This window comes from Macrosteles quadrilineatus, unplaced genomic scaffold (assembly GCF_028750875.1).
Source record: "Macrosteles quadrilineatus isolate MER2022 unplaced genomic scaffold, UCM_ALF_1.0 Scaffold_1__1_contigs__length_201487025, whole genome shotgun sequence".
NCBI classification, from domain to species: Eukaryota; Metazoa; Arthropoda; class Insecta; order Hemiptera; family Cicadellidae; genus Macrosteles; species Macrosteles quadrilineatus.
In genome coordinates, this window is record NW_026542594.1 from 154,566,330 (window position 1) to 154,638,418 (window position 72,089).

Sequence of the window (72,089 nt, forward strand, 5' to 3'; positions counted from 1 at the left end):
AATGTATTACGATAGGAATAGAAGAGACTTAATCTTACACCCAGGAGACCAAGTTCTCATATGGTACCCTAAAAATTTGAGGGAAAATCAAACCAAATTTTCTTACCGCTACAAAGGTCCTTATACTGTATTAAAACAAGTTACACCAGTCTCTTATCTAGTGGAAATCTTAAAAAATGGAAAACTTGTCAAAGAAGTAATTCATGTCTCCCGAATGAAAGTTTTTCAAACAAGACTTGTAAAATAAAAATATTTAGTTACGTTAGGTCAATAGATACTATGTTTATTTTATAAGATAATTTTGGTAACATACAATTATTCATAAATATATTTCACAAGTTAGCTATTTAACTGATTTTGATTTATTGCTACACAAAATAATTAACCACAATATATATATGATTCATATGCTTTGACCTTACCTAGTATTCACTTAGGTTTAGTTAGTCATACGTAAGCAATGTGTATTCTAAGAAACAATTAGTACGTCTATTCCCGAAGCACACGCACTCCCGCAAACTCGTGTAAATATTATGTAAATAATGTGTAGCTACACAAAACTCAAGTGTTAAGTCGACTTTTAATACAAAGATATCGCGTGGCCACGCAGACACACACAGACAATCGTAATCAAGTTTAACATTGTGACTGTATTCTTAGTTCTTATAACAAGCAACTTACTTACATACGTGGACACTTAGTGAGTTAACTAGTGCGCGTAAGAAGAATGATAATTAGTGACATTCAGTGACATACAAGTTGGTTTGTACAGCACAAGGACAAACTCCACTCAACGAGAAGTAATTAAGGATTGATCACCCTTAATTATTCACTCAAAAAATTTTCTTTACAACTCTCTAGATTATTAAGGAAAGAAAGGACTTTCACGCAAGAATTCATAAATAATTAAAATAAAACATTTATGTTCAAAACTCTTATAACAAAGTGTCGTCGTAAAGTAATTGTGTACCAAATACCATTTTGAACATAGTATCTATGTGTCTAACAACATCAAAAATCATCCAAGTGTCATATTTTAAGTTCCATGTAACATAAATTTCAAACAACTAAATATTTATTACAATAAGTAGATAAATAGTGTTAGTAGGGAAAGCATATGAATCAATTAAAATTGTATGTTACCAAGTACCAACATTTGTGAATAAAACTGTTACAACATGTAATAATTCCACTGTTAAGTAAGTTTCAGCAGTTAAAGAGTCCCTGAAGCCAACACCAAGTACAAGGTCACCGCAACACGACATGACTTCATCGCCATCGCATAGTCAGCACTCGCCGTCCATTCAACCCCGACGCCGTGATGCTGCCCATTTCACCGTCCCAGCTGTGCTCGCCGCTATCCTTCTCATATGGCAACCTACTCTATCAGCTGGCGCGGAAATTCCAACGCATGTCGTGACCGGAATAATTTAATGAAGTCTCATAAATCCATATCATTCTGTTGCGCCACTAAAATAACCCAATCGATCCCTAAATCTCATCAAACATTTCATTAGTCTGGATAATAATATTAACAATCTTGCTCATTATTTCAGCATATTTCATCCACATACTCAATATTAAAATAAATCTATTCACAAAACCTCAAACCCCTCAAAAAGACTATTAATATAATAAAGTGTTACCCAGAATAAATCATTTATAATCTCAACATAAAAAAATAATTAATAATAAAAAAATATCTTAACAAACAGCTAATATTTAAATAGTTCAAAATTAATGAAACAATCAATTAACTTAAGGAGACTCGATGGGGCGAAAGAAGACGTGAGCGACTATGAGCTATACACCACCAGCTCATTCTACCGCGTCGCTGGAAGGGTCGCGAAACAAGCAAATGCGCCGATCCTCAAGATCGCGTCGTGTCGCAGGAAGGGGGGAAGAAGAGTCGGAACGCACATCAAGATATCCGTTCGATTCCCACCTTCGCGATTGATGTTTCCGTGTATCTCCTTAAGTTGTCCTTTTTCTTTTTTATTGTCAACCGGTGGTAGGTTGACGTTTTAACCAGGGGGGTGTAAGAAAGGGGATTAACCCCGTACCCACGGTGCTCATCTATGCAGACACTCTGTTCACATTACACTTAGTCGACCAGTTGGTGTGAACAGAGTTGAACAGTAGCATGAGCATCGATTTACAAATTCCTTTCCCAGCTGATGTGAGCTAGGCGATGACCGGTAGGGCTGACTTCCAAGAAACACCGTTAACCTATAAGCCACACACCCTATCGGTAATCAGCCAATGAGAAGGGCTAATGATGAAGATGGAGGGGTCAAGACTCTTGGAGCTGGAGGATCTGAAGGAAAACATCGAGGAGATCACCACGGGCCACCGGAGAAAGAAGATCGGGAGTTTGGGAGTGCGTGTATCGGTGTGTGTGCTTCTGGGACAATAGACAGTATGTAGAAAGAATAAAATATCTAACTAACACTTTGTCAAACATAAAAGTCATATAATTTGTCAGTAACTAATTCTTTTATATTTTCAATTGATTTTCTTTTCTTGTAAATTTAACGTTGTAAATTAATTTATCTTATTATTGTTGATTTTTGCCTTTACTTAGTTTTCTTTTTCTGTTGTAACTTTTTGTTACTTTTGTTGTTTTTCTAAATTTAAATTTTTGTTCATTACACGTTGAGTAACACCCTTAAGCAGTCTTATGTCTCATTAACCTAACACCTCTTCACTAAGCTAAGCGAGTGTAACATTTAGGAAACTTAAACTTAAAGTGAGGCATGGGACTCGCAATATATATATATATACATATATAAAAATTTGAACGAATGGTGTTTTTGGCCTCTGGGGACATTAAAATGAAAAAGTAAATCGGTCCCGGGCCTAAGTCTTACCATGAGACCTACGGTAATAGCTACTTCCCTATAGGGAAATTCGCTAAAACGTGGGGTGCATGCAATAGATAATTTACAATTACCTTAACCTATTGAACTAATGTATTATTATCAATTGCATGCACCCCACGTTTTTCGTTTTAAATCTTACAAGTATTTCTACTCTCCACCATATTTAAAAATTATTTTCTACTTTTTAGTGCGTTTAAAAACGTTTTGTTTTTAAAAAGTTTTTTATTTATACTTTTTAGTTTTTAATGTGTGCGGATGTTAAATCTGAAGCATCTATATCAGATTAAGACAGAGGCATGTGGGAAATCTAACGATTATTTGAGTTTCTTTTCATATAATTATGTATTAGATTGAATGTGGCCTACCTATACTAACTATAAACATAGACTAACCTCTACCTCTTAACCTCTCGTCTTCGAATTGTCAAATTTAAGTATTTACAGCTGACTTAAATTAATTGATATATTTAAATTCTTTCAAAATGTAAACATGGAAAATTTGGAAGCCCATGGGGCGTAGCCCAAGGGAAGTATGAAAATTAAATGATATAATATTGCATTGTCATCCATTTGTGAGCTATGTTTCAAATTTCAAGCTCATCGGGAACTTCGTTTAAAATTGATATCAAAATTTGTAGGAAAGCGAGCTAAACAAAAAAACAATCCCATGGGGCGTAGCCCAAGGGAAATATGAAAATTAAATTATATAATATTGCATTGTCATCTATTAGCGAGCTATGTTTCAAGTTTCAAGTCTCTAGCTCATCGGGAAGCATCAAAATTTGCAAGATAATAAAAAAAATTTGCGAGTTAATAAAAACAAGCCCATGGGGCGTAGCCCAAGGGAAATATGAAAATTAAATGATATAATATTGCATTGTCTTCCATTTGTGAGCTATGTTTCAAGTCTCTAGCTCATCGGGAAGTTAGTATAAAATTGATTGCAAAGTTTGTACCGGACAAGAAAGCGAGCTAATAAAAACGTTTAAAAAAATACAGTATTGTAACTTTTATACATACACCGGATATCAAATGTAAACTTTATATTTTACCTTCGATGCTGCCCTTTCTTCTTCTACATCTCATTCTCTTATTTCTACTTCCTTTCTTAATTCCACCTACCTATCTGTCGGTGAGGGTTAGTTTTTAAGGAGTGAGTAATTCCATTGAAAATTTATCGGACTTCAATAATTTGAAGATGGTAAGTAATTTGCGATATTTTTTCAGTCCTCTTCAGTATAAGATTTGCGTAATAGAACGTTATTTATATTTAAGCCTGTTTATTTTGTTATCTGGTAATCGGCTTAACTGCATTCCATGTAACACGTGGATTAGTTTGCGTTTCTTGAACGAGTTTTTGGGTTAAAGGCTTACATTCTGCCTTACTAGTAATTCTTAAATTACTCCATATCCTCTAAGATCGTCCTGTTAGGCCTATTTGTGACCCTTTATAATTGAAACACACGGACACTCGCCAGATTAAAATCCAGAACTAGGCCTAGCCTCTTTAGTCTAATCTCTTTCTGAAATTCTTTACCAACTTATACTGGACTAGATTTAGCCTCACTATTAATGATTTTGTTTCAATTTAGGCATAATTTGTTTATTTATTTGGCTAACTTAGGCCTTAAGCCGCATTTACACCCAAGCTTACATAGGTACAAAAGCTTACAATGAAGTTAGGCCTAGGTGTAGGTAAAAGTTAACAACTAAATGCAAAACTCTTTACAAAGAATTGGCTACCGTCCGGTGTCTCACCCAGGGAGCAGTTCTCCAGTTTTCCACAAGTTGCTTGTGCGAAGCGTGTAGCAACTAAGGTTAGGTAGGCCTAGTCTTCCACTGTTTGTTGTAAACCTGTTTCGATCTCAACCGACTCTCGGTAAAACTGAGTTTTTACTACTTATGTTATTTTGACTTTTTTTTACTTTATTTACCTAAATTAGACTATTTTGAGCACTTTTTACATTTAACACTTTTGGGGGAAACGCCGTTTTCACCCTCAAAATCGCGTTTAAAGTTTGCTAAAATTGATAGCGGGACGAGGTTAACCCTTTTAACCCCAGCTACTTTTTTAATAGAGTAGCCAAGATGCCCAAGGGAAAATATATGCGGAACGCTGAATTTTACTTAAAATGCTATAACTTTTTTATTTATTACTGTAATTGAATAATTTTTTTTTAAATTTGATTCCCAAAAATTCCTCTACTTAATATATGTAACAACAAACAAAACATAATTTTAAAAAATAAAAAAAATTAGTCAGTTTACTAATTTTTATTTATTTTTGTTTTTATTTTTTGAAAGTAGACCAAGATAACACAAAATAAAAGTCTTCCCATCACCACAATATTGTTGTCATCTGATAGTAAATTTATTTCTCTACATAGAAAATAAATATTATCAACATACCTTGGAAAATAATGAAGAACAATTCGTTCAAAGAAAATGCTGCACTTCCGCGGCTTTCCAACAAATATCACAAAATGTTCTCTATCAATGACATATTGCAAACAAGACATCTTTACTCCCAAAAATTGTTTTCACTGTCACTACACACACTATTTATGCACTTACACTATTTTATACACTTATAAAAGTTCAATATTTACTATATACAACAATAAAAAAAATAAAAAAGTTATCATTTGTGTTGATTGAAACAGACGGCATGCACGCCTTTTTTACATCTTATGCAGACTGTCCTGCTTTTTTTCCTAGTGCCACCAGCTGCTGTGCTTACTTTGCTGCAAACACTACAATTCCTTTCTTTTCTATCTGGTAAATATTCCATTCCAAAATGGTTCTGCATACCATCATCGCCACCAGCGCCAGCCATATTGGGCGGTCGAGCTTTGCTGTTCAACCATTCACGAGCCAACTCCTCAACAATTTCAATAGTGAACTGCAGTCTTGTAAGCTGTTTTCCAGTACAATTTTCTTTGTATATAATGTAGGCATTTAGTACCATCCTGGCAAATATATTGAAAACTACCTTTTTCCAATATTTTACCGTTCTTCTCTCATCCAGGTAGCAATACAGCATCTGATCTGATGAGTCAACGCCTCCCATGTACATATTATAGGTGTTGATAAGTTCTGGTTTTGTTTTTATAACATTTTCATTGCCTCTTCTCTTCACTTTTTCGACAGATTTTGCAGTTCCCTTAGTTGACAACAAAATCACTGGTTTTTTCTGGCTCTTCTTTTCACGGTAGGATAAAAATAAATTAGGCCCATTTCGCACATACTTCTTTTCCCCTACATCTAGGTTTTCTTTGATTTCTTCTGGAATCCCTTTTCTGTTTCTTCGCACTGTGCCAGTCAAGAAGGTACATTTACTGTACAGATATTCAGCTAACGGTAGACTCACAAAAAAATTATCCAGGAATATGTGGTAACCTTTATTCAAATACTGACAAATCAAAAGTAAATTTTTCACAACTTTGTAAGCCAGACCATGTTCTTTTTTTCCATCATTACTTTTAGAACCTTTATAACAATCAAAGGCTAAGCAGTACTTTGTCACAGAATCACATAACATCCACAATTTTATCCCCCATTTATGGTGGTGTTTGTTGGGTAAGTACTGTAGGATTTTTGAATGACTTTTTGTGCCTACAAGGCTTTCATCTACAGAAAGTTCACGATGCGGTGTGTAGTAGGTTCGAAATACACGATTTGCATGCTCCATTACTGGTAAAAATTTACCACAGGGATTGTAATTTGGTTCGTTAGGCTTCGGAAGAGTTCTATTATCGGCAACATGGAAGAACTGCAAAAGGCTTTCAAAGCGGTTCCGGCTAAACATTTCACAGAACCAAGGGGTTGCTTGAGACGTACATGTGGACCATAACTCCTTATTGTTGGTTTTCTGATAATGCCCATGTTCAAAATAACTGCTATATGAACCCTTTCATTTCGGTCAGATTTACTGGCTTCTGAGGCGACATGTTGGCTAGTGAATTTATGTACTGATTTGCGTACTGATTTGTCCGCAGCACAAATGTGCTCAGCAGTCCAACAGTGAAAAATAAATTGAAATATTCAATAGGCTTGGCGTCTGAATTTGGTACATGTTTTGGACCAGGGATCTCATTGTACGTAAAGTTGTGGTCGTAACCAGGATCGTTATCGTCATCAACCTGAGTCCATTTTATCACATTTTCAGTGGGCTCAGGCTCTAGAGGATTCTCATTTGGGGGAATTCCATTTTCTATGAGTTGTTCTGGTATGTTGTGATCAAATAGGCCTTGTATGACATCATTTATAATGCGATCAACATTTTCTAGGCCTAGGCCTACATCATTTGTTACACTAGGTATAGGCCTCTGACTTTCAATCTGGGGAGGTTCGATATTGTTTGAATTATTGACTAAATTATTGTCAGCTGATGGGCCTATGGATTCCGAAAGATTTTCATTTGGCCCTGATAAACCTTGACCTAGGCCTTCATGACCAAGAACTGTATTTTCATTTGAGGCCTGTTCCTCGTCAACATTTGTATCATTTACATTTTGAGACTGTAAAACCTCATCTATAACTATATTTTTGTTGTGTTCAACAACTGAGGTCAGTTTCATAAACCTAGGCCTGCCTAGAGTCTTGCCCTTTGATGTTGATTGGACTTCGTCTTCTGAAGATTCTTCAGACATAACTGTGGATGGATCGTCCACAGTAAAGTCTGGATCTTCATCCGTATCATCCCCAAAAATATCCTCACTATCACTGTGAGTTTCATTTTCGGAAGAACTTGATTCATTATCAGAATCGGAACTTTCAATATTGTCAACAAAAGAATCACTCAACTCATCATCGTTTACTTCGACGTTTTCCACCCCACGAAGATTCCTGAGCAGCGAATTTTCACTAACAGGAGATTTCTCTCTTTTTCTTTTGTTCATTTTCAAAAGATTAACACTAAATTTCGCGAAATGAAACACGAAATAAAGTTGGAAACATTCACTGAGGTTACGCGATACAGACGACAACGTAAACAAACAGATAAACAGAACCTAGCGCCGGCCGGCAATACGACAGCTGACGACAGCCAATAGCGACAGTACACAGAGTAGGCCTACGAAAATCTTGTGAAACCACGACAAACTACACTTCTATGTGTAGTCCAATTCGTCGAAAGGCGTTACCCCGAATTCGAAGGCGTTTGGATTGCTAGGTGGTCAGTAAATGATGAAATAACAGACGTCCGATATATCGGACGTCGGGGATTTTCGCAAAACACCTTACGTCCGCTATATCGGACGCTGGGGTTAAAAGGGTTAACAAGCCATTTTTTGACATTTCATTTCTGGTCTGGTCAGCAGAAGGACGAGTCCAAGAGCTTAGAGGAGGGGAGTATGGTACAGTTTCTTAATTGAGCTAAGCCAATGATTAAAGATATCGATTGGAAATATTGATTAATATTATCTATTATTAACTTTTTTAATTATAAAATAAAACTGTCATAACTTAACATGACTAACCACACTCGCTGATTATGAACAAATCGAATTAATGTTTACTAATCTAATCAATAGTTTGATCGATATTAGCGTAGTATTGTTGCTTCCTTCCACCATGTGTTGCGGTATTAGTGTGATATTATGGGAGTATTGTTGGAGAAAGTTGTTTACCTTTTAGTTGTGAGCATTTTTGAAATAGTAATTTGAAGTGTTTTTCTCAGGATTTTAATTTTACAAAAACAGTCTGCAGGAAACATTAAACTAACAACTCGATACATTATAACCTAAACTTTACCTTCCTAATCTAACCTAACTTCAAAACACTTAATGCAGTCACCAATTCACATACAGCACGACCTACCACCCTGACATGCCTAAATAAGAACTACATGTAATTAGTCCACCAGTCCATCTCTATATCTCCATAATGTGACGAAATTTCTATTATAGAGAACATCTTCTTTGGTGAGCCAGGCGGGTACAGTTTCTTAACTGGGCTTTGCTAATATCGATTGAAACTATCGATTCGATTAGTAAACCTTTATGCGATTTTTTCACCATCAGCAAGTATGGTTGGTTAGGTTAGGTTATGATAGTTTAATTTTATAATAGATATATTTAAAAATATTGATTATTAATCAATATTTTCAATTCGATAGTTTCATTTGGTTAGGTTAGGTTAGGTTAAGCTATAATTAATTTGACGGAACTGTTCTTAACTAGGCCTAACCTAACCTAACCAAACATGCTGTATGGTTTCATTAATTATAGTCTTACAAGATAAAAAGGCATGTGTTGAAGACAGGTCGGGTTTTCTGACGATTCGTGACTACATTAAGTTCTTTAAAGCATTTTCAAATCGTTTCCTTTTTGTCTAACCAACTAGGCCTACTCCAGATATAAATAACAATGTGGTGTAACACGAAATAAACAACCCGATTACCTATAACCCACACTTTACTTTCCAAATCTAACCTTACTTTAAAACACTTAATTTAAGCCAGGAATCCTCATAAATAACGACCTGCTCAAATAAGATCATTGGTCAATTATGTGTTTCATTAGCTTTATAAGTTAACTGTTGTTTTTTCGTTGACATTTCATTTGTACTTACATTACTGTACCCTTACCGTGGAGTGGATGTAGTAGAGTTAGAATAGATCGAGGTTATAATACCTGCGAGGTATTATCGGATTAAATATCGATTTGGATGTTGTTCGATATATCGCTTATTAAATCGTTATTTCTAATCAGCTGGTAACAATTTTAGAGCCCGAGAGTAAGTATTCACCGGCATATCCCTCCGCTCCTTGTTCCTTGCCATAGCGTTAGAGAAAGTAGTTCCGTATATTTTCTCAATTTTCAGTGATTCCAGCTTCTTAAAAAAATGTTTTTAAGGTATTTTACCATTTATAAGGATCGTGGAAATGTTTTGGGAAGGTTAAAAACAGTCCAGATTAAAAAATAGACCACTCAAGGCTGCTAATATTTATTTTGTTCTTTTGGAACACAATCTATGAACGTAATTTTAATTTACCTACCACCATAATGGCCATATATGGCCTTATTGTGATAATTTTTGGCAAACTTTAAACGCGATTTTGAGGGTGAAAACGGCGTTTCCCCCAAAAGTGTTAAATGTAAAAAGTGCTCAAAATAGTCTAATTTAGGTAAATAAAGTAAAAAAAAGTCAAAATAACATAAGTAGTAAAAACTCAGTTTTACCCCGACTCTCTGCTGGAAACCAGAACTTAGGGAAGTCTTGTCACTCCACTAGTGGACAACAGAAAAAGTTGTAGCAGGCCTATTATGTAGAAAAATAATAAATTTACATATATTGATAATTTAGCCTACGGTACCCTAGCAGTGGCCAATGATCGCGGGACGATCGTTTGCCGTTGATGCTTAGAATGGCCACGATCGTAAGGCGATGGTATGGGCCAAAATTATTTTAACGGTAAAAAAACAGTTATAATCAACTCAGATGAGAACAATATGTACCCTAGGCTACACCATTCGAAAGATCACATTCTGAACTTTCATTTTATTACATAAACAAACCCTGTAAGTTAGCAGGTATAAACAATGTCATGACGATTAGTGAATTGAATTTTTGGCGCGGCACGACTTTTGCAGCCGACACTTGGGAACTGGCAAAACACGACTTGTTTGGCATTACCCTGCTCGGGTAATTTTCGTCTTGGGATGTTTTGGTGGTACCACTGGATAGCCATTAATTTTATCTTCATCGTGGTAGTGATATTTAGAACGAAATGATTGGACAACCGGTACGATTCGAAATGCATAACAAATGGCCAACAGCCGCTAAACGATCTTACGGAAAATACAAATTACATACAGTGGGCCTATAAGTTATTATTACTAGTCATATAATATGTCATTTTGAAGAGGAAGAAATGTAGCTTGTATTAGTGGCAGCCCTGTGCTCAGGGTTATTTTTGTTTTCTCTCAGGAAGACAACAAAAGTGTGTCACTAGGCCTACTGTCAAGGTCTCATTCACAAAGTGCCTTGTGTTTGCCATTGCATGTTGTTGCCAGCGAGTTTTCGCTCTCGTTCTATCCGCGATTTATTACTAAATTCATTATTATTTCGTATTGTTTGATAAATGTGTGTGTGTGTGTATTATAACAGTAGGTAACTTACTGAATCGTGTGAAATTGTGTGTTTGTATAAGGTTGTATTTTTCTTTCAGTTTTATTTTGCGATTGTCCGTTGATTATATTAGGCCTATAGTATAGATTATGCCCCTAACATGTAAAAACAAAAATTTTTACCCAACGTGTTATACATTTTTATGTAGGTAATTGAATACACTACAAGATGATTAAGTTATGTTGGTTTGATATAAAAACATTTGGTACTAAAGTTTCATACTAAATACTTAGGTAGGCCTACTATGAATTTTTTTTTACAAAATCGCTAGCAATATATAACAACATTATTTTATTTAGGCCTATAAAAAAAAAATATTTTTACCATAAACTTTTGGCTATCAATTTTTTGGATTCCTTACTTCACTAGCTTTACAAACATGTAGGGGCTTATTATATATCATTATTAGTGTAGGCTAAACATATAAACTCAAACTAACACTAGGTAGGGTTTTCAATTTTGTCGGTTCTCCGTTTGAATATTTTGTTGTAGGCTATATTTCGCCCCAAAAACCTAAAAAAAAATATTTTCCTATCATGTTATATATATATTTCTAGATGTAGTCCTAGGGAATTAGATTTTCTACAAAATGAAGGCCTAATAATGAATTTCCCATAAAAATTCTGTAAGAAAAACTTTTACCAAGGCTGCTTTTGAAATATAAAAAAAAAATTCTAAATACAATGGATTTTTTCACTTAACTGAAAAAATTCACTAGCTAAATCATTATTTATCACTATTTCTAGATCCTCCTGTTCTTTTCGGCCAAAAATAATACAAGGTTGGCTAGGTTTACTTGTATGGTTGAGTTTTTACGAAGTTTCAAATAAAGGTCTGCAAAATCGCCAAAATGGGTTGGCCATTCCCCACTTCTAACATTGGCCACTGCTAGGGTTATTAATGATGTGATTAACCTAATCAAAACTTAGTTTATGTATCGTTGTTGTATTAGGCCTAGGCCTACTGTATTTTAAAAACTGCATCAACAAATCAATTTTTTTTTCAAGCTTGTTTTACAAAGCTTTTTAGATCAAAGCTCCTGTGTAAACAATGGCTTGTCAATACTAAATTTACAAAAAAAAAATTGATTCAACGTTACCAGTCTATCAGTTTGAGTTTAGACTTATCTCTTATCAAAACTAATTGGGGCGGGACACCCGGACCACCAAACTTTTCTGATAAGTTAAAAATGCAGTACAGTAACTTATCATAAAAAAAAACGCTTTTCCTGGCTGTAAATGGTCACCTGTGCTCTGTAATATTCTTGATTATCTACTAACTTATAATGAAAAAAACCCATCTCCCATGATTTTCTTTAGTACAAAACCACTTTAGAGAACTAATTGATTGCTGTTAATGAATGAACACTCAGCCATTTGGCTTTAGCAGTTATTCTAAACTTCCTACTTCCATACAAAATTTGCTGATACGATTTTACATTCATAAAAAATTCCGGGTCTTAAAACTTAGGCCAGTGTATAAATTAAAGTTATCAATAAATACTTTTCAATGTATCTTAAGTTAAGCCTAATAAGCGCAGGCCCATATTTTCATGTAACTAAGGTTCATTTCAATACCAACGAACAAAATAATTTTTTGCTTTCGTATTTTTTAAATATTTGTGTTCATATTCATAAACAATTTTTCAAATATTGCAATTAGATATTAAGAAGTCGTATATTTTCCAGTCCTTGACGGCAACACGCCCCCTAGTGAGCGTGTACAGTGACAAGAATGAGTCAACTGGTACAACTATAGCTCTCCCAGCTGTTTTCAAGGCACCCATCCGCCCTGACGTTGTGAACTTTGTTCACATGAATATTTCCAAGAACAGCAGGCAACCTTATGCTGTCAACAAGGATGCTGGTAAGAATTTTATTTGGATTGTAATCTTCAAGTTACATGATCATCTGGTTTTGTTTCATAAAAAGCTGTTAAAAAGAATAACATTAGGATTTAGCCTAACTTATTATTCTGTAACATTTCTTCTTTGTAGCCTACCTACCGTTCTGGATTACCACAATTAGCCTATTCCTTCAATTTTGTATTTAGCCTATTTGTCATCTATTAAGGCCTATTTAATTGCATTTTAATGTTTAAATATTTGAATAATTTGTTACATGCCTAAGAATCTTGTCTTTAAAAAACTGAGTGGCAGATGACAATAAATGATGATTAAGATTTATGGCTTTTATAGTGTTCAGAATAGTTATTTGTGTAACTAGCAAGTGGCATGAAAGAAACTTTCCACACTCACCTGCAGCTTGTGCGTAAACATTTCTCACATGTGCCGCAAAGGCACTTTGCATTTTCGTTACACATTATATTTTTCCTATAGTTACTATAAAGCATTAAATAATAGTCTTTCAAACACTAAACAATACAATTTAGGTTACTGTACATAGGTTAAATCCAAGCGTTGAACAAAAATATAATGCTTATACAAAACATGTTAAATGTTGTTGCTATAGTGCAAGGAAGCCTGCTTTGTCAGGTAATTGTAGGGAAAAATATATTTAATTTAAAAATCAAGAGAGGTAGGGTATTGGTATTGTAAACTTAGTCTTTAACAGTTGATTCCTTGGTTTTCAAAGCCTGTTTTTGGTAGAACTGTTATTTTTAATTTTAACATAAAGTGATTTGAAAGTCAACTGGTCTTAAAAAACTTCTTCAAATTAACATGGCAGACTAATTAATGATGGCTAATTTTACTAGTTAGTAAATAATTTAGATATATTTGTTTAGGTCATCAGACTAGTGCAGAGTCCTGGGGAACTGGACGAGCTGTTGCCCGTATCCCTCGTGTAAGGGGAGGAGGTACCCACCGTTCTGGACAGGGAGCCTTTGGAAACATGTGTCGTGGTGGTAGGATGTTTGCTCCCACCAAGACCTGGCGTCGTTGGCACCGTAAGGTCAATGTCAACCAAAAGCGTTACGCCATGGTGTCCGCCATCGCCGCCACTGGTGTGCCTGCTTTGGTCATGTCTAAAGGTAATGTCAATGTACACAGTATTAACAAGCTTTTGCTGAAATGTTTCTAATTTTGTCCATGAGTTGACCTGCAAGTGCATTTTAGCGAATTTCCCATATAGTGAATATTTGTCTATGTCAGAGTTTTCTCTTGTTTTTGCCTCAGTCTCAGTCTGTACTAAAAGAGCAGTTGCAGGAAACATGAGTAAGAGCATGCAAATTATTTTTATGGTAATGGTTTTTCAATTAAAAGTTTATGCTCTCTTTTGTAAATAAACTGAACTTTAAATATAAGCCTATCCAATGGTCTTCTTCTTTAATGCTTTTGCTTGTGATGTACCGGTACAGTAGAACCTCTTTAATCTGAACCCCCGAACACCTAAATCCGAACGTCCACTAATCCGAACACCTCATTGCTGCACTCCATATACACAGTACAGTAGTTTTATATTGTATGTATTTAATGTACAGTCCTGTTTATTCACTATGTTTACTACCGTATTAAATAAATACTGTATTTTACTTTATAAAGCATTTTTTAACTTTTCCCGTAACAATTACGATCCATTTTAGCTATTTTAATTTAATATTTAATATTTTATTTCCAAAAAATACAAATTTACAACACATACAATTCCAAGCCACAAAAGCCAATATGGCTTGTCTGCAGCAATTATTCTAATTTTGTTATTTCACAGTGCTTTTTTCTTATTCAATCAGTCTTTGTTATTCAATCAGTCTTTTGTTTCCCTTGTTTTTCTTTAAGAATTCAATAATATACCAAACCAATCATAGAATTTAAAGTAGTCAGATTTTAACAATTATTAATAAACAATGAAAAAAGTAACAGTAGTAAACGGATTTAAAACTATTAAAAAAGTAATTGTTATGTAAAGACACCAATATGTTCTGTAATCCGAACTATTCAATAGTCCGAACTACCCCCGGTCCCAATTAGTTCGGATTAAAGAGGTTTTACTGTATTGATTTACTCAAGTTTTGTAAAAAGTTAAATTAAGTTTTTCTTTTCTGATAGGCCACATGGTGCAAGAGGTCCCTGAAATGCCTCTGGTTGTCAGTGACAAGATTCAGGAGTACAACAAGACCAAGCAAGCATTCATCTTCCTTCACAGGATTAAGGCTTGGAATGACATCCAGAAGGTAAACATTAAGTCAATCTTTAGTTCCATTTTGCATATTATTAGGGATGTGGTTTTACCAATTAATAGTAAAGTAAGTAAAAAAATAAGTGTTTATGCTTTGGCCAGACAATGGCTTGAAATACAATAAGCCTTAGATTGTATGACCGAAACCAGAAACCAGCAGCGATAAAGTCAGATAACACTGCAAATAATAACAAAAAACTTGTTAGCACAAACATGTCGAGGCCTTTCTTTCATTAAAACCAATAACACTCTCATACAAAACAAAATAAACATTTTCTATACCAAAATTAAAGATGAAGCGATACTTGTCCTCAATTATTAATGTATGAAAGGGAAGGCAACAGAAAGATTTGCAAGTAATAAGAGTCAACAAACTCTTTGCAGTACCTTACTACAATCAGAAGTAAGCCTAGCTGTTAAATGCAGGTGTTTTGATTTAAGACAGGTGCAAATCTTCAAGATGTTGACAGGAGATATCGATTAGGTATTGAATCAAATCACAGTTCAAGCAATGGATGGACTGACAGCACATTTCTGTTTCATTATTATATGTATGGTGTTCATGATGACTGATGTATTTGCTATCTGCATTTCTGTGATGTGTACCACATCTACCACCAATTATTGTTTCTGATGACACCATTTCATTTTAGTTCAATCATAGACTAACCAACACAAGTAGACTTCTCATCCCATTGTAAATTTTGAAGCACGTTTTTCGTGTCTAGTTCATGTACGGTGACACTGCCGCGCTAGTGTTGTCGAAATTTTGTTTCTATTATTTTAGGGTTAATTTCTTGATTTTTGCTTTACTGTTTGGTTATATAACTAGGGGACAAGTTATTGTTTATGATTAGATCGTAGGCTATTATTTGGTTAAACGAGGTTTTAAATGTCTGTAATGACGGGAAACAAATTTTAAACAAAACACGACCTCTACATAAACCGTACAGAACTAACAATAAAATTTTCTTTAGCTGTTTGATAAGGATGAGAAATCTAAACGCTGGGCTATAAGAAAATACTAGGTTGACAACGACATAATTTGCTTCAAAATGCTAGAATAATAGACTTACCGTGTCAATTTTAATTGGGTCAAAATCATTTACAATTTTTTTTTTATTCACTCAAAATCACTTGATAAATCGTTCTTCACTGATAGAACATTTTTGTTTCAATGTTATGTACAAAATGGTGTTTATGATGACTGATGTATTTGCTATCTGCATTTCTTTGATGATAACCACATCTACCACCAATCATCATTTCTGATGACACCATTGTATTTTAATTAAATTGACACTCCTATATTTTACTTAAACATTTAGCTACAACAAAATACTCAGTTGACAACCACTTAATCTTCTTAGAATACTAGAATAATAGACATAGCCCTACTGGATATTTCTTACCAAGATATTATTGAGCCAATCATATTGCAATTGAGTGAAATCAAATCGAAATGCCATCTTGACATTGGATCAAAATGACTTTTAGCACATTTTTTTTCAATGTTATGCACAAAATGGTGTTTATGATGACTGATGTATTTGCTATCTGCATTTATGTGATGATAACCACATCTACCACCAATTATTGTTTCTGATGACACCATTTTATCTTAGTTAAATTTTGAGCTACTGTGCAACAAAATACTAAGTTGACAACCACATATATTGTTCAAGAATTCTGAGGAAAATATTCTTTAACATTTTTTATGAAGAAAAAGTTATCGAGCTAATTGCATTTGGATGAAATTAAATAAAAATGTCATCATACAATGGCATTTACTCAAAATAACATTTTATCAATGGTTCTTCATCGTAAGCAAATATTTGTTTTGATTTTCAATATTTTATGGTGTTTATGATGACTGATGTATTTGCTATCTGCATTTATGTGATGACAATCACATCTACCACCAATTATTGTTTCTGATGACACCATTTTATATTGTTTATTCCTGACAATTGACTTAATTATTGAAAACCTGACACCATTCTGTAAGTAAGGCCTATAATATAATATAATATTAGATAAAAATAATAAATATTAAAAAAATGTAGTTCTCATATGTATGCATTATTCCACAGGTGTACAAGTCACGAAGGTTCCGTGCTGGTAAGGGTAAGATGAGGAACAGGAGGAGGATTCAGCGTCGTGGACCTCTAATCATCTATGGCAAAGATCAAGTAAGGAATATTTCCAAGTAAAGTTCAACTCAATCATACATGGTTGTGGTTTTAGGTAACCTTATTTTTCTTTACAAAATCATGGACACATCTAATCCTCTTAACCCACACTTCCTTCATTAGGTAGGCGTCGCAAAACATCATAGGATCAACAAATTATAATTTCCATGTCTAACCTTTATATGGTTGATTGATTAAAATTATTTATATGAACACACAAGAGCAACAATGATCTTTCTTAGCTATGTGCATTGATAGAATGCTAATTTAAGCCTACCTTCCTTGAGTCTTGGGTTTTTCACTAAGACTTATCAATCAATTTTGTTTTAATCAATCAAAATTGAAGGGGTAATGAATGAGAAAGCAGATGGTTTATTACATAAACTATGTATACCGTCCAAATTTGGTACCAAAGGCCTATGGGTTGATTCCAAATGTCGACCAATCTTGAAACCAGAACTACGAACCAATCACTAAAAGTCAGTTCTGATTGTATTGATTCTAGAGCTAAGTTATTTGTTATATGAGCTTAGTAAATATCTAAAACTAGGTGAAACCCGTCGAAATCGACGGTTACTTTCAATGCTTACACTACTTCATCTAACTGCGATAAATTGAGCGAAATTATACATATTTTGAGCATTTATCATTGATTAATAAGTGTAAAAACAATAATGATATTAATTGCGTTAGTTACCAAATATGGTTGATTATTCAATGAATAAAATATTTCCCATACTGTACATCATCGAAGTTGTTAGTATGCTATCTGGTATCTCTTCCTTTGGAAGAACCTTTAAATAGTATTAAAATCGTATTTGTGGATCTTTTGTAGTCAAACACTTCCGTTATTTCATCAGTGTAATGCAAATTAATCTATGGTTTTATTTTAAAAAATCTGCCTTTTGGAAAGACACGTTCTAACTTCAAAGGGAGGTATATCCGTTACAGTGTAAGTTTGATTTTTCCTTCGTCACGTCGCGTCAGTTCATATCGTACTTCTGTGCCAATTAATAACCCTCTAGCACAGTTTTGAGAAATTGGTTGTGGTGTTACTGTTAAAGCTGGAATTCCTTGACATAGGGGATGTCAGTTAGTTGTCTCAGCCTTATCAGTTACATAAAGTTGTCCATATAATCTCTCTACAGAATGTTAGGTGTAGTGGAATATACTTGAAGTGAAGTTGGCTTTTATTCTTGAACTGTTAGGGGCCTCCTCATTTATATGGTCGTGCAGCTTCATTGGCAACAAATAATGCGAATGACATAGTGAGAGCACAATAACAATAAAATTCTTCTGCAGATGAATTTTCTGTTGGAGAAATATAAGCCGATTTATAAATGTCACAATGCGAGTTTGAGCATTTTGTAACTATATTGTATGGGTAAGTCACATGGAGTTTTTAGGTTGTTGCTCATTGCACTTTAAGAATATGTATTTTAGAGATAAATTAAATGGTTTTTGTTGCTGAGTAGCGCTAGTAAACATGCACAACTATTTTCGTTAGTATAATAACATTCAAAGGCTCTCTATGAGTTCAAATTCTTATTTGTATAAATATCTATATTATGTCTTCACTAAGCTTAATGAATACTTCGAAGTAACCTCTCTGAAAAGTCTGCAGTATATTGCAGTTTTCCAGATTAATGACTTTCTAAATCATGCACATATTTCTACATAAATATTGAAAAATGTTTTATCCAGGTGCTGTAAACCACTATTAATTTAACAAAATATGGACACGGCTCAAATGGACACCGTGCCCTTCTGCATTTGTATTATTTTGTATTGTATTATGATGATCTGTCTAGAATAATATGATAAAATATAGGGAAAAGGTGTGAAAAAGGCAGACACCAACCCGTAAAATAGATATAAGATAGTTCAATAAGAAACAATTGTAGGAGTTATTGTGATAAAAGGATTTTCTACTGATTCCGTAATGGAACTTTATATTGCAACACAAATGATACAGAGGAAAATCAATTTTAAAATCATAAAATAACATTGCAAATACTTCTTTTGGACAATTCAGTGACTCCCAATGCTCCCAAATGTGTGTTGTTTGAAACACAATTTTAAAATTTAACAGCTGTTTTATTAAAAAGTATTATCCACATGACCAAAATGTAAACAAATCTGTGGGTGGATCTTTAAAGGCTTCTGGCGCAGAGCCCTAAGCGAATTTACTTCGTTTTTCTTTTGATAACTCATCTACAGACCAAGACCTTTCTTTGGACACCTCTACCAAGTTTCTACGCCCAGCCGTTCTCTCAAATTAGTGGAGACAAAGTTTCCAATGAAAATTTAGATTCCCCCATGTTAATCTTATGGGAGAAAACCCAACTTTGATGGAAGATCCTGACCAAACTAATAAAGATATCAAAAAGATAATAACACTTTGCAAAACTACTGATCAGGGCAATTATTTTGACACTTTAATCATCAAAATCGGTCCAAAAATGAGGGAGGAGTTCTGTTCACAAAAATCGGCTTAGCGTATTATATATATAGAAGATAGATAGTTCCAGTTTTGTGAAAAGTTAAAAAGAAACGCTGTAGGCCTATATTGCATTTATTTATACACTCAAAATGTAATTAGTGATCAACTCATGCCAGAAAATAATGTTATCATTTTTTTAATATCATAAAAACATGCTTACAATACAGTATTTTTATAACAAAAATTCACCGTTTTTTAAGGAAATCGGTTGTAGGCTACCTTAAGCCTACTATTGTAACTTTTGAAACGGAATGTTATGTGAATTTGAGGATCATGTGAATAACAAAAATCGATAAGGAACTTGATCTGTTCCTCCTGGAAAAGATTGTGGACAGAGGGTCACCCAGTTATAGGCCTATATATCTTTGCACATTATGTCCACTTATCAGTGGTGTCACTGTTTAAGTTCCTAATATTGTGCAACATCAAATGGTTATATATTGGTGTACTCTGTCTTCTTGAAAGGATGGCAGGGGGTAGAAATAGCCAACACATTTTTAGAAATAAACTATGATGTGCCACTCTGAACAACTTTCAACGTCAGTCTAGTTCAGCATCATAATTAACCTCACTTTTCAGAATCGGTATTGAGTACAATGAAGCGAAGTATCGAGTATCGGTGATTCTTTGATACCATAGGTATCGAAGACAATTGGAATTGGCCCATCCCTAGTAAATATTTTATAAAAACTTTCTTGGACAATGAGGTTAAATGTAACCAAATTTTAGAGGTATCTATTACCACGGTTAGTCCGCCGCCTTTTTGATCTGCCCTCGGTTAATCAAGGTTCTACTGTACTGTATTATATTGTAAGAATGCAGCTACCAGATCATAAGATGCACATTATGTCCACTTATCAGTGATGTCACTGTTTAAGTTCCTAATCTTGTGCAACATCAAATGGTTATTTACTGGCGTTCTCTGTCCTCTTGAAAGGATGACAGAGGGTAGAAATAGCCAACACATTTCTACACATAGTTTGAAAATTGTTATTTTATTTGTAACATTGATTCGTAAATTCTCTATATCTCTAAAAGGGTTATCCTACTTGCATGATTAAATACTAGTTACTAACATTACCAATATTTCTTTTTAGATAATTTATTGTATAAAGGTACCGTTAGAATACAGCTATCAGATCATAAAATGCACATTATGTCCTCTTATCAGTTAGGCCACTGTTTAAGTTGTTTTTTTTTTTGTTTTTTTTTTTATCTACTAACATGATAAAATACAAGTTCATAATATTACCAACATTAGTTTTAAGATACTGTTTTGTATTGTTAGAATGCAGAAGCTACCAGATCATAAGATGCACATTATGTCCACTTATCAGTGTTGTCACTGTTTAAGTTCCTAATCTTGTGCAACATCAAATGGTTATATACTGGCGTTCTCTGTCCTCTTGAAAAGGCGACAGAGGGTAGAAATAGCCAACACATTTTTTGGACTCATTTTTGGCTACCAGAGTCTGTTAAGTCTCATCAACACTAAAGATGATCCATTTGCGACTGTGTTAAGTCATCCCAGGAATTGCTATTTAGTTCATGATTGCCTTCTGTCTAGGGCTTGACAAAGGCTTTCCGCAACATTCCCGGAGTTGATTTGATCAACGTGTCCCATCTCAATCTGCTGAAGCTAGCTCCTGGTGGTCATGTTGGTCGCTTTGTCATCTGGACACAGTCAGCCTTCCAACAGTTGGATGCTCTGTATGGTGCCTGGCGCAAGAAGAGTTCACTCAAGAAGGGTTACAACCTGCCCATGCCTAAGATGGCCAACACTGATCTGTCCCGTCTGTTGAAGGCTGATGAGATTAAGAAGGTTGTCAGGCCACCCAAGTAAGTTAGAGTTTGTAATTTGTATTTTATTCAGGAATGTAAAAGCTGGAGTTTGAATTTCATTTACTCAAATGCTAGTTTAGCCGTAGGCCCGTAGGTTATTTAATAAAACTTTCCTAAATAATAAGCAAAGTATCTATACGGCACTATATCTAATAAGTAAGTAAGGATTAAAGTTGATGAAAGCACTTTTTAGGTTGAATATCGTAACATTTAACAGTTTGGGGTAGCTATGTTTGTGATATGATTAACACTATGTAGGCCTATGGGTAGTTGGATATAACATGTTGATGCTCTTCATTGTACTGTCTGTTGTACCTAGGTACAAATAATGACATGTTGAATTGGAGGAATACTACACAAACTGGCATAAGATCCTGGCCATACAAAAGCTAGCTTTTTGGTAATTTTAAACCTAGCCTAAGATTGCTGATGAATCTTGGTTGAGAACCTTGCAAATTTATCAATAACTTGGTACAAAAAAACTTAGACAATGATTTGAATCCAAATCACAATTTTAATATGTTCGCTATTCATGTTTGTTTTATACTTTTATCTACAGGAAGACTGTGGAGAGGAGAGTGCGCAAGTTGAACCCTCTTGTAAACACCCGAGCCATGCTCAAGCTGAACCCCTTCGCAGCTGTCATGAAGAGGAAAGCTGTGCTCACTGCTCAGAAGAGGCTGTTCGACCGCGAGGTCAAGCTGGCTGAGAAGCGAGGCGTAAGTTTAAAAAAAAATTTTAGTCATGCCTATATGTGGGGTTTTTTAGTTTTAAATGTTTATTAAAAATATATAATGCTCAAAACAAAAGTTGAGTTTGTCAAAGGACAGTTTTTACTCTGTATTTTATATATATTATAAGTATATTTATTTCTCTATTGACGGGTATTGCCTTATTATTTTGTTGTTTTTCAGTTTATTTAGTTAATAAATAATTTAAATTGTAGAAACAAATTTGTATGGCTGTGTGTATAAATTTTAGGTAATTTTACCCAAACTTGCAATCTGTTTTTATTACAATGATTGCAATAGTAGGACATCAATAACTCGAACCTCGATATCTCGAATTTTTTTATAATCCCCATAAGTTGCAATGTTAAAAGTACCTCTATAAGTCGAAGGTTTTAAATATTTAACTCCAATTAGTCGAATTTTACGGAGATTTTAGATCAGTAATATATAAATTTTAGAATATTTGAATTTTCCCGTTATTGAGCCTCAATAACTGGAAGTTTACCTAAGTTTCGTATGATGTGCATCAGCGTAAGTGTAACGTTGACAGACGACAAAAAAGTATTAAGGCAGTTAACGGGTTTGTGCATCATAACATCCGTTAAGCGTAAGTGTAACATTGACACACACGGCAAAAAAAGAAGAGTGATTAAAGCAGTTAAGACAGGTTAAAGAAAAAAGCTAAAATTGCCAGTGAATTTGGTATTCTGTCTAAAACTTTATCGGCCATTTTGAATAACCTGGGAAAACATGAGGCTGACTTTGATGGATTAATCAATAACAAAAGATGTAATAACGGTGAGTTTAAAAGACAAGTACGATTGTGTTTAAACATGGTTAAAACAGTGTCGAGATAAAAACATTCCTATATCAGGACCGATTTTTCAAGAGAAAAGGCCATTCAGTATACCATTTGTATGCATGATAAATTATTTGATTATGCTTCCACAATCACCCTTCAGTCCAAATAAAATAGCTCAATTTGTGAAGGTTATGAAGGTAAAAGTCAAGTTTTAAAGAACGTGACTTAACATCATTGTCAGAATCCAACACCTCAGTACATATCTTGAACTTGGAATAGCACCTTCATAACTCAAACCTTGCTTACTCAAAAAACTTCATAACAACTCTTAATTTTTATCATATCCCATTCAGATTTGAGATGTAGAGTCCCTACTGTATTTAAAATTTTGATATACTGTTAAAAAATTAGGAAAATTCTGCAGTCAAGATAAATAAATCCGTATCTAGAATACTGTGTTCACAAAATTTAGGCGGTTTGAAGGAAAGCCCCCCCCCCCCATCACTATTTTTTGTCTTCACTTTATAAAGTTCTAGCTGTATGACTTTTTGGCAAACCTCAGCTGTTGAGCTATTGTTTTCAAGGTAGGATCAAAGTGAAGGGATAGATTTCTTCCCGTAAAACCGCCTAAATTTTGTGTGATAAAGTATAGTTTGGATATATTTAATGGACAATTAGCTTATGATTAATTTCCTATTTTTAGATTCCTTTGGACCCCAAGACACAACGGAAGGTCAAGATGTTGGCTCTTCGCAAAGAACAGATCAAGAAGGCTAAGAGCGCCAAGCCTAAGAAAGCAAAAAAGCCTAAAACTGACCAGGCTAAAGCTGCTCCACCAGCAAAGAAGGCAGCCCCTGCTAAGGTAGCCGCAAAGAAGTGAGGAGTTGTTGTTTTAAAGATTTATAAATAATAAAAAAATACAAAAAAGTGTAGTTTTTATTTGTTTATTTGAAAACATAAACTACCTACCTGCTATACTACAGTCAACGTTTTATGGAAATAGCCAAATTGACATTACTAGGAACATTATTCTCACTTAAATTATCATGCAGGATACGTGAACTGTCCTCGAGCCCATCGTGAAGGTCCAAGTACATTTAAATTATTTGTGCGATTTATAGATTGGTATGATTTTGGCTTTGGTATATTTAGCCCAGTAGGAAGTACAGTTAGTAGTAAATTCGAGCAAGGAAACATGAGAATAAATGAATCGTTTTGCAGTTAAAGCTAGAATCACTGAAACTGCCGTTTGAAATATACAGGGCTAAAGTTGTTCTTGTACTGCCTATCAAATAATATGTCATTGATTACATTTTATTTAATCATAGAGTATATAATAAAGGGAAAAAACTTTAAACAATAGAATTATTTTTACTGCACAAATTTTGCAGTCAATAACAAATTTTAAAGAACATTTATATAAACAATGTTTGTCACTTTTCCCTGTTGTAAATTGATGAAAAGGTCTTCCTACTGGAGCCATGGGAGCACGTCACATTATGCTCTCCTGAGTTTACGGGTACAAATTAGTTTTATGATATTCTCTTTAGTTTAATTTAAGCATATGTGTAGCAAAACACAATCACTAAATTTACCTAAATGTAAAAAATACATTGTGAAGTGCAAGTTATACTAATCCAACACATATTAAGCAGTTTGAATTTATAAACAAATACCTCCGTCGTAGCAAACCTGCAGACTAAGCGAATTTCCATTTACCTGGGTTGATTTCTACTAAAATATTCCCAAAAAATTTTCAGATTTATTTCCTTTTTAAATAACATGATTTTAGTGAGTAACCTACTTAGGTTTGCTGCTACGGGGAAGACATTGAGGTGTGTTTTTTTTTTTATATTGATAGATTTATTCTGAAATAAACAAAATGGCCAAATTTGATTAAAATATATCCATAAAAACAAGCGAACTAAACAGTTGATTTATTCTCCATAAGAAAAACATGAACATTTTAAATTTAATTTTTTTTGTTATAATCTCCATAACCGTTAAGCATACAACAACGGTTCAATATACAAAATTTTTTTTTTTTTAAGCTCTACAAAATGATTTGGAGAGAAATTATGAAATTTTGTGTTTTATTATGGTAAAAAACGGGGAAAATCAATTTTTACCCCATAAAACCCCCCATAAACCCCCATTCCCATAGTCCGATTATTCTGGTTCGCAAACTTGTTCGAATAGAAATAGGTGTATAGGTTTGTACCAAATTTCATCAAAATCTGATACTTTTTGCTTAAGTTATCGCGCTAACGGACACACACACACATATATATATATTTGAACTGGTGGTGTTTTTGGCCTCTGGGAACCTCAAAACGAAAAAGAAAATTTATTTATTTTAAACTATTTAAACTATTCTAACTATTTTAAACTATTAAACTATTTTTCAAAATTAGTTTTTATGAACAATTTACTCAACTGATAATTATGCTTTTCATACTAAATCCTTAATATTTTGTGTTTTAGCAAATTTCCCTATAGGTAAGTATATATATATATATATGTGTCCATCGATACTTGAGTAATTTTTGTCCGATTTTGATAAAATTTGGTTTGAAGGTGTAAGGCGGGATAAACTTGAGTGAGTTCGCGAACCAGCATGATCGGACTATGGGAACGGGGGTTTATGGGGGGTTTTATGGGGTAATAATAGGTTTTCCCATTCTTGACCCTAAAAACACAAAATTTCACAATTTCTTTCTAAACCATTTTGTAGAGCTTAAAAAAACAAATAATTTAGTATATTGAAGCGTTATTATGCTCCTAATTGTTACGGATAAAATTCAAAAAAATTGTAATTTTAAAATTCCCATGTTATTCTTATGGAGAATAAGTCAACTGTTGTAGTTTGCTTGTTTATGAACAACCGTAAGACTGAGTGCCAAAACATACCGTTGGCCAACGATCGACAAAAACGTTGGGCCAACGATTTTTGCTAATTGGGCACACCTAAAAATCGACTTTTTTAAGGAACTATCAGTTTTCTGTCATATCATGGGGACGTCCCGCAAAGAGTCAGAAGGAAATCTTAAATAGAAGCATAGGTTGATATGTGCCTACATCAAATTAAAGGAAGGCCTTTTCTAGCAAAATAATGCCGCAAATTTGAACTGAAACGGACAACCTAGTCACAAATGACAGCAGTTAAAATATTCATTGAATTAGCAATGCTACCTCCTCAATCTACACAATTTGACGACATTCAATGAATGAAATATTTTAACATTCTGTTTTGAAAATGACTATACTTAGTAGTCGAAACTAGTAGTAGTAAACAGAAGTTCGACTGAGGAATTGTGGACGTCAAGGTACGTATCCTGTTTATTATTGATTACCAATTCCCGAAGGCTTCGACATGAATATTATTTGTTCTAGGTCTTTTTCTAGTTACCAAGGACAACAATTTTCTTACATCTAACTAAAACACACAGGTTCAAGTACAGGCGTTTTCCAAGTGGCCTAATTAATTCGGCTAGGAAAACGCATTGCCAGACTCAAACATATTATTATTAATAAACCCGCACCCATATTTGGCGGCCAGGAATACTCGAATTCGCAGAAAAATTGTTTGCAAGAAACAAAACTAACTGCTAAAGATTCAGTTGTCCCCCAAAAGAGTAGAAAGAATGCTGCTTTTTTACTTCTTAAATGTTATTTAACACATTTATTCAGCAGACAAGAGTAAAATGAGAACGAGGCGATGATTGATCACACATTGGCGCCACATATTCATGGCGATGATTTATTGCTAACTGCTCCACCAAAATCCATGGTCAAACAATGCAATCGATTTGCAGGTAAGCAACGAAATTAAGTCCAGTCTGGTCAGGAATTCAAAGCAAATAATGTAATAATGTTCTGCCTCAATGTTGGCTCCTCCTGTGCAAATCACTGTACTGAAAGTACTAAAAAGTGAAAGTGCTAAAGAGCAATTTGTTTGAGGACAATCGATAAAACTAGTGGAGACTAAGTTAAAGCCCCTTGGGATCATCTTCAATGACTGCCTCAGGGCATCACCCTCGTACCCTGTTTCCCATCATAGCCTCCTTCATGTTCCATGTATGACAGTAAGGCATGGATTTCAATTTTTTTTTATCAAGTTAAGTTCCATTTTCATAATCCAGCTTATTCCCTATTTCTTACCCACCCCCTATTTCCCTATTGTCAAACTGTTTAAAATCATTAACTATATCACATCACATTGACTATATTTTATGCTACGGTATGGTCAATGCTTCTATATTGAAAAAAAAAAACCGCCAAACATCACTTCCTCCATCTCAACCCCCTCCCCCTCATAACTAGAATAAAGACAAATAAAAAACTATCACAAAAAATAAATGTAATCGTTTACTAACCAAAACAAACATATTGCTGAAAAGTGAGAAGAAATCAAAAGGAGATCTACAGTTAAAGGCAATCACTGATGACCAAGAAATCATTGGTTATACAGTAGTGACAAGTTGGCTTCATAGCCTTTTACCAAAGCTAGCCACAAATTGTAAAAAAAGTAAACGAACAATGTTTATTTTTGAGGTTATGTTTATGTTTCTATGTTAGGTTAAGGTTACAAGGTTAGTAATTTCTTTCTCCAGTGTCAGTTTGGTGGATTATTTAACTTATAGCTTAAATATTTAACCACAGGCTGAGTAAATAAATGTATGTAGTTTACTTGTTAATTTTTGACCTGTTAAGTTAAGTCATAGAAATACAGTACTGTATAGGCCTAATTTTAAATTAGAGCTACTGTAAGAGAAACTGGCTACACTTTACTTTAGATGCTACACTTATTCGAATGAAAATATCGATCGATATATAGAATAATCGATATTTTCATTCTAATGAGTGTAGGACCTAAACTAAAGTGCAGCCGAATAGAGAGATCGTCCCCAACTTAGGGACGCTCCAACTTTGTTGAAACAGAAAATGTTGACGCGTAACAAATGAAGACCTTGAGATCCAAAATAGTTATTTGTGTAACTAAGTTAGTGGGCGAGGCACTTTGCTGCACACGAGAGAAATGTAGAAAGTTTCTCGAGTGCAGCAAATTATATTTTTCCTACAGTTCCTATAAAGCATATAAATAATTAGGGTACTTTCCTGTTAAAGGAAACGGCTGCTGTTTCATGAGCGTCCCGCAGAACAATAAAACATTTTTGATAGCCTATATCGATAATTTTTGGTGCGATAGCCTATATCGAAATTAACAAATTGAAAAATATCAGCCGACAAATACGATAAATAAATATTGTTCAGTAAGTTATCAACAAACAATTTAAAAAGAATTAATATTGAAATAAAGCTATTCTAAACTAAAAATGGTAGGCTTAAACTTACTGATGGCCTTGTATAACTACTGTACTCCTATGGAATAAATATACAGGGGCGGTGAAAAGTTCTGAGACGGCTTAATATTTTTTTAACCCTTACAGATGGAGCTATATAAGTTGGTACACTGTTACTTGGCATAAAACACTATTTTACTACAACTTCAATGAGCCGCTACCAGCAAAATGGTTGGCCAGTTCAAATTAAACTCACCTTTAACAATGTATAAATAAATCTCTTTCAACAACACAATTTAAACATACAAACCAGGAAAATAATTTTTCTATCTAATAATACGCTTAGAAATTGGTTGTTTAGAGCACACCCTTACTTGTCCACATGTCAAGGAGGGAAAAAATAGGTTTCTAGGATAGAAAGATATACAGGGAGTCCAAACATGGTAGGCTTACATGCGTTGTGCGTAATCTCCGTGCCAAATAAATCTGTGTTTAGTATGGAAAATTATAGTAGCTGATCAATAAATATCCTGCGCCACCACCTGGCCCTGTACAGTCCAATCAACTCTAGGTGCACTCCCAATATTGCACAACAAAATTTAAATACTTTTTGCCATACATTTTCTGAAGTCTGTTTTTACAAAACCATGTTTAAGCCTATATCAGGACCGAGTTTCAAAACAGTCCAGCTGTAATTGAAGGACATTCTTCTTCTAAAAAAAACAATAGCCTACAATAACTGTTCATACAAAGAATTTGATTTAATGTAGTCATAATTGACTTTAATTTGGTAACTATAGGATTTAGCATCCATTGAACATTTTGATTCTAAGGATAAGTTATTTTGTTGAACCAAGTAAGTTATTTGTGTGTCCAGCTTTCTTAGTAACCTCAGAAGCTGGACATCGACTAATCTATCAAGCATTAAACAACCCATAGCAAGGATGTCTGAGATAGGTAGTGTTGCAGGCTGATACTCTAAGTACCATTATAAATATTATTCAAAGCATTGAATCATGTTGCAGATACAATGATATTGAAACGATGGCCACTTAGTCTCTACAAAAAACAATTAAGAAGAATTGAAAGGCTGGTTTCTTCAACAAGTAATAAAAACGTGAACGATGGACATTGTAATAAATCCACCAATCTTAATGTATTGGATAAGATTCGTAATATTGGAATCTTAGCTCATATTGATGCAGGTAATGAATTTTATTTGTAACTAGCTGTTTGCCCGTTCTACGTACGGGAATCTTGTGGTAAGTTGAAACCTTATATTCAGAACAGGAGTTGGTTTGCATATTTAGTGTGCATTTTTCCAGATATGCTGGCAAAACTATTACTGTATAGGAATACATATAAACCTTTGCAAATACAATATCTGACAGTTTCAAAGCCAAAACGAATGCTTCGCAATTAAATGTCACTCGATCGTGTTAGTCCATATTTTATATCTAATGATAAAAGGAATTGCTTTACAGATCTATGAGGTATAGCCCTAATGTAGGCCTGTAATTGAAAGTTACTTTTCAAACTGGTTAAAAGTAGTTCAAATACTACCTCAACCTCACTACTGCACACTTTATTCGGGTTGAAATTTTCATTAACAAAGGTGCTCTTGTCTTTTCCAAGAAACACTGAGAAATAAGGACATTAATGCGTTACCAACAGACATACACACACAATAACAGAATTGAATTAGGAGATTTGCTACGCTTTAACCAAAGCAAATTACAAACAAAATAATTATTTGAAAGTTTTGATAGTGTCTTTATGATAATCGTTTTTAGGCCTAATCAAACTGTAAAATTTGTGTAAATCCGTTGGCAAATATATAAATAAGTAAATAAATACACAGTCCAAAAAAAATTTATACGTTAAGAACGCCAAGCTTTAAAAATTCATGATGGTTTGCTAAAAAATCTTTCAATAATGTTTTATAGCATAAACTAACATTTTGGAGTCCAGACAGAAAACGCAAAAATTATACAGTAGGACATCAATTAAATTTAATAAGAAATAAGGTGCAGCACTAACGATAACTATAGTTGTAAATAGTGATGTGTTTGTACGTAAAAATGATTCTCACTGCTACCATCGGTTCTAAGAAAAAGTAGCAGTACCATAAACCAACGTTTACATTTAAGAAAAGAACTATAGTACTTACTACTTACACTTACAACCAATTCAAACTGTCCTTCTAATCAAACTGTTTTATAGGTGTTAATCTGTTGGCAAATATATAAATAAATACACAGGCCACAAAACATGTAACATGTCACGTTAACAACGTAAAGCTTTAAAACTCACTATGGTTTGCTAAAAAAAAATTTCACTTGATGTGGTGCAGTACCGAAGTTATTAATCTCCCTTGGTTTTAAATGTCTTTTAAGTTTTCGAAAATTACCCATTAATAGCATTATTTGTAAGCAACTTTCAATGTTAACATATTAATGACAGTTTGAAGAAACCACCTTTATCCAAACAAAGGTTTCTTATGTAAAAGATTACGTAATCTCTAAACGATAATTGGTACATATATCATCTAGCAAACATTCGGAGGAAATGTGACAAAAAAACGCACTAATCTGGGGTTTTGGACGTTTGTAGTTTTACTTCCTAAGTAGGAAAAGTACCGATATCGTTGTCGAAATGTAAGTAGTAAAAACCAAAAGTGACACATTGGAAAAGCGAGTTTAGCTACATCTGTAAGTATCTGTTACGATCACAGCAAAATCAGAAAGATCTTCCAAGATCGCAGCAACATCCACGATCACCCAGTCACCCACTGCAGTTGTGATTTTTTACTTTGCACTTTACACAAATGTCCTTGAAGCACCGTCAATGAGTGGAAACTTTTTTTGTAAGCTACTTGCGATTAATTAAACCGGTTAGGTAAGGCACAACGTTTTTAATCTCACTTGGTTTGGATGTGCTAACAAAACTTGATCGGAAATGGTTGCGTTATTTGTAAACAACTTTTACTGTAAACATATCAGTGACAGCTAGAAATGAGAACTAATCCAAACAGCTGATCGTTATTTCATCAAATGTAATAGTAAACATTAGGAGAAAATTTTACAAAAATCGAACAAAATTGGGTTTTTGATGGTACGTTATTTTGCTTTAAAGGAAGCGAGGCCATGTTTTCATAGCCAAAGACACTCTCACCAATCTAGTAAATACAGACAAATGATTAGAATCTTGATCGGTACTCTAGTTTTCTAGGAGTAGGCCGCGTAAAATGACATTTTGGCGTTACAGACGCAACCACAGAATGGACAAACAGACAAACAAACAGACATACAGACAGAAATTGAGATAAGACTCGTTTCGGCTTTCTTAGGCTATGAAACGTAAAAATAACCAAAAACTGCATGATTCCAAGCAATGTACAGACAAAACTGTAATTTTATTTATATAGATAAGCAAATAAGGAACTGTGTATTTAGTTCTTAACGTACCGGTACCAGCATTGCAGCTTTATCTTTAACTAGTTTATAAGTAATTACTGTACGAGGGTAGTTTTTTTAGTAAGAACCGTTTGTGTGTATAGCTTCTTAGCTCGCGTGTAAACCCCAACGAGACTCCTCGCCCTTACTGGCATTATTTGTGAACAGGCGCCATTTACTCTAAATAAATAAATAAATAAATAAATAAATCTTTATTGTCACATAACATTTACAAAATATAGCAATGCTATAAAACAGGTGACATTGTCAATACAGTATACAAATACCTTAAAACTAAGGAGTTATAAAAGAATAAAATAAACTAACGCTATGAAAATAGAAATAATTGTTGTAGACAAAATAGATAAACTTAAACATTGCATTTAAAATACCAAATAATTACACATCTTGATCGCATAAAAACTCATCTATACTATAATATGTTTTCCTTAAAAGAAAATTAGTAAGGCTGCTCTTGAAATGCTTAGATTGTATTCTGTTTTTGAGCTCTTGAGACAATTTATTAAAAAACTTTTTGCCCATGTAGCTCATGTGTACGTTTCACTGTGTGTTAAATTTTTTTTTTATTATTGAATCTTAAGCCGCCTGAGAGATAAAGTCAGTGATATGATTTTTAACCAGAAGAAACTTATCCGATACCAATATTCATCCCCAGATGACTGAAGGTTATGGCATCAATGTGAGGAGTAAGGGTAAAGTGTGGAAATGAGTTAGAAAGTGTATAAATGGCCGTGAAAACCTTTTTCCTTTGTGTTATTCTGTGAGAAGTCTGGATAGTGGAAACCCGTACCAAAAACACAATTTCTTCGGAAACGGATATTTTCATTAAACTTTACTTAACTAGGCCATTCTTAAACATTGAACTTGTAATCTTTTCTATTTCTTAGAATAGGCTTCAGTGGTGTTTTTAATAACCTAATTCAAATAAACTTACACATCTGACGACGCAGGTGAAAAGGGGAGGATGTGTTTAGACAGTGAGGCGCAGTTTCTGTATGCACATTTATTTTTCAGTTTTTGAAGTAAGGATTGCTTAAACAACAATATTGTTGTAGGTAAGACTACTACAACTGAGAGAATGCTCTTTTATTCGGGAAAAATTAGAAACATGGGAGAAGTGCATCTTGGTAATACAGTCACAGATTATATGGAACAAGAACGTAATAGAGGTGAGATTATAATCTATATGTATTATTTTATTTATGCTTTAAGAATATCCAAATTTACACTACTTCTAATGAGCGATATCAATACTATTATCATATAAAAATGAAAGAGTATCATAGTGCATTTAGTATGAATTTGTTTAACAACTCAATGAGAGCCCTCATCTGTTGATTCTTCTCTCATGATAGATTTGTGCATGTTTAATTTATTTTATTGACCATGCAACTTAACATTGTCAGATTTATTCCCATGGAGAGACATGTCGCAATAATGTGTTAGTTTAGACTCTTTATTTATAAGTTTAAAATTGACTCAAGAAAGCATAATCCTACCTTAGGGAAATACTATTATGTAAGCCTACAGATATACACATCTTTTATAATTGAAACATATATTGACTTCTATCTATACTAGCTTTCAAATAAATCTTTCAAAAATATATTTAATCAATATTTTGGTTGGAGCCTCTATAGTGGAATAATTCAAATGATTCTTAATGTCGGTAGTAAAAAAATTGCTAATTGTAAATGTTTAAATAGTAACATTTTTACTCTAGGCTATTTCATATCTACTATTTACTAATTATTGCATTCACTCTATTTTATAACCTATAATCATATTGCCACAGGTATAACTATAACATCAGCTGCAGTGACGTTTGCTTGGCACGGACATCGTTTCAATCTTATTGATACACCTGGCCACATTGACTTTACCATGGAAGTTGAACAAGCTCTCAATGTCATGGACGGAGCTGTTATAGTATTAGATGGATCAGCAGGTAAGGTTAATACAGGTAGCCCTTGTCATAAATGGTTCTAGTTTACACTGTTTTGCTTGTAATATAGTGTAAGTATGTGCCAAGAAATATATTAACATAAACACATCAATTTGGAACTTCATATGAAAATAAATTTAGTCATACATATACTTATACTTAATACATACATAATACTTAATGGAACATAAATTTGAAGAATTGTTGTTGTAGGAGTAGAAGCTCAGACTCTGACAGTATGGAGGCAAGCTGACCACTACCATATACCAAGGATTGTATTTACCAACAAAATGGATCGCCAAGATGCAGACTTGCATTTATCATTGGATTCTCTACGATCTAAACTCGATGTCTGTCCGCTGGCTCTATTTTTACCTATAAAAGGTATAATATTGCTAATTAAAATTTAAATCTGTGTTTTCATAGTAATAATTATTCGTTTTGGAGTTTATTAAATCAATAAACCAATTTAATTAACTATTTTATGCACTTTGCTTGGTCTAGGGTTATCCAGAATGAAACAGTTGTTTTGGCCTCACATGGCAGTGGGGACCTGGCACCATTATTTTGGTGTTCCCCATTCAGCACACATTTAGGCGTTGCCAATAGCACACTCTAGCATTTTTATTCAGTGGATTTTCAAAACAAGCTCTGATATTGAAAATTCCTGATATTCAAAAAAAGTTTTGAAGTGAGCAATTTGAAAGGGTTATTTGTAAAAAAATCAAACAGAAATAGACTATCCGAAGCTTGTGACATGTTTGGCCAGAGAATACGAGGGTAAAATCAGAGTGAGGCAGTGGTGCATTGATTTTTAAATGGCTAAACCAATGTTCTTTATAAGGATCGTCAGGGTAGATGTACTTTTGCCACTGAAAAATCGGGGGTGAAAACCAATGAAAAAACTGTGTAAATTGTTGTTAAGTGATTATGGTGATCTCATAAAATTCTCTTCTATTTTCATTAAGTTAAGTTGTTGAAACTATTTAACTAATTTACCTACTTTAAATGGTAAATGTTGATACCACAGATATTTTCCTAAGCAGTTGTTAAAAATCTGAAAAAATCAGAAGATTACAAAGTGTAAGCAAGTCATGATGACTTGCTGTGGTTTTGACAATCCTGTTTACATGGCGATTTGTCTCCAGAAACATTGTCGGCTGACTGTCTCCGTAGTGTTGCCTTTTGTATCTAGCGATGTCTCCAGATGATCGGCTGACTGTCAGCAGACAAATTTACGTGTTTCTGGAGACAAAATACTGTGTTTCTGTTTCTCATACAAATCACGGAAAGCACGGAGACAACATACAAGTCTTTTGTCTCAAGTCCGCATGTGTGGATGTGTCTGGTGACAGGAGATCGGATACAACCCAAACCCGATGTTGTTTAGCGTCGAGTTGAGGACTGAAATTGAAGCATTGTAACATGTACATTTCTTTAACTTTGGACCAACAAAGCATTTAACAAAACCTCAAAATCTGTAGGATTCATTATTGTAAGGTTTCTTAATTCTGCACCATCTTTTAATTGAAGGTCTAATATTAGTAAGTTTTGAAAAAAGGACAAACTTTCCTTGAGAGATTTGCGTGTCCACCATCGTCCTCTTCATCAGTATAACAGCCACATGGTTAAGAAGTAAGCACACACAGAATAAAATCACGTCCTCTTCAGTCAAAATACTGATAAATACTGGCTGGCTGGTGTGGACGCAAAACAAATTGGAAACTTGTATCCGAAACAGTGTTGAAAGTCTGTAGGCAGACTATCGGCCTACTGTCTACCGACTGTCCACTGTCTGTCAGCCGACTCAGTCTCCTAGTGTGGACTAGGCTTAAGAATGGACTAAAGTGGACCATTGATTCTATTTGTTGCTCCCCCACAGAGAGAGGTAAGCTGGTTGGTCTGGTGGATGTGGTACGACAAGAGAGGTGTGTTTGGAGAGGGGAGAGGGGGGAGGAGATAACTCGAGCCACACTCTCCTCTGCAGATCCTCAGCTGTACGAGACGATGATGCAAGCTAGAGAGCAACTGACGGACACTCTCACAGACCTGGACGGTCAACTTGCTGACTCTGTGCTGCAGCTAGAGTCACTAGCAGACGTTACATCAGAAGACCTCTCTCAAGCACTCAGAAGAGTTACACTGGCTCAGGCAAGTTATTAACATATTGATTGGTTATGATGTGTATAATTAATTACTGGGGAAATCGGCTCAAAGTTATAAATACCCAGTGGGTTAGGTCAGTGGGTTATAAATGGGTATTCACCCTATATAAATGGGTATATCTACCCCAGGCCTGTGTAAGTACCCAAAAGTGGGGGTATTTGTAAAAAGTATAATCACTAGCAATGTGTTACATAGTTCATTTGGGGTTGTTATGTCAAAATGAGTAAGAAATAATGCTCATTTGTTTGTTAGAGGGTGTAGTTTGTGATATTTGTTGAACCAACTCTCAAGATTTTCTGGAGGATAAATTATGAAAAATAACTCTATGTTTATTTATACTCTCCCACAAAATATACAATTTTTTGTTAAGCCAACTTATACAAACATCTGAATTTTTGTAGAAGGTAATTGTACTTTAAAAGGAGGATAGTGAAATTTGAATAAAAATGAAAAAAATGAATAAATTTGACCAAAAATCCTCGTAAAACTTGGCAAGTCTAATTCAAAAATATTTTCTTTCATGCTTAGACTATGTATCTGAACAACATTACTGACAATAGATTTACTAAAACCTTTATCATACTCAAGACTCAAATACACTCGATACGCAGACTGTTTCCTTTAGTTACAAATATGAATGTACCAATAGCAGTAAGTATTATTAATAAGGTAATTTGATAAACCCTTCTCCCTTTAAATTTACATCAATATACACGGATATAGTTTTGTGGTTGCACTTATAATTTGCATTTATGTTCTAATGTTCTAATAATTTTATAACCTAAATTAAAATATACATGATACTTACCTTCCAAGTTTATTTAAATGGAAAATACTAAATTAAAACTCAATATGTTAAGTGTGTAGCTGAATAATCAGAAATACTCAAGCATTTAAGAAAAATATTTATCTGCAGTTATAAATACTCGGGAATTTTAAATCTCAAACTGTACTGGCCCTAAGTGCTTGATTTACGCTTTGACTGATTATGGTTTACAGACAGGGGTACCGGTAATGTGTGGCAGTGCATACAAGAACATTGGAGTGCAAACAATCATGAATGCAGTCATTGACTATCTACCATCTCCTACAGACTGTCCCCAACTATCTGTCTACAATTACTTCAAAGACACTCCCAGTGCGAGAGTATTCAAGGTTATCCATGATAAGCACAAAGGACCCTTGTCTTTTCTACGAATTTACACTGGAAAACTAGAAAAGGTCTTTAAAATCTTGTAAGCCGTAAGTTTTAAACTGTATATTTAAAATAAAATATTTAACTAGAAATTAAACATGTGATAAAATGTATTTTCTCTTTAGATAACCTATGTGCTTTCGTGTAAGTTTTAACTTCAAGTTAAGTTTAGTCTGTTAATCATATCACAATAAGAAATTTTTGATGAAACTTAAAAGGTTTGGAATTAGTTTTCTTTTACTACCCTCTATCTGCATAAAAATATAAAATACGTCTAAAGACTCTTTGGTCAGTTTACCTGAAGTGGGTTCTAGTTTTGATGAAATCCAACCGAGAAATCCACTTGAAAGCAACACAATTAAATTGCAATAAAAGATAAAGATGATTTTGAGCTATTATAAATCTATAAGTATAAAAGAGGATGTTTGTATATATATTTGTTTGTTTGTTTGTTTGGAAGTGATAAACTCAGACACCGCTGAACCGATTGCCACGAAACTTGGTACATACGTGTAGAATGTCATGGAATAGGTTTATACACCATCAATTTCGTGATCCGTCCAATCGGCTCCACCCCAGTGGCTCTGGAGTTTCCCATGTTAACCTTATGAGAAATGGAATTAATGAATCTTAACAGCTGTTTCAATTAAACAAGTTGGTTCTGTTCTATGATGTTCAATAGCATTAAAGTTACAAGGATTACCAACAGGGTGCAGCACTATTATTTCTTTTACATTTATGACAACAGCTAATTTGCAACCAAAAGGTGAGTGAGCGTAGCGAACGAATTTCAACCTGGAGGCGAGATAGCGTAGCGAACGAGCTAACCTGAAGGCAAGTGAGCGTAGCGAACGAGCTAACCTGAAGGCAAGTGAGCGCAGCGAACGAGCTCCAACCTAAAGGTGAGTGAGCGTAGCGAACGAACTTCAATCAGGACGTGATTGAGCCATGCGAACGAGATCATCTTGAAAATTAAGAAGTTAAACGGGGCAAAGCCCGCGGGATTATAAATAGTCAAAGGCAAGACAACGTCTGCCGGGTTCAGCTAGTTCAATCTAAGTTTAAACATAGATAAAACATATTCCCTTAGTAGATTTCCTATCCTTATGGAACAGCTGAAGCTAATTTTATCGTTAGTTCTGTCCGGTCCATTGTAGATCTTGTGTTTTGTTTACAATTTGTTTCTTGTTATGTCAGTCATTTAAAACCCCGTTCAGCCAAATAAAACTATATAATCATAAACAATAACTTATCCTCTAGTTATATAACCAAACAGTAAAGCACAAATGAAATTAACTAACAAAATTTTGTCTACACTAGCCAACAGTGTCACCGGACTTGAACTAGACACGAAAAACGAGTTTCAAAATTTACAATGGGATAAAAAGTCTACTTGTGTTGATTAGTCTAGAGTTTAATCTAAAAAAATAAAATATGCTTTATTATTTTATTAGGGTCAGAGGTTATACAACATGAAACAAGATAAAAGTGAAACCATTACAAAGTTGATGGTGGTTGAGGCAGATGATTTTGAAGAAGTTTCAGAGGTGACACAGGGGAATATTGCTGCAGCTTCTGGACTGAAGGTTAGTCAAAAGTCAAACTTTAGTACCTTTAATAAAGTAATTCGTAAGGTGCATGGGTGAATGTGAATGATATTTATAAATGATCACAGAGTAGATGTGTTTTTCATGATCTTATTTGATTTTAAATTTGCAGTTTTCTGTGATTGGAGATCTCCTAACATCAAGTGCATCTGCAGCAAGTAAAGCTAAGCTTTCACTTATGAAAAAGGAAAAGTTATCAGAGGAAGAAGCAGAAGCGAAATTCAACATTGGAGCTGTGATTCCGGATCCTGTGTTCTTTTGCTCAATAGAGCCTCCATCTCTGGTATTACAAACCCTTTGAATCTATAGGATTACTCTTTGATTTAATAAGTTATCATCAAAAGCAACACTTTTTGGCAGTTGTGCTATCACTATCATTTCATCTCTCCCGTTACTTGTTGTTGCGGCTTTGTGGTGTGTTGTGGTAACCAGCGTTATCTTAACACGTTCACTGTGGTTGCGCAATGGCAGACCACTGCCGGTCGCGGGAGCAGCTAATGGGCTGTGTGGATGTTTGGTTATTTGTAAATGAGTTACATTATTAAAGAAAACTATTCAATAACAGCTAGTTTTGTTGTAAACCTTATACTACCGTGTTTGGTACCATTATTCTTGTCTACTTCTAAATCTAAATTTGTTAAATATATTTACATAAATTACAAAAAAATTTCAAGATAACAAATTGTTTGCCTGCAAAAGGCTTACAAGTAGGGTAAATCTCAAGTGCCGGTAGCTGGCGATTCGGTGGCGAAAAAATTTTTTTTGGAAATGCATTATCTTCCGCCAAAAGCAACCCCTTCCTCTATCGCCCTGCACCGTGCACCATGTGTTTTCTTAGTGTTGTTTGACTGTAGTTCTAAGCTTGATTCCCGGGCTGTATCACATTTCACATTTCATTTATTGCTTTGGTCGTTTTTGTTGTGGAGTTGTGCCCAATATGGTTGTGAAAGATTTTGGCCAATGCCTTTGCTGTTATCACTCAGAAACATTTTAGAATTGGTGTTAATGATTAACTCCTGTAGTACAGTACATAAAAGTGTAAAAAAAGAACAATAAACACAAAAAAGAATAATAAATGCTAGTACTCGGTCCGATATTATTGGAACAAATAATTATTTTGTTCATTATTGTGTAATATTTAAGCAACAAAAATAACCAAAATATCATACTTAGTGAAGTTGTTTTTACAGGCTTCTCAACAAAGTCTTGAAGACGCTTTAAAAGCTATACAAAAAGAAGATCCAAGCTTGAGAGTGTCATTTGATGAAGAGATTGGACAGACAATTTTAGCAGGTACTGATAATTTTTGATCAAATAACTATTGATTAAATTTATTATGAAATAACAAGCCTATAGTTATCCATAAAAATATTAATAGAGAGAAATATTGGTTGAAAAAGTTACAAGTACATTCGTGAGTTAATCTTCAACTCTAATTAAAATTTTTATAATCTGTCTGACAACTTTAAGAACTTGGATCATTCTATTTCAATTGTATTTTCAATTTTTGTCAATCGCCAAAAACTAATATTGGCTAATAGCCCTACACAGAAAACAGATATACAGAAAACAGTCCCCTGACACAGATATAAGAACATAATTTGTAAATATCCCATTTCTTCAAATAAAATTGTATGTGTGAACACAATCTGTAAAACAACTAACATTTTGTACTAACCGATGATGTTTGGATGTTTGTAACACATTAAAAGATTTAGGCAAAAAATACTCGTACTTAACTAGTTTTGCTTTTTACATATACGGGTACCTTCATAAAATGTATGTAACACTCAAATACCGGTAAGTGAAATGTATCCAAACACCCGTTTACAGCCAGCAATCACAGAAAACATTTATGCAACCTATTGCCTGCAGTTGTAAGAGCCAATTAAGTATTGGTACACAAGATGTTTTTGCTGCTAAATGCCAACTTATTTACAATGATTTTATTTAAACACAGCTCACAGGCTCCTGAGCAAAGTAGATTGTAAACAAAGTTATCCAAACGTACACATTGTTGCTCATTTGATTGTTTGAACAGACCTCTTTCAAATCCAACATTATCTATGATGCAGTGATTGGAATAGGATATCAATGCCACCGGCATTCCATAGAAGGGAGAGGAGCAACGACACCTCAGTCATGACCACGCATCTACCCGCGTCTTAGTATCCTGTAACAAATATTTGTTAAATGTCCATCTGTGTTTTTGTGTTTTATGTTTTATATGCGTGTTTTTGTGTTTACCGACAACCTCAATTTGAGTGAAATTACCTTTTTAACCGCCTGGTGATGGGATTTTAATCCCGAAACCGGTACCCAAAGACGACAATAGGATCACTGACAGACAGGTAATATAAACCATATAATTTAATTAGTGATCAATTTATTGTAAAATTTACAATTGATATGACTCGAAGGTATGGGTGAGCTTCACTTGGAGGTGATCAGAGAGAGGATAAGATCAGAATATAAGATAGAAGCTGATATTGGACAGATGCAGATTGCCTACCGTGAGAAGCTGACAGCTCCAGTCACTGATACCTTTTCTGCCAGCCACTCTATTGGTAACATACCTACAATATAAACCTTTTAATGTCATTAATCATTTTGTATAGACCGTGTCGATATCCAGGTGTGTATTTCAGAATATGAAAACAAATGCTAAGCGAATGTAGAATGGAGTAAGATAGATTACTTATATTATTTTAATGCAGACTGAAGAACAGTAGATTCTTAATCTGCCCAGTAATTAATTACAGCTGGATGCAGTTTTCTACAAACCCCGGTGGGGCACACGGAAGATTTCTCAGGTGCCGTTTGACATCACTAACTGCTGCGTCTGAAGAAACAGACAATTTTATAATTTTTCTATTATTAAATTAAATTGTCATAACCTAACCAAACTAACCAAACGTGCTGATAATGGAAAAATCGAATGAAGGTTTACTAATCTAAAATAATTTATAAATAAAAAACTTTTTTAAACAAAACGTTTTTAAACGCCCTAAAAAGTAGAAAATAATTTACAAATAATTTATAAATATGTTGAGAGAGTATAAATACTTGTACGATTTAAAACGAAAAACGTGGGGTGCATGCAATAGATAGTTTACCTTCACCTACTGAACTAATGTATTATTATCAATTAATTGCATGGTCATAACCTAACCAAACCAACCAAACTTGCTGATATGAAACAAATTTTTGACAAAAAGTTAGTGCTATCAGCTGGATTCGAACCCGGTATATTCGGATTATCAGCCCGCCACGCTACCCACTACACCACCGAGACCGATGGTTCAAAACCGTATCGTTGCGGTATTGGTGTTCCCTCAAAGTGACGTCAGCAGTTAGTGACGTCAAAGGCATCTGAGAAATCTTCCGTGTGCCGTTTTGTACAAACCCTAATTATTGAAAAATAAATATTCCTTTAAAGTTAAATTTGTCACAGAGAAATAAGGTACAGAGTTAACACACTAAAGTGGTGTCTATCACTGCTGGTATCAGAAAATGATATATCATGCTCATATTGAATCACATATTAACTATGGAATTAGTATTTATGGTGGGACAAAGAAAAAGAATTTGAAAAAGATTTTGAAAATACAAAAAAAAAGCTATCAGGATAATACATAAATTAAACTACAACCAGTCCGTCAAATCTTATTTTAAAGGGATGGGCATTTTTACAGTTCACGCCTTATATATTTTTGAAACAATTAAATATTTTTTAAATATTGCTGAGACTCAAGAATTGCCTGTGCATAATTATAATACAAGGGGTAAAAATTATTTAGCTAAAGAAAAATCAAGACTTGAACTTTTTAAAAATAAACCTTCTTATATTGGAAACTATTTTTTTAGAAAACTTCCTAGCTTTTAAAAAAAAGAAAAAGACAAATCTAAATTTATGAAAAATCTGAAGGCATTCTTACTTGACCTTGCACCTTACAAAATAGAAGATTATAGTAATTTCAATTTAAAATAATGTAGCCTATAGTATTTTGTTTAAATGTTTCTTATTGCTAATTTAGGTAGTAAGTAACAATAGACACTATTCATGTACGAAAATTTGTACTGTGTGAATAAAGAATCTTTGAATCTTGAATCTTGAATCTATCTAGGGCAAAGTCCAACACTGCCCCCCTCACTCTCAAGTACTTCAACTTTCATGGTGGAGGAAGACCCTGTGACCTACAGTAGACTCCCTCTTATCCGGACTCCTCGGGACCGAGGCCAGTCCGGATAACAGTTTTTCTGGTTAAACCGACGTCCCCAAAATCTTGTTAAAACGGACCGTTTAAATGCATACTCTATATAGTATTTGACTTAAAATTAGGACAGCATTGTATTTAGACACGTAATCACCAGTCTCAAATCTTTCCCACAAGAATAGTCGTTTCAGTACCGCCCACTTCCTGCCGATCTAGTCCGGATAAACCGATGTACTGATAAAAATTATCCGGATAAAGAGATGTCATTTCTACCGAGTGTAGTCCGGTTAAACCAATGTCCGGTTAAAAGGTGTCCGGATAAGAGGGAGTCTACTGTATGTAGAATCCTAAAGGAATTTTCAGGCTCTTCCTTGCTTGTTACAAGTATATTTCTGGCACAACAGAGCTGAAAGTGCACGGTCTTCCCAGCGTGTATCCTCTGCACCTTACTTCTCTGTGCATTTACTAAAAGCCCAACACTGTAATTTTTAGCTCAACAATATCAATTCTCCACCAAGATACATTTGCTGTAATACTGCAGGTTAAAATTTCTGGGCGTTTAACGCAATGGATATTTTTGAAAACGACCAAATGAAAATTAATACACAAGTTTATTTGATGTTTCAGTTAATAGAAATTGTTGTGGCAATGTTTCTTTTATGTTATTTTACAACAGTTTTAAGAAAAAAAGCTATTCTAACAATTTAATAAAACAAAAAATTATTAGGCAAAATTTGTATACAGACTTGGTTAAATTATGCCCAAAACGTAGCCTAATTTGCATATTGGTGAAAATATAGTTAATTTTCTATGTTTCTATCATATTTTCTTGGCTGACTATAAAGATGTGTTCTAAAAAATGCAAAAGATGTGGTGTTGATTTTGTTGTACTATAGTTTTATTGTAATTGTTTGCTTTCAGGGAATTCCAAACATTATGTAAAAGTAACAATCACACTTTTAAACGAAAAGAAGAAAGACATTGTAATTTTGGATAAAAGCAAGGCTAGTATAGATAATACATCAGCAATCACATTTCGTCAGCTGAAACAAATCAGACAAGGCGTGGAGTCAGCTCTGACTCATGGACCTGTGTTGGGAGTGCCTGTGAGTATACAGAGACTCAACTCCTCTTCAGCTTACGTTGGCAATACCTACTTTGTATAGTCGCCATTTCAATGAACAGTATTAAAAGTACGTAATACTTGTGATACTTAAAAATTAGTGATCAGTTGATACCTAAATGAATTGATTCTTTATTCTGGCTAATAATTTAGCATTCTTGATCCTGAGAATCAATCCTTTATATCTAATACTGATACGGTAGTAGACTAAGTTAACAAACAAATTATCCCTTACAAATTATCCTTGGGTCAGAAAAGGACCACAGATCTCCTCTGCTTTTCATAAGATGTGACTAACAGAGGATTGGAAGATCCTTCTCTACATGCTCACAATTTTCTCCAAGACCAAGCTATTTCTTATCGTTGGCTTTATCCTCAAAATCTTTTGTCTTTTCATTCTTGTTCAAACCCCATTTTGAGAGTTTTCCTGCATTTTCAAACCGTGCACGATAGGGGATTCTGGAACTACCTTTTCCGCGCAGAAGAACTAATGTGTGCCTCGCATTGCCGATGGGCCTCTTTGGTGTGTCCTCATAAACCAGCCCTTTCAGGCCATAGGTATGCATGGAGTGCCAGAGGCCATTCTCTGCAGGCTACACCCAGTACGTCAGGATTTTTGGTACTAAGAGTTTGACTAAGCCAATCGCATTATCCCTTGGCTTAGCAAACCTTGTTTAGATAGGTTCAAATTCACTGTAGAAATAGTTTTTTAGTTGATTACTACATCTTTTCTATACGGTCGTACAGTATTTATTTTGTAGGATTTATTCTTTTGTAATTTATGTACTAGTTAAACATTCTTTGCAGGTGATGGATGTTACAGTCGTAGTTCACTGGCTGGAGGTGGGGAGAGGGACATCAGACACTATATTGGCATCTAGTGTGTCTCAGTGTATTAAAAAGGTAGTATTTTTAAACCAGTCATTGTCATTAAATTTAGTTTACTGAGGTGCAGGTTGTATCTTCTTACACCAAACAAACATGCAAGGGTTGTATGTGCATTAAGGTCTCCTCTGATCGCTAACAATTTAAAATCTGATATCAGCACCTTGCTCCTTACTTTCTAGACTGCTATTCTAGTCAATCCCCTCCTCTATGCGAAGAGTGGTTTCATCGTTTTAATCGGGTCCTGTGATTAAATTTGTGGGGTCTAAGAAGTCAACATCTATTAAAGTCTATGGCGGATTGAGGCATGTGATTGGGGAATCCTGTTTGTTCGTAGAAAATATAGAAGGAGTTTAATATGGCTGTACACTTGTTCACAATGGTCACAAAGTTTGGCTTAGTGTTGGATGGTTGCGTGTTTCAGTGACTAAAGTTTGCATGCAGATCGTTGGTTGAATGAATGAGAGATTGCGAAACTGATAGGAAAATCTTAAGGACTACCAAGAAAAGCGGTAAACCCTGAAAGTTGACGGATTGACAAGCAAAGATTCCCCTTAACCAGTGTCTCCAATGGAACTGATTGGTGACTAAAGCCGGCCTACTCTGCGCAAATTCGTACAGCCTTCTACAAACTCCCATAACCACTCAGGATACACGTTTGGATACTTTTTACATCCCTAGACTTTTCTCCATATGTGTCTAACAACTAGAACATACTCCATACTTGTCTGCTTTCACCTCCCTCCTACATAAACCAAACATCAGAATATGATTCACACTTGGTTGAAGTGTTGATTTTCTCTCATAGGAGTGTGGATCGTCTGGAATATTAGCCATGAAATTAAACAACGTTAGTTTTGGGTTTTAACTAGCTCTTTTGGCTGCAACTGGAGCTTGTTTTTTGACATTAACCTTCGTACAATCCGCTTACAAGACAAGACAACTTATTTTAAACAAAACCAGTCAATCTGTATGAATGATAAAGATGGTAGGTTTAATATTTCGGTGGTAAAAAAGAGCATGTTTTGCAGTAAAGTTGCTGAGTGAGGTCTATAATTAATAATATTTCAACCGTAATCTGTTCTGTGACTATAATTCTTTCTTTTAACATTGTATACATATTTAGCCATGTAAAACACTGGTTACAGATGCTCTCTGCTGCAGGGACTGTGCTCGTGGAGCCTGTCATGTCTCTAGAGGTAGTCACAGATGAGCAGTGTCTACCTTTGGTGTTAGCTGACCTGTCAAGGCGGAGGTCCCAAGTGCAACAAGTTACCGTTCGAGGAAACAACAAGGTAATCATTCAGGTCAAGCTTTTGCTATTCTAGGGTTTTTTTTTAAATTCACTACCCAGGGAGATTAGACAGGGAATCCTGGGAAAATGAAGAATTATGTGTGAAGAAAAAACCAAGATGTACATGTGCTATGCGAGAATTTTGCTGGGAAATCCTGACTAGTGTCATTTTGTTGTTACTATATTTAAGGATTTCAAAACCTAAAAATATCGGGGACCCACAGGCCACTAGTACAAAGGTAGGTACACTTGGTGACCAGGAAAACAAGATTTTAGATTTTACTACTGGAAAACCCCGGGAACAATGCGTGAATTTTCCTCCAGGAGTTCTGTAGCCACCCTGCTATGCCTAAATAAATATGTGTGCTGCAAACTCCACTCTTGAAGTAAGAAACCAACTTTGTAATAGGTACATATTTTTTGTATCATTAAGTAAACTCTTTTTAACATTAAATTATAACCTCTTATTCTTCATATTATTTTTTTATGGTCTCTTTCAAATTTCAAACTATTTTGTCATTAACTCATCTCTAATTTGTTGATATTAAAAAAAATCTTTTATATGCAGCAATATAAACATTTAAAACTCTTGTTTTCTTACAAAGCTTGTTTTGGTAAGTCCTCTAGTAAACAAGTCCCCTTGCAAAAAATCTTATGTCTGATTATTATAAATCACTTCACTTACTACTTGATTTTCAGATTGTTGAGGCACAAACACCCCTTGCGGAGCTGCTTGGTTACTCCAAAGCCCTCAGGACCTTCACATCTGGCACCAGCTCCTTTACTATGGAGTTTGCCTCTTTCCAAGAAATGGGTCCAACTGAACAAGCCGAGGCAATCAGGAGAGTTACTGGGTTTTAAGGCTGCTCCGTGATAGTGCTGTTGCAGTGGGAGATCTGGTCAATTTGCTGAGGAATACATCTGTATAATCAGCATTTTGCTAAACACGTTTTGAAGAGAGTTTTTCAAACCTACCAAACTATGTTGAGGGCGCAATGCACACCTGTTTTGGTGCATAATGAATTTTGTAAACATTTACTTTTGGATTCTCGGACAAGACTTAAACAATCTGAGGAAGTTAAGTTGTGAGTTTTAAGATCTACTTATAATTTTTGAAGTGAATTTAAAACCATTGAAATAAACTGAGGATCTGTCATAAAAATTCATTTGAATTTACTAAAATATTTAGGAAGAAAAATGTTTCTAGGTCTTGAGAGGTTTATTGAACCATGTACAAACCAAGAATGTAATACAAATTTCTATTATTTATCAAAATACACAAATACATTTTTGAGTAAAAATGTCTTTAAAATCTTTTAATAAACATGTTAGAAATACTGCACAACAAACATGACAAGAAAATAATGTTTTAACAAATGTATTGAAAGCTCAAAATATCATACTAAACACTTTGATGAAACTATGTGACGTAATGACACTGATAGAAGTAAGTGCTAAGTGCTACGTATAAGTAGCCTGAAAGCTATTTAGAAATTGTTTTGAAAACAATTATGTAGTTCCTCACTCCAGAATGTTATTGATAACAATAAACTTATTTGAACAAAAGTTTTAAATGAAATTACTATTTGTTAAATTTGTTAAATAAATAAAGGTGCAGACCTATTTAAATATAAATTTAATGTTTTTGTTTTCATTTAAACCTTTTCGATTACAGCAGACTATACAGTGTGTCATAAAAATGTGTACGGTAGCATGCTATGCAGAAATAGTTTCTCCATTCCATACCAATACAATACCGTGGTAGTTTTCACCACTAGAAGCAAAAGTGGTCCTTTTTGGTACGCAATCACGATTTACAAGCAAGGTGCAGCCGAGCTTGGAAATACGATTAAGTACCAAAAAAACACTTTCTCTTCAGTTATAAATAACTACTTTCATCAAACCGTAGAAATAACCTTCTCCTTCTAATCGTTACAAAATTAGACCACATTTCAGGTTATACAAAGTCATTGTCAATGTTTACATTTATTTTTTTGAAAAATATAACTTAAAATATCATGATATTAGCAGAGTTGTATAAAAAAAGTTTGAGGTCAGTGAACTGAAAAATTTACTATGTGTTTTTTCTGTTCCCTATTTGAAGTGTCTCAAATATGTTGATTATGTAGATTCAGAGAACTTAAAACTGCTGTTTTCCGGACAGTATGATAGAAAATTATTTTTAACTATTGACAACATATATCGACTATACTTGTTGTTAAAGGAGGTGCTTGGTGTGAACTATTTACAACTATGACTATGAGAGGAAACGCACTTAAACAGGGACTGCGAAACTGGCTGGTGGAATGACATAATTACTCAATCAAGGAATTCTTGATTGTCACAAGCAAAGCACTTCATAAAAAATAGGTCTTTGGTAATTTTGAAAGTAAGAATAGCTCTTGCCTATCCCATCCAGGCAGATTTATATTAATAAAAACTCTTTGCATTTTTTATTTATTTATAGATAACAGTATAAATTTTAATTCTAGTAGGAAGCAACTGAGTAGTAGTTGCAAAGCAACTGAGATTTATAACTGCAACTAGGTATAATTCAACAAAAGAATTTCCTGTTTCAACTAGTTGATGACAAACCTAGAAAATAATATGCCACATCATTCTTGTCATAGTGATAGACTTTTTTGTCAACTTCCCTAGTATTGTCTAACAACGTTGTTATTTTAAGTATAGGCTATTAATGATTTTAATCCCTGGCCACATTTGTTATGTGTTGCCAAATGTTCACAAAATCCACCGAGATTGTGTAGAGTTGTCAAAAGACAGCTGAGCAACACAGAGAAGTTTAATTATTTCAATTCGTAAAAACTGTTCAAGCTTTGTAAGTATCTACTATAAAAAATCTATATTCTTTAATTTTTCATGAGTACTAACACTTCAGGTCTGAGGTAGAAAAGTGGACTGTCCAACATTCTGAACAACCACTGTGTTAATTAAGTGCAAATAATGATTTAAGGGTAAGAAATCCCATTACCTTAAACATGTTAAAAATCATTGTAACTGTCAATGAAGCATAAAGTAAGCATGCATGTATTAGGAAGTAATGGTAGTTTGTTTACCTTTACGATGTTCATTTTTAGAAAATCGTGCAAAAATATTTAATATCGATGCCATTACTCTTTTCAATTTTATTTTATTATGGCGACCAAACTCAGTAAAAATATTTGAGCTTACATGTATACATATAAATCATGCTATAGAAACCCAATTGCAGTTTTAAAAGGATGAAAGGTTGGAGGTCAGTGGAGTAAGAAACTAATCTGCAAGACTCGCCGAGCTTTACACCTGAGCGGATAAATGTGCTCCAAAGTTGGCCAAAGTTGTGTATGCTGCCAACCTATGCAAACAAATAATACCTGCCGCAGGGGAGTTCACAACTATAACTCCGGCAAACTCTATAATAATATTAACATATTCTAAATAAAGTCCGCTTTGTCTTACGGCGAAGAAGCTTATGGAGTTAGGCGAAGTTGCCAACTACCCGCCAGGTCTTAACTGGGCTTTATCAAAGACCCCCCCCCCCCCACTACCACAAGTGACCTGTGTTTGAAAAAACATCCAAGCTTCTAACTTATAATTACGGCTTGTAGCAAGCTTAGATTGTTCAACATCTTGATATTTATGATGTTCCATAGTTTGTACAGCATTATACTTTATGAACAAAGATTAACAATGGTTTTCTCAGATGTACAATGTACAAACGTAATTGTCATACTTAATTATAAATTTTGTAAAGTGTTCACAGTTTGTTTTCAATTTTTCAAAGCTTTCACAAACATCCAATAATAGTGGTTTGAATACCTAATTCTGACAATCCAATTGTTGTCTTCCACAGCCAGTTTCGACCTGCTAAGAGGTCATCATCAGGGGCGTACAAGTATGATGACCTCTTAGCAGGTCGAAAGTAGCATCCTAAATGTACCCATCCTCTCGCAAAGTAATCACCCTCTCTGATACAAAATATGTTATTATAATAACAAATCAACTATTATTTTGTATATTCTTTCCCTCAAAATTAATCAAGTATGATAATTTCCTGGCCAGAATTATCTATTAACATGATGAAATATTTTGAAACATCATTGTGATGCTGCTATTATTATATAATTTGTAAACAGATCATGATATAATAAGAAACTTTAGTTTTTTTTTAGTAAAACAAGCTTTACTGATTACCAAATACCTGCAGCAAACCTGCACTAAAGCCGGGTTTTCCTAGGCACGGAAGCGGAGCGCGGAGAGAGGAACGCGGTGAGCGGACTCCACTTGTCTTAGGTAATTTAATGTTATTGTTTTCCTAGAAGCGGAGCGGAACGCCAGCTAATCGCTGTTAATCGCTTTTCCACTATCCGCTCTCCGCGCTCCTCTTCCGCGTCTAGGAAAACCCGGCTTAAGCGAATTTCTGTTTGTCTGATTGGATCTTTACTAAAATATTTGTCAGATTGCCAAACATGTGTGATTTATTCCCTATTTGAATAAAATAAGATTTAACGAGTACTTAATTTGGCTGCTACAAGAATAGAAAAGATGTCTTGGTGAAATATAAATAGTGTAGTATGAAATAAATGAATCTGCCAAGTTTTATCAAAATATATCCATAAACAAGCAAACTACAACAGTTTACTTTTCCTACACAAGAATTTTAAATGTACAATGTTTTGGGTTCTTTTTTGTTCCGTTTATTGTAAAAAAATGTTTCAATATAACAAAAATTGTTTATTTTAGTTCTACGTGGTGGTTTGAAGGAAATTGGGCATGTTTAATTTTTAAGGGCAAAAAATTGGAAAAAACAAACTGAAATAGTTTAAACCTGGATTGCAAACTCATTCAAGTGGATCCAGAGCCCATATACACATATAAAACATCTAAACGTATAATGTTTTTAGCCTCTGGGGACATAAAAATGAAAAGTAATTTGGTCCCGGGTCTTTCCGTGCCACCTATGGTAATAGCTAATAGCTACTTCCCTATAGGGGAATTCCCTAAAATCAGGTATAAAAAAACATTTAATGTAAAATGCGAACGCTTATTGAGATTTTAAAATCAAGTTAAGTAGTCTAAACTTCTTCAGTCACAATAAGAAAAGCAAGTACTGTAATTTACTATATTTACGTGTTTTGTAAATAAATTTACTACTAGCCACTATGGCCAAGAGCAGTTTGGATTGTTACTTTTACTTAAAATTAACGCTGCAAAAAGCTTTATAGATGAAAACATAAACATAAATCAAGTACTTTTTAAACTTTAAAGTCTGAGTTTTCATAATCAGGAATATTATATCTCAAACCTTTTAGTAAATTATTAATATAAAGTGATTGTATTGAATTGCAAAATTTAATTAATCTAAACTGGTTTAAATATGAAAATAAATAATAAAATCCACCTCGTTGAAAGAGCAAATGAACTTTTCAGGAAATCCAAGTAGACCTCAATAAAAGAACTCCATCATCATTGAATATAAAAGTTTAGATTAGGCGTAGTTTTAATAAATAGAAAACAACTTCTCGTCTTGATGAAAAAGAGGAGTTTTGTTTCGTTTTCTAATTAAAGTTCATAAAAGTTTGAATAAATCAAAACGGACGTAATTACTTGCGTTTCTGAGCAAGAAACAAAAGATTTTAATAATTTCCTCGTAATTGCATAAAGCGATCATTTGAATATTAAATAGAAAGTCCAATTAAGCTTTATAAAGATCAAATAACCAAATGAGTGTAAACTACGGCTAATTAGTTTTCAATAAAAGGATGATTTTTTTTATTTATTTCATCGTTTTTTCTTAGACTCGTAAAAGAAATCCGGTAATTCAGGCGAGTGAATTCAGAGAGATTTTACGAGTTAATAAAAGGAGGAGGGAGCGGAGGAGGCGGGTCTATTTTACTGGAAAGTAATTGATAGGGTTGAAAAATTTATGAGGTTTTTCAGAGGCTCTAAGGAAGCAAGGAGGGGAGCGCCTAGGGTCGATATCTTCATCTTGGGCTTGTTTTCACCAAAACATGGAGTTGTAATTGTGTTATGGGCGAGGAAGAGGTCTAATCGAGTTACCATTTCCTGATTTTAGTCTCAGGAACTTCCCCATCGTCATCAAGACTTGAACGCCTTGTAGGGCGAAGTCTGGAACATGTGCATAAGAATAGAAAATTATAAGAATTCAGAGACGGAAAATTCATATTGCAGATGTTAAACAAAAAACTAATAAAGCATATTATTCAATTCGTATTCTATTCAGTCCTGTCGATGTTTTTACCCTTATGATGGTTTACTATGGTAGTTTTTTCTGTCCTCAACTACGAAATAATTGTTGGGTATTTCTGGCAAAAGGAAAACTGTAGTCGACTTAAATTAAAATCTCTCAAAGCTAGAGATTCACGTCAAAATAGATTGAAAAGTAATGCAATTCTTACGTCAAACTTGTATATTCACAATTTGGAAATATTTTAAAACAAATTATTTCGAATTTTTCTGTTAAATTAAACAATTACTATTACGACACAGACCAAAATGCTACTTTGTATTCTTCAGGCACAAATGAATTATCCTACTTTTGTATTTTCTCCATACCAATCTGTTATTAAATTTATAATAACCTGCTTTATTTGATTAGATCTTAAGCTTTTCTTAAATGTAAAAATGTATGTAACAATAACATTTTTTTATAAGTTAAATTATTTTTTAGCTCATTCTTGCAATATTATTTTAAGTACTTTTGTTCTGTTCTTACTTATTGGCCCTATCCATCCATATGTGTATGTATCTTTCTTTATATGTATATTTGTATATTGTTTACAAAAACAAATTCGAATAATGTATTTCTGATACCTAGTTTAAATCTCATGGCTCAATTTTGGTGTATGAAAGCTAAGCTTAGTTGAAGGTTTAGTTATAGCATACGTACGCTATTGACAAACCAAAATAAATTTTGCGTAAAACATTTGACTAGCAATACAACTTCAGTATCCAATGTTCAATGGTAAAACTCATCACTTGATTATTGTATAAACTCACTTGGAGGCCAAATTTGTTTTTGGTTTTATACTCTTGTTATTGTTGTATTTTTGAGTTAATCTATGTTCGGTGTTAACATAAAAATAATATTTTTACAACAATTGGGAGAGTACGTCTCTCCCAATTGTTGTAAAAATATTATTTTTATGTTGTCACAATGTAACATGTCTTATGGGGTTAAGATTCAAGATGGCTACCACTTATGAAGACTCTTAAGTCATACCTAACTTTTGGGAGCTTGGACATGAATATTAACCCCTGGCGTGTGCGTGTGTGTGTGCGTATGCGTGCGAGTGTGTGGGTGTAGGGAGAAGCTCCTAATTGAAGTGTGTCTTGGACCAGTCCCTCAAAGACGCCCAGTCCGAATACTGAGCAGACACAACTTTGACCCTCGCTATTCAATAAGCACAGCTGTTTAGGCCACCTCTGTAATTTTATCAAACTGTAGAACCTGTTCTTGCTTAGCAAGTCTGGGAAGGAGGGATTCCGTCAATCACCTGTGCAGGCTGCGTTCTCCAAATGGGAAGTTGTTAGATTAACTTATTTCGCAATACAATCACCTTCAATAAAAGGTTAAATTACCTGTGTCCGCCGGTCGATCCTGTAGAATCCTATTGCAGGATATGCATTTCGGCGATGTTAAATCGCCATCATCAGTCCTTAATATAAGAGCTTGTACTTCCCCATTAGGTGCGTCTTAAAGTTTTGAAAACACGTACACAAATTTTACACATGACGAAACACATAAATACACGGTAGGCCTACTTTTTACTTTTACTGCGGACATAAAATAGACGCGCGTCTATTTTATGTCCGCAGTAAAAGTAAAAAGTAGGCCTACCGTGTATTTATGTGTTTCGTCATGTGTAAAATTTGTGTACGTGTTTTCAAAACTTTAAGACGCACCTAATGGGGAAGTACAAGCTCTTATATTAAGGACTGATGATGGCGATTTAACATCGCCGAAATGCATATCCTGCAATAGGATTCTACAGGATCGACCGGCGGACACAGGTAATTTAACCTTTTATTGATTGTCAACCGATCCGGAACAACAAACAACATAAAATGAAACAATCACCTTGTTAGAAATATATTGGTGGTAAATTGAAAGTGAACCTGAACAATAGGTATTCCTCAAGGATCCCACCTTTTTTAAAAATACGATTTAAGTTTATTTTCTAGCTTTTAAATGCTACAATAACTTTTGACGTTTAATCTACTGATTTGGTTTTTTTTTGTTAGCAACTAGATATCCGATCTCACCAGGAAAGTTTTTATCAAAATAACCAACAACATTTATTTGTTTTAGCGAATTTCTCAATAGGAAGGTAAATCCCTAGGTCGAAGACGAATGTATTTTCGGTTTATTTGTAGATGCCTAAAATACAGGCTTTTTACAATAATGTCCTTTCATTTGAGTGGAGCATTTGAGGGGAGATACTTTTGACAAAATAATATATTTTCCAAATATAAACCCTTATTTTGATCGGATTGAAAATGCAATTTTATCATTCATATTTGCTATAAAAGAGAGAGTTTAAAAAATTACATATCACCCTATTGAGCGTATCAAACCAAAGGCTTTGGTTACCAATATTTTAAAGATGCTTAGCACAATAAGTTGCTTTCATTTTTTTGCTAGGAGATTAAATTATTGTATGCTGACGTTGTGTATGTTGTAATGTTCAATACTGTCGGGTATATAAAAACTGCTGATCTTATTCTTTAAAAAATCCACCATCTTAGTCTATATATTTAACTGTTGATCATCACTCACACTCGTTTTAAATATGTACCCAGCTTGTTGGCTTCGTAGGAAGCTTAGTCTAGTCCAACCCAACCAATAACTTGCACATATAACTTAGGCATAGATCTACAAGCAAATAAATCAGTAATTTTACTTTTAATAGTGATAAAATTTGAGTTAACGTACAATGGATTACAATGGAGTTCTTTATTTACCTATCACATACAGGGTCTCCTGTAATAAAACAGCCAAACTTCAAGAAATTGTTTAATGGGTCAAAATAAAGAGAAAATTAGGAACAAAACTTTCCAAAATTGCTTCGTTAAGCTGTTATACGCCATTTTGTATTTTTCACATTAAAATTTTCATCATTAGATCGTTTCAACAGATTTTTATGAAACTGTTAAAGTAGAAGAGACGGATGTTAAAGAACCAATTAACTTGGTCTAATTCAACATTTCAAAATTGTAACCATTTAAGTTTTTAAAATAATTAAAACTTTAAAAAATGGCTCATTTGATGAACAAAGTTTCAAGAACACCATTATTTACCATTTTCAGTTGCCTGTCAAACTACACCAAGTTCAAAAACATCAAATACAAATAGTTGAAATATTACTATTTTTGTTGTAAAGCAAGGTAAAATGAGTTTAAACCTGATTGCTTACCCTTATTCTACCCCATTTTACAACTAAAATCTTTATTTTGACCCATAGAAATATTTCCCAAAGTTTAGCGGTTCAATTACAGGGATACTCTGTATGTATATTAATTTGCATATCAAACAAATTATTTGTGTAAATCTATAATTTTTAGAAATTAAAACGTTTTAAATAAGAAGAGAGTGATGTTTAATGTAAAGAGCCTCCCGAATCTCTATCTCATATCTGGATGGACTGAATTAATTTAACTTTAAGTTAATATAAATTGGATCGCGCGATTACATAAAATTCAGTATCAGTCAAACTACATATTTTGACGAGACACACTAATGTATGTGTATCTTCAGAGTAACTTTACTAATAGATTATTAATTCATCTCAATACAAGGATCAGGCTACTTGAGTAGCAACTTAAGTAGATTCCATCCGAGATTGTATCGAGTGGTCGGGCCGCACAGGTACAGGGTAGTGTAAACTTAGCACTCAGCAAATGAGTTGATAAACCTGGTCCAGTCTGGGCTTACAACTGCTAACTGCTGTATCTGCCATTGACAAATGTGTCTTGCAAGGCTTATGTGATTAGATGTCTTCAGCTCAACTCCGACTGCAACAGATTACAACAACAACACTAACCCTTCATCGGATCGTCAACTTTACAAGTATTATAAGCTTGATTACAAGTATTAGGTTCATGTAGATTGTGAATTATCCCAGCTTACATAACTTTTATGTAAACGAAAATATGTGATTGTAGAAGAAACAAAATAGCTTATTCCCTATATGGGAAATCCGCTAAAATAGAAAGCGATTAAAGAACCACTCGATTCCATGTGTTATTTTATGGTATGAACTTGTTTTGACATGTGTTCAGAGTTAACGTTTTACTATGTACTACAGTAAAACATTATTGAAAGGAACTAAAAATAATTAAAATGGTGAATTAAGTGGCCCCTACCGGTAACTTTCTTTGGGAGTGCCGTCACAAGAATAAATATAAATTTTATATAACTAGACCATTTTATGGCATCTTACATTTTTAATAGTAGGTACATTATTTATGAGATTTGAATAACATTAATTTAATTTTATTCCTATCCGCCTTAACAACAAACATTTTCAGTTTAAAAGGAGTAAATATTTATTTGTTAAACAATTAAAAATTGTAAATAAATGCAAAGTTGACAGCTAGTAGATGCAATTAATACCAGTAAAATACTTTATACTACTTAATTCAGTACAGAATCTGAATCTCTTTAGATTGAGATGTATCGTAACAGTAATGTGGTATTCATCCCAATATTTTTTAACGGGGTGATTGTCTAATAAATACGGACACATGCTATTGTAAATAATTTTCGCAATAATTAATCATACAAATTTACATTTGAGGATTGTGAACATTATATAATACTGTACTTTCACTCGAACCATACAGTACCAATATGAGATTACGAAAATGCATATTTTAGTGTGCACAATAATTTCCTATTTTTTCATAAGAGTTCATACGTACATGAATTGTGTATGAATGGTTTATTTAAGCACTTAACAACATCTCTAGGCAAAATGCTGGCGTAGATTTCGACAGATTTTTCAAACGTGTAAAGAATTGCATTGACATTTGATTCTTTGAGGGTTCACATTTTTGTTTCTAAAGTACATAATTTGATATTAGAATTTTTGGTTCTTCTTCCGTAAAATATTACACAAGAAAGTTTCTCTCTGAATGTATACATCCACAACTGACCACGTTGAATGCGAAGATTTTATTACATTCAAATTACATCCCATTGTAAATATAATTGGCAAACTGATAAACATTTTCTGAGGAAAGAGCAATTAGCAACACTATTACATAATGTGCGAATAAATAATGTTTAAAAGTTTGTGTTGAAGGTAAAAAAGACAAATAAACTATAACTAGTGTACATGTTGCTTGAATTCGAGCAATTGCAAAGTATTACAGGAGTCATTTAAAAACGAATAACAGTCATATTTATAATGATTAAAAGAGTCAACTCAAAGATTACCGGTGTGTAACTCAGACCATGTTTATCTTTGTTATTGATAAACCATTCCGACCAGTTTTATTCTTCTCAAAATGCCTTGCTGTACAGGCAACACAGGTCATTGATAGAGGGTCAATTATTGAGAACGAAAAGTCGTTTTGGGGTATAGCGTTAGGGCGCATTATTTTGTAACCTATGCGCCACTGTTCTGTAGCTGCGGTCGTTATCACGATTAAGCGGCGTTTTCCTAGCGACGCGATTAAGCCTGTTACGCTGCGTGCTTCGTGCTCCGCGGTTGCCGGAACCACCGATCCCTTTTAAACGAATGAGACCGTTTTCCTAGCGGCGCGGTGCGCGACTAACTGCCAACTGCGCAATGCGCAGCGCGCAGCGTGATTGGGACCACTGCCTCGAGAGCAGTCAGTTGCGAACCACGCTGCCGAACTGGGCCATTGGTTACATTGGAAATATGGAGAAAACGATAAGTTGTTGTGATGTTACCAAGTTTACTGTTGATGATGATAGTTTATTAATTGACTGTGTGATCATTTGGTGTGACCATTCGAAATCGATAAACTTTTACCAATTTCATGTATATTTAAAGTAACAAAGGCTGTATATTTAAGTAAGTGTGGCTTGAAAACAGTATAAGTGTAAATATGTTTTTAAAGTGTTGTTCCTAGGACGTTTCTTTAATTTAATACATTAAATACTTAAACTAAACATCATATCAAAAAAATTCAATTTAACGTAGGCCCTAATTTAATATTTTTTTTATTTTAATTTAATTTTTTTTAGTTAACATGTTACACTATGTAACCAGCACGTGGCCTTGGAGCGGGCTAACTTTACGCTAGCATATCCATGCCCAAAATTGGGTTTCGAACGGTGTCAATAGTTAGTTACAAGTTAGTTCCCAATAATTCCGTCTATCGAACGAACTAACTAACAAATGCAAATTTTAACGGAACTATGAAGAACTAACACGGAACTAACAAATGGAATTAATAATTGTGGGTAGGTTTTTTTGGATAGGCCAACTTCACATACCCCAATGTATGAGTCACCACATTTATTTATCATTTATTTATGTATGAGACTCTTCTTTCTCCGATCCATAGCAGAACGCTACTGTGGAAACCGCGAATCTGCTTGTTACGCAACGCATTGCCGGATTTCTAGGAAAACACTTTTGCGCAGCGTAAAATTTTAATCACGCTGTTCCTGGCCACGCTGCGTTCTAAGGCTGTGGTTTCCTAGACGCGTAATAGATGCGCTGCGTGTGCGCATCTAATACGCAGCACACTTGTCTTATGGAGTTTCGTGTAAGCGGTTTCCAAGGCTGCGTATCTAATGCGCGCGCATCTAATACGCGCGCACCAATAGCTGCGTATTTGACCGACTGCTTTCAGAGCAGTCGAATCTGAGTTACGCTGCGTTTTAGACATGTCTCGTGCAATGGATTCGGAAGTAAATTTTGTACATAAGGCAAAATTCTCCAACAACGACAAAAAATTAATTGAATTTGTATCTTCTAATGACACATTATTGAAGTACTTTGTTCATACAATTAAAATTGTATAGTCTCATATTTCATATCACTCGTTATGTAGTGTTAATTTCCCCATAATGTGTGATTTTAATATTGAATTCCCTTGTTACATGTTCCCTACAATTAATTTGTCCATACATATTTTCTTATTGTTGTTATTAGTAAATAAACCTAATGTTGACAAATATTCTTTTCATGTCAGCACAACACCAACTCCCAAATATAAAAGCCCCCATAATTATTTTAAGAAGTCCTGAACATCTTGGTAATAAGCAAATATTAATTACTAGCATAGTACCCAAACTTCTTACGGAGTCGGCGTACTGTATAAGTATAAAATGCTTATTGCAGTTATACTTGTAAAAGGTATTTTCATCGATTCGGTAAATCCCGAATAGGTAAATATAATAATAGGAAAAGCAAAGTTAGGCAGGGTAAATTAAGATTTATTGTTTACATTTTTAATTGACATGTTTGCTTTAACATGACAGTTAAAAGATCCGTGGAGCCACGTACAGTTCCTAATTATGTACTTTTCCCTGCTTACGCTTCTTCAAAGCTTTTAATGCCAACATATAGATATCACTATCTAAATCATCGTATAACATCATAGTAGCCACTAGTAATCTCTCCCGTGAACTTATGATACGCACCAACCGTGTTTATTGTACGCAGTCTAGGAAACCACTCACGGCAGCTGCGTTTTGGGACCTGGATAAAAGACGCTGCGCATCTAAACCGCTGCGCATCTATTACGCGTCTAGGAAACCTTAGATTAATCGCGTAGCACGCAGCGCGGTTACTGAAGTTGGAGGAAAACGCACCTTTACTCCTTCTGTCTATGTTTCGTTGTCGCGTCGGAGGCATTTAAAAGAAAAAGCAACAAATAAACAAATTATAGCTACACAAAACAACGATAAATGCACAAATTTAAGTTACAATCATGCTAACACGATTCTCATAGCGACACAAAACAGCGAAAAATACACACAAATAAGATACAACCATACTAACACGATCCGTCTTGGGGGTTATGTTTACACAAACTCAAATAGTAAATAAACGTACTCAATGCGTTTCATTGAATTGAATAAATAACAGCAATTAAATTAAACAGCTGATCAAAATGTAAACAATTATATTCTCCATAAGGATAACATGGGAACTTTAAAAGCCACTGGGGCAGAGCCCAAGGGACTTTTTCAAAAATGTAAGGCCAGTTTGCAAATCTACGCGACACGCTCTTTCCAATGAGACGTCAATGGATAAAATCGGTTAAGAAATGGCGAAGGAGTTCAACCGACAAAGTTTCATGTCGCGTATTAATTATATAGATACTGCTTTAAAGACTTTCCTTTTTTGTTGAAATTCTTCTCGGTGTTGAAAAACTTGACAAAATAAGGTATGAAATGCTTCTTAACTCACAGTTGAATTATAAAACCTAATCTTGAAGCAATTCTCTTGGCTGAAACCTTCAATCTAAGTTGACAAGTTAAACCCACTTAGTCTTGTAGCAGTATCTTGAGGGTCGCTGCTAATAATATATAACCCATTTCCTGCCACCGCTATATAATATCGCTTAATATTTAGTCAGATTGGTTTGACAACTCCCCCCTCCCTCACCCCCTCCCCCCTCATGCCCTCCACCAAGACCAATCAGGCGAGTAATCAGCATGTCTTGAGAGTGGTAATCATCGTCTCTGATAAGACTGTATCAAAGACCTTCCCTCGGCCAAAGCTACTTGGCTTGCAGAGTAATCAACTACAAATCACAACTATATAGTTAGACTGATCGTATAATCGGTATTTGTCATTATTTTATTTAATGATTTAATAATTCGAAACATGCTTTGAAAGGACTGATCACAACATAAAACTACAATAAAAGCTGTAAAATTAAATCTGTTGAATCCACACCATTTCCAATTTTATTTGAGACACAGTTATGTTTATTTCAGAACATATCAATTGTATTTGAGATGAGTCAAATATATTTTATAAAACATCAAAAAGAAGTTGGAACAGTCAGTTGTATTTGAGAAGACATAAAATAAATTTAAGAGCACATTTTAATCTAAAAAAAATTTTTTGTGTACTTGAGAACTTGTGATTTGATTATGAGAAATAAATATTCATCTGATTTTTGCCAACTTCTCAAATAAAAAAAAACTCTCATTCTGAAATAAAATGAACGATTTCTCAATTCTATATAATACTTTCTCAAATTATACCCAACTAAATTGGTCGTTTTATCAAATTCAACTGACTAATCTAATTTACATTTTTGATATCTTCTCAAATGCAAATAATGATTGTCAAATACATTTAATAACGTCTCAAATAAATGTGGAAAAGACAACTCCCTAACAAGAGTACAAAGTAAATTACGTAAACAAGAAATACGAGATTTCTTTATTAGGGTTTTAAAAAGCCTTATGATGCTGATACCTTTGTTGTTATTCACATTTCATGAATAAAAGGACTGCACAATATGGGATGAATATTTTTGAGCATTTATTATTTTGATACATTGAAAATAAATTTCTTTATTATACTTTTCCGGTAATAAATTACAAAACTTCAAAATTTACCCAAACAATTATACAGTGTATTAACACAATCATTCAATAACCATTGGAATTTCCACTCAAAATTTATATTTACGGGGTAAAACTTAAAGAAAGTACAGTACCTATAGAAACCCCAGAGGCTCGACCCGTTACGGGCGTGTAATGTGACTTAATAAAAACGCCCAATGCGAGTATATGCAATGTCAAGAAAATAATGCTAAGGTAGCTTTCACATTATTGAAATCTTAAACGGAGTTGAAAAATCAAGTCCTTGTTTTGGTTAAGTTTATCAAGAGAATACTGACCCCCACCGAGATTTAAGTACGTTGGGTAAAATATAAAAAATCAGAATCCCTGTAATACATATTAGTTTATTAATTATGTATTATACATTACTGATATGCAACAATCAATTGACAATCATTGGTCCTCCCAATGTGTTGCATGTTCCTATTCGCAGTACAGCCGCGTGTGTAGGCCCGCCACGGAGGCGCAGCGTCCAATCGATGCAACTTGCAGTCTCTATTACTCCAACTTGAGGCAACTTACCCCTCCCCTTCACCCCACCACCGCGGGCACTTCCAAACGACCAGACTTCAATAATTCCGCAATAACTTGTCCAACAAATTTCAATTTACGACTCAACTTTGGACAATGCAGCTCCGGCTTTTTCGTCAACTTGGGACATTTATTTCCTCCAAGTTGGTGGCCCTGTATCCGTTCTGCAGCTAATTAATTAGTAAGTTGGTAGTACTGTAGAAGCGGAAGCCCGCATAGCTGCCAAGAAATATGTGCCGCAATCTCTTTACGCAACTAGTGATTCAACAACTTGTACAATGGCGGCTTCTACTGCTACGGGCTCTTCTTGAGTGATCACAATCATCTGCGAACTTTAAGATCATCATTAATCTGACGATTCAAACGTTACTGTGGTTAGTTGTTCGTTGGAAAAACTAACGAAATTGTTGAACAATACAGTAACGGAAGAATTGTTGTGTCCATTAATTAAGTTTTTGGGTATGTAAGGAGTTTAGGTTTGAACTCTTCTCTTCTCCGTTTATTTCAAGGTAATCGACATTTTTTGCAGTATACTCGGGTAACAAGAAAATTCCTATCAGCTATTTATCACCTACCAAATCAATAACTATTATTGTTTTGACAAATAAAAACAATTTCTCATAGTTTACATTTTACTTGAAATATCTATTTATCAGATTTCGTTTTTAAAATAGGTAAATTAGTAAGTGATGCAGTTATTTATCATGGTGTTCAATTTTTTTCACTGACAATACAACTGATTCATTTACAGATCGATTGGATAAATTTCAGGCATGTTATGAACTTAGCAGTTATTACTATATCAAGACATTGTTAATAATAATTTTTTTATGAAAACAAATTTCAAGGTAACACAGTACTTCTATTTACAAATATTATTAATTCTATAGTTTAATACGCTTAATTTGATAAAATAAAAACATTTCTTGCTGTTTTGATAAGTTACAGCACTTTGGTTCTGAACAATACAAATAGATAAAAATAGTGATAAAATAAAAATGTACCTCTGCCATCTTACTCCAATAAAGCGGAATCGGAAATGTTCGAAATGCTTTGTGATCTGAGACATACACGCCATTTTACATTTCTTGGTCGTAAAATGGGGGAGTAAGGCAATAATGTGTAAAGTTTTACCCACAAGTATACTCTATTACTGCAACTCTGCAAAATTGTTGAACAAATGTGAAAGCAAGCTAAATAATGTAAATACTTAAAAAGTTCATTTTAAGATAGATATGCCGATTTAAGATGTTGACTTAAGTAACGATACTAATTTGTCATCTAGTTAACGTAAAAATCCAGTACAACTACCAAGTGTGTGCGTACTACAATCTATATTCAAACCGTACCCATTTTGATTTCGCCTTGCAAACTGATGGAAGTTAATTATGAAGAAGGGGTGTAGGCACGCGTATGAAGATGGTTCGCGCTTAAAATACAAGGTTGTGTTAATACCTCGGTTATTTTATTTTATTCATGGTAGACATTCGCAACAAGGTTATGTTATTAATTCGTGTGTACACCCTTATCAGCCTCCTCAACAGAATGTTTTGCACCTTGAGCAATAATTAGGGTTTTACAAAGTTGAGGCCGTGATAAAAAAAACAAAAAAAAAACCGAGCAACGCCAGAGGTGCTAACACTAATAATTATTACTAACAATTCAACCAAGCAATGCTAAAATAAAATAAAAATATTGAGGATTAGTAAAAAAAGCCAATAAATAGAACCACGTATACAGTGTTTTGAATTGTTATGGTTGATAAACAACTAAAATACATATAAAGTGTTAAGTTCTTTTGAATGTTATAACTAAACAAAGTCAACAACTAATCTTTCCCCCTATGTGCGGATACGGTCACTTATAATATCTGCTAATCTTAATGTTTTGTTACGAACTGCTGTATCCTACATAACGTCAAGCGACTGCGTTGCGAACATGAGGTTTGACGTCATACAACGATCTCGTAGATGTCAAGTATTGTTAGTCATAGTTTTGCCACTTCGTTAATGTCAGGACTCCGCTACATTCTTTACATTAAACCACCATCGTAAAAGATATAGTTTTGCAGCTTCAGTCCCCCAGTTTCAGTCATAACTTGCTCTTTTGTAATAACACGAATGCAAATGAGTTTTAAGGTAAAAATCTGGAAGAAAACCAGATGCATACTGGATTTAAAGTTATTAAACACACATTCAATGCATTGCACCTTGTGGGTTATTTTATTTTTGCTATTATTTATTTATACTACGTCTGTTTTTTGTGCATACGTATTTTTTTAAACATATCCAATCGTGATCGTTTGAATATGTCCAATTTAGTACACCCGCCGTTACAATGTCAATATGCTAAATTAATAGAATATTAATTTTTATGTAATTATGTGATAGGCCTACCTTGACTAAACGTTGATATTAAAATGTTATGTCTATGATTAATTAATGTATACATCGTGTATAGTGATTTGTTAGTTTATAATTTTGATTATGTTGGAGTTTTTTTTTTAAATATTATTATTATATATTTAAATTAGTTTTGAATAATATTAACAATAATAAATTACACGGTCCTCAACACGGGATTTACAAGGGTTATTCACTTGCGCAAATGACGTATCACCTATTCATTAGGGGGGAGTTTCAGGCTATGCTGTAATTATGAGTCAAAATGTTTCCATCATAAAAAACTGTGTTCATAAACACAAATTACTTGGTTTAAAAGACAAATCAAAACACCAATATATCCTTTCGAATTCGTGTCCTATTTATGAAAAGTTAAATGTAGCAAGGATTACATATATTTTGATTCAGCAGGAAATGTTTGTCATTTATTTAAGTTTGGTGTAAGAAAAATTAATTATTCAATAAATGTTTAAATTTCGAATGTGTATATTTGTGAATCGATGTCATTTGAGAATGCTTAATCACACTCTTTGTAAGGGAATTAAGTGTTGGTTCATTTATGTTTGTCTTTTAGATATTAAATTTACCTTTAAATCTCAATGGTTCTTTAAAATTTCATTTCAATGTTGCTATAGTTACTTAAGTTAAATGCCTTATTGATCAGTATCGTACGTGTTATTAAACCACTTGAAAGCACAAAAGATATGCCAAATAACACTTATAATCGTATATTTACACTTATACTGTTTACTCACAAGACGGTAAATACATATAAAAGATGGTAAGTGGTGATCGATTTCGATTGGGCACTCCAATCATCATCAGACCCAATAGGCGAATAATTCATCTCACCATCTTTTGTATGTATTTACAGTCTTGCGATTAAACAGGATAAGTGTAAATATATTAGTATAAGGGTTATTTGGTGTATTTTTGATCTTTCAGGCGAACTAAATTGAAAACTGGAACATCATACAAATTATATTTTTTTACATCAACTCTATTTCAAAGTGGATTATTAGTAATCAATCCCATTTCAAATGCTGAATATACTTTTGTAAAACATTACAGTTTCAAGCTTTAAGTGAATAATTTCCATTAGAGTGAGAACTGTATAATAAACAATATTCAGTTGTGGAGAAAACTCGTTAAGTTACATTTACAGATTTTAAAAGTCAGTTGCATTAGGGCGTTTGTACTAAATATTACGGAATATACTTTAGGTATTTGTAGCAGAATAAGTATGGTAATGTAAGCGGTGGTTATGTCTCGAAGACGGTTAGTTGAGTAAACAGATTGCTGAGTTAGCGAGGTTATCAATTAACATCTCCAGTGTAGCCGTAGCGCCGAGTCAGCCCCGGGTCCGACTTGGGTAATTGCCCCATCTTCGTCTTCCCCTCAAGTATCGGGGGGAGGAATGTCGGCAATCTGAAATGTCCGAACTGTGATTGGAATTTCCTGCCCGCCTGTTATTAAGACGTACAGAGCGAAAAATCCCCCATCCTCCGCAGAAAGAGGGTAGCTACGAACAAAGCCCCGGCCCCCCACCCCAACTGTGATTTAAAGGGAGAAAAAACGCCTGATTATGTATTTTGATTCCATTTGCATATCTGTGATTACGTTTTGTCAAGTGTTAAAGTAACTGTTAGAAATTTGTAAAAGGATAAGCCAACGTTTGGGGACGTTTCATACACTATTATCAATCGCAATCCTTAATGTGCAAATCAGTTGTATGTAGTTTTGTTGATATTAAATATGGCTTTTAGTGCTGGTAAAAAGTGACAAGAAACTAGCAGGCTACCTAAAATTAGGCCTAGTCTATGATATGATACTAAAAGTTGTTGAATTTAAGAAACGAATGGCAATAGCGATAATTAATTAGGAATAACTGAAATTATGAACTGTATTCGAACGTTTCTGTCCTTTTTTATAATTAAACTTTAATAATTGTATGGTAGTGTTCTTTTACCTTAGCTTGTTTACAAAATTAATTATTTATGAGTAGTGGTACGAAACAATTTTAAATTTACAACGTTCAATATTGAATATTTATATTTAGTGTAGGATGAGCTTTTCAATTTATTTGTTGTGTAGGGATATAGTCTGGAAGCATGTCAATTACATTAAATGATTTAGCAATGTAAGGTAAACTTTTGGAAATCCAACTTCTTAAGAATGTTTTCAAAAACGTTTCAATAATTTACTACTTTGTGTTTTAAATACGTATTAAACCAATGAATTTGGAACACAACCAGCAAGTAAACTTAATAAACTTCCCAATATTTAAACCTTAACTCCATGAAAAAAGTACAGCTCTTGTTAATCTGCAAAAAAAAAAAAAAAAACACAAAAAAAAAAACATAAAAGCTGTACCCTAACCCACAAATCTAACGTTTGGTCTTGTGTCCCACCCTAATGTTGTTCTGCATTCGGATAAAAGATTTTTGAATAAATTAAGAAATATTGTTGACATGTCTACAGTGATATTTCATGTTTAAGATGAAGTGGTGTTTCTTTATAGTGCAAATCAAACAGGTTCTGATGAATAACACTGCTCAGGGTGTCGGCGTGCCTGTGGAAGAGAGAGCAGGAAGAGTGTGACAAAACCACAACACACTCTCATCTGCTGGTCCTGCAACAAAGAGAGCATGATAAAAACAGGATGAAAGGCTCAATTTATAACCATCGATGTACAATGATGTTTATAACATGTGGCCTGACTTACATTACTTGATAATTATACCATTCACATTATTGCAAAATTCCTTAGAGATTAAAAATGTTGATTTGACTTTTTAATAACGAACAACTTAATTTATAAAATTACACAAATTTGCTTGATCAATACGAAACAAAATAAGGTCAGTTCTTGTATGAACATGTCAGTTACAAATTCAGGGTATCGCGTGTACTTTTAAATTCTGCTACTGTGGTACCTCTGATTGAATTCAACACTGCTAAGTGATAAATTTCCAATAAACCTAAAAAGAACATTGAACACGGTTCCACTAAAAAGTAAGGCAAATAAAGGATAACGCTGTATTTTGAAGGCTGTAATATTTTTTAGGGAAGAAGTGGAAAGTCTAACACTGCTTCTTTTATGCGGAACGAAACGTTGAAGCGAGCAATACAGAAATATTGAGTCGAGTTGTTTCTTCTTTCTTGCGAATAACGCGGTATTACAACCGCCGAGAGTTGAACAAGATTTATTCAACCCGCGGAGTTTCTTGTTGAGGAGAGCGCAATTAAAAAGTTGGCCAGAAGGCGCACTCGAGCAAGCGGCGGACAAAGAAAGCGCCCAGGGCGGACCTAAGTCGTCGGAGGGCGGCAACTCGAGAAGTTGGCGTAAGCCAGTCAGTCCAACTCTAATCGGAGCAACAAACTTGAAATTGAGAAACTTTAATAACATCCAGAATAGTATTCCAAGTAGTAATAACTTGGGGTAATCATGCCGGGCTGGAGTGAAGTGAATGCCGATGTCGGACGAGTCGCCGGCGGCGCGCAACAACTTCTAGAACTCAGAACAGCACGGTCAGTACACCTGAGCCTCTACAAGGTGGACAACTTTTATTTTAATTTTTTACATACAGGGTGTCCTAAAATTCTCTGGCAACTATTAAGGCACACATTTATACAAAATTTGTAGTGATTTGTAGTTTTAATCTTGGATTATAAAATAATTTGAAAAAACCCATACAGACCAACAGATGGAAAACTATTTTTTCTCGACCTAAGGAAAAATATTTTACTTAACCTTTTTTTTTTGTTAGAGAAATGCCAACCCTTGTCTTTCAAACTTTTGTTAAATAATTGGTAATCCAATGACACGTGGCATCTGGACCTGGAAACGACCTTGCTTTAAATCGAACCGGAAGCTCGCATTGTATGAACACTGTCTGTACTACAACTTATGAGTTATTCTACATCGCAGCTACAGCTGCACAGTTTTTCAGAAACGTTGTGATGCGATACCTACCAACAATAGTTTTTCCCTACAGTTACCTAACAATGTACATGTTCTCTCACTGATTTGAGAAAACAAAGTGGCCAATTCGCTCATCAGTGAGACAATGTTAACATTGTCTCACTCTAATTACTTTGTCTCACTCCAGATTTGCAACGTGAAGGCACGTTTCTTTACCAATTTATTTGTTTTATGGTAACTGTAGGAAAAATATAATGTGCAACTCGAGTGCAAAGTGCAATCGCCTCACTCGAGGAACCATTCCTCACCATTCGCCTACGGCTCGTGATTAAGTATTTCTATAGAGTGAGGCAATTGCTCACTTTGCTCAATAGTTGCACAAATAACTATTAACACAAGACACGTTGGAAAAGTCAAATTTAATAATAGTAAAAATGCAGCTACATCACGGGTGATTTTCCGATAGCTGTCAACCAAACACACCACATTTTGTGTGATAATCAACATATAAGGTCAGAAGTTCGCTGAGTGAAAAGTCAAGTCAAGAATCCTATTAAACCTAAATCAAGAAAGCACATGTATTCAACAATTTGTTGGATTAAAATAGTTATTTCTGCAACTATTGAGCAAAGTGAAACTTTTAAAAAGAATCCGCGAGCCTCAATTTTATTTAACTAAAAACTTACTTTGAACACAAATTGCGCATTATATTTTGACAGTTTTTAGTACGTGACAGCTAAACAATCATTACGTGCTCACAAACGTACGTACGGTGCTTAAAACATTGGAATTAGGATGTTTATGGCTGCACTTCATAATTGAGGTGAGAGGATACACAGCGATAAGGTGGCGTTGCCAATGACAAAATTCAGCACATTAAAAATATTCCCCATTTACATCCTGTTCGTCATCTTAATAAATCAATAATGACTTTGTTTATAATTTAAATCGTTGCTTGTATGTTTATTAATGACATAGTAAAAAATCTATTTAATCTACAAAGGGATAGTTTAGTTCAGTTTTCATCAAATTAGTGGGCCAAGTAAAGTGTTGAAAAAATCAGCTATTTTTCAAACTAGTTTTAGCATAGCCTCCTCTGTCTTAGTGAACAAAATACCACTTTGTATGACAACTGTTATTATTTATCTTATTGGTTGATTTTTCAATACTAGCACCATGAGCACCATTTTAGTAGATAATCATAAATTAAACTATTTATTGATCACTATTTTTGATAATTTTTCTTTAACATGATTCTTTGTTTTGGAATATTTTGTTTCGATAACGCCTAAATATATCCTGGTGTTAATACACTATTACACTTAATAATATAACAGCAAATCGTGATCTAAATATGTAACATTTTGTGACAGTACAACGCAAAATTGTAATAATATTTCTCCAGGTACAGGGCCTGGATTCCTTTAAAAAATAAAGACTACACTAGCGATACTTTATTTAGATTATTATTATTAGTATTATTATTATTGATTATTATTATCACACTGTTACGATTAGTTCATGCAATGAGTTATGCAATCCCTTAATATATTTTAACATTCAATAATTTTATTATTATGAAATGAACTTTATATCCTAATCTAGCATGTTAGAATAAGATTTATAGACCTTTTATGGATAGAGTTTGGTGTACATACTGGTATAGTAAAATTATTATTATACCCCAGGCCTATTTAATATAAAAGGAAACTATATTTTGTAGAATTTTGTATGATTCAATCATATAAGGTTCATTGCAGATGTTTTATTTGCATTCTAGGAAGGTAGAAGTATATATTTATTGAAGTTAGGATCAAAACTATGTGTTTAACTCATCAGAAATCGTATAACGGCGAAGCAAAAATAACGGTCTAGGACACCATTACAATACTCGGGTGATAATTATGAAGGGGTATGTTATGAATGGATCGAGGGTTAGTCGGTCAATGGGATATCGCCCAATAGAATAACACTACACATATCGGTGGATTGTTGCCCCCTCCATATCCATCCCTCACCTGGCCCTCCCCCCACCACCCCGCCACCCGTGTGAAGTGTCACAGAGTTACATGTATCCACACGACGGCCGTATCTGGTGTAAGTATTGGTGTACTTTACCTCTTAGACCGGCCGGCTTTTATTAAAGCGAGGGAAAAATCTTAAAATCGCTCGTGCGGGCATTGTTTTCAAGTTAATGCCGACGAGGGGGGGAGGGGGGCATCTTGTTGTAATTACTTCCAGACAATGGGCCGGGAAGCTCTTTATCTACGGGCTTATGAACGGCGAAACTTTGTCTTATGAGAGATGAAAGGACGGTAGTCTTGCGCAGAATCGTCTTTGGAAAACTTGTAGCGATGTGAGGGGGTGGGGGGGGGGGCAAAGTCCATCACGCTCAGATATTACTCGGGTCCGGTAACCAGATTAACGGGCGATGGCATGTATAATTAGATGTAGCCACCTTAGATGTTCAGTGGCCTCGCTGCGTCCTTTGTACATGTCTTGGCGTGTCTTGGGTCAACATGGCGGTATCGATCAGTGACATGGCGATGGCGATGGCGATGGCGATGGCGGGGGGTGACTCACGCCACTGACACACATATCATGGCGCGTACCGCTGTGTGTGTGTGTGAGTGGTTTGACCGTTAAACGTTTACCTCTACAGAACACAGCAATAGACTCGAAATAATTTAAATTTTAAGGAATTAATTTACCTAACTCGAATAAAATCATAAATATAAATGTATTCAGATAATATAATTGATTTTACACAGTTTATAAACACTTAGCAGTATCTATATGCTTTAGTAGCTATAGTAAAACAAGCCACATTAACAGGTTGATAAACTGTCAATTTGTTAATCATACAATTCCCATTACAATTTTATAGTACTTTAATAAAAACGGGTTTTAAATTAATTTTTTTAAATGTTAATGCTCGTTTGAAAGGAATAGAAACGTACAGCCTCAAACAATCCTCTTAACTCTCAACATCGTGTTCGTCTCTGAAAGGTGACTTCTTGGATATCTTTCCACGCATACCTGATTCCTTTAATAGTCAAACAGTCCAATGACAATTTTTTTTATCTTATAGTATTGACATATTTTTATTAGCTACATTATTTACGCTAAAGTCAAAATTACAACACTATGTTGTGGCCTGAAGATAATACTGAATTTTGCTATATCCATATGCTCTTTTATTTTCTTAGTT

At 34.2% G+C, this 72,089-nt stretch overlaps 2 protein-coding genes across 3 annotated transcripts; both read left to right on the forward strand.

Moving 5' to 3' along the window:
* Positions 1-3,962: 3,962 nt before the first annotated feature.
* On the forward strand, positions 3,963-24,152 carry LOC128987897 (60S ribosomal protein L4). Its single transcript, XM_054408984.1, has 8 exons — positions 3,963-4,082; positions 12,703-12,880; positions 13,760-14,005; positions 15,021-15,145; positions 17,244-17,342; positions 21,413-21,684; positions 22,247-22,406; positions 23,924-24,152. The coding sequence occupies exons 1-8, from the start codon at positions 4,080-4,082 to the stop codon at positions 24,098-24,100; spliced, it is 1,260 nt and encodes a 419-aa protein (XP_054264959.1). The 5' UTR covers positions 3,963-4,079; the 3' UTR covers positions 24,101-24,152.
* Positions 24,153-27,791: 3,639 nt separating this feature from the next.
* On the forward strand, positions 27,792-47,967 carry LOC128987906 (ribosome-releasing factor 2, mitochondrial). 2 transcript variants are annotated; one of them, XM_054409006.1, is made up of 15 exons: positions 27,792-27,812; positions 29,549-29,728; positions 33,055-33,168; positions 33,795-33,947; positions 34,158-34,328; positions 35,827-36,099; positions 37,114-37,331; positions 38,760-38,891; positions 39,025-39,195; positions 40,103-40,205; positions 41,333-41,479; positions 44,051-44,235; positions 45,060-45,155; positions 46,286-46,432; positions 47,131-47,967. In XM_054409006.1, the coding sequence occupies exons 2-15, from the start codon at positions 29,554-29,556 to the stop codon at positions 47,290-47,292; spliced, it is 2,247 nt and encodes a 748-aa protein (XP_054264981.1). In that variant the 5' UTR covers positions 27,792-27,812; positions 29,549-29,553; the 3' UTR covers positions 47,293-47,967. The 2 variants fall into 2 exon arrangements, with proteins under 2 accessions (XP_054264981.1, XP_054264972.1); XM_054408997.1 differs by having other exon boundaries at positions 27,810-27,897.
* Positions 47,968-72,089: the final 24,122 nt, after the last annotated feature.

Bases quoted from the DNA above. Each gene is read 5' to 3' on its own strand.
- LOC128987897 (XM_054408984.1), top strand. The intron at 12,881-13,759 runs GTAAGAATTTTA...ATATTTGTTTAG, and splicing joins TGCTGTCAACAAGGATGCTG to GTCATCAGACTAGTGCAGAG. The intron at 17,343-21,412 runs GTAAGGAATATT...CCTTCTGTCTAG, and splicing joins TCATCTATGGCAAAGATCAA to GGCTTGACAAAGGCTTTCCG.
- LOC128987906 (XM_054409006.1), top strand. From the start codon at position 29,554: ATGATATTGAAACGATGGCCACTTAGTCTCTACAAAAAACAATTAAGA. The intron at 34,329-35,826 runs GTATAATATTGC...GCTCCCCCACAG, and splicing joins TCTATTTTTACCTATAAAAG to AGAGAGGTAAGCTGGTTGGT. The intron at 37,332-38,759 runs GTCTTTAAAATC...TTATTTTATTAG, and splicing joins ACACTGGAAAACTAGAAAAG to GGTCAGAGGTTATACAACAT.